Genomic DNA, 71,747 nt, shown 5'->3' on the forward strand with positions numbered 1-71,747 from the left:
TTCCATTGTCAAGTTGTACCAATTACTTTTTCACTGGGAAGAGGAGCTTGATTTGGCATTAGAGATGCACATATAAATTTTCATCATATGACAACGTGTGCAGAACAGGTTGCCAAAGTACAAATAATCTGATTTTCACCTGCAATAACACCTAAAGTTAGAATAAGATTCAGCATTTATAAATGCTATTTATGTCCTGGATAAGAGAGTCTGACTTGAATGCATTTGGAGGCGCTGCATCTCTAGTTTGCTTTAATCGTGTATTTGCACTGGTGGTCACACACAGCAGCAACAAATATTTATCTAGAAGGAATGCAAGTATCACTTTCGGTCCTCAGCAGTCATCACTCCTGGCCAGTCACGTACTGCACTGATTGCTGACAAGATGTCTTCCTTGGCTAGAGAGCATGAGGGTGCCCCCAGCCACTTCCCAGCTGTTTGTCAGGCTGCGCCAAGTGCACTGGCCACCAGAGCTTGGGGATGGAGCCAGTCCCACCTGCTAGCCATTCACAGGGAAGCAATTTGAAGCTCTTTTCACCGAGTACTGTTGTATCTGGTGTGATGTGATGCTATAGGCCCTAGGGGAGCCTGACAAAAGGTTAAGTCAGACCCTTGCCTGGCATCATTTTAATTACTCACCAGAACAGTGCAGGGCGGTGCCTGCCAAGGCTGCTGCTTGTTTGGCCCCACATCGATGTTCTTCAGACAGGAAGCAGTTGTAATAAATTACTTCTGAGCAGAGAACGTGTCTATAATGCTGTGTCACAGAGTGGAGAGGGTTACAGCTCATTTCAGCCTTTCTGGGTCACAGCTCAGCTTCCTTCCTTTGAACTACTGTAGGGGAATTCTACCTACAAGCAATGTTATGGGGTTTTTTTTTTTTTTTTTTTGTTTGTTTTTTTTTTTTTTTTTTCTGCCTTTCACTGAGCCCTGAATGCCTCTATTTTTCAAGTAGAGAGGCTGATCCCATAGCTCAGGTGAGGAAGCTGCCTCACGGACGTGGCACATAACAGCAGGAGAAAACAGCCTTTATGTGCTGGGTCTGAGATCCACAAAGACTGATTTGTATACTTAGTTTCCATCCTCTTGACAAGTAACTGGTTTCTGCAGTAAGATGCGATGCATTTCTCCAATTATAGCCACCACCATTTTAAGCCTAAGTCCTGAAAAGGTCTGGAAGGTGATGGGGAGTTGAATTGTTACAAATGCAATGAGGTTTTATGGAAGGGCTTTCTGAGGATGATGAGCATGTTGACAGAAAAAACTATATCAGGGCTAAGTTGTCAGAGCAATTTCAGCCCACGTTTTTGGTGCCTGCTTTCCAGCAGAAAAAAAAAAATAATAATTATGTAACAATAAGCTTTTTCAGGCCCAGAAAACAATTTACTTAAAATTAATTGAGAGTTATGGGGCCGAGACTTAAAGCAAGTAGGCACAAAATGTTTCCTTAGACTGGCTGTTTGTGCAATAGGCAGGGCTGTGAGTGTTTGTTGAATATCCTTGCTTGAGAGACCATTTGTCTGTGAAGTGTGGTACTGGAGGGGCCACACTTCTCCCTGCTCTGGACTGAGAGCATTAGTGGTGATGTGCAAAGTAGGACCTGTGACAAACTTTGCAGCATGTCCCTGGCACCCCAGTGGGAAGGACTGCAGCCCCCTTCCTTCACTTGCCTCTGGGTTTACAGCTTTACACATTAAATTAATGAGATCTGAGACGTTAAAAAAAAAAAACACAAAACAAAACACATATTGACCATCTTTGTTATTAATTGACTTAACGAGGATCTAACCACCTCTAGCCCATCCCAGAGAAGTTAATTGAAGGGATTGTGTTTATAATCTGCTCTGAGAGCCCTAATCTTCTGTTCCAGTGCTGCCAAACCACAGATTGATTGATTGATTTTGGTCTCTTGGAGCAAAATAACAGCCTCCTGAGGCAGACTTGGCAGTTTCCCAAACACAAAGTACGTGGCATGAGGAACAAGGAAAAAATAAAATTTTTCGTCTTCTTCATGGTGCTTGAATATGTGTTGCTAGACCCTGCTTCCTGGAAAATGCAAAATGAAAAGATGTTGATCTCTTAGGCATGCTCCAGAACGTAGGAAAGAGTTGTCTGTGGTATGGCTGCTGTCAGCAGGGAACTCGTCTGTCCGTACAGATGATGGCTGGTGAAAGTTTTGCTGAGAACTGGCGCGGGGGTGTTAAACCACCAAACAAAACAGGAGGTCATCTCTATCTTCAGAGAGCTGGTGGAAGACATGGTCCTACAGAGGTAACTCTATGCCTGGGGAGCTCCTTGCCAGGAGGACTACGTGGCTACGTGAGCTACTGCTTTTCTAATTGTTATCTTCTACATAACAATTTTACAATTTTATGTATAAGATGGCTAATGTGCTTGCTTTGTTCAGTATTGCCCACAGCTCATTTTGAAATGGCAGATTACTTCCCTAAAATGAAAAAAGAAAATAAAGAAAAAAAGAAAAAAACACTACTTATTTCCTGGGGTCAGTGAGTATATGGTGTAGGTGCTGATCCCAGAAAGCTGGGCATGTACTTTTTGTGATCAGGAACAGTGGACAGCTCTCCCTGGCATGTAATTGAATACATTTATTGCACGGAGTGTTCTCAAACCCAGGCAGCATCCACACTGATGTAACTAAACATTTATTCCAGGCAAACGGACCACATCCATAAACTGTTTCTTTCCCTTTTTGTTTCATATACAGGTTGATAAGTCTCTTTGCTGTTCAAACCACTGAACTATATATGAATTTTCTTTGAACTTAGATTTCTTTTTATCATCCACCTTAACCTCTTCTGCTTCTTGGGAATTAGATCCAGTGCAAAGCAGGAAGGCTGCAAGGGAAGTCCAATATCTGAGGGTGATATGAGATTACAACCCAAATCTAATAAGGGCAGATTAGTTTTATTTCCCATTTAGCCAGGAGCGTCACTAGTAGAACAAGATATTAAATCAGACTTCTAAAATTGTACCTGTGCTCTGAGCAGCTGGCCAGCTGCTCCACTCTTCAGCCCCAGTACTTTCTTTTGCATCCTGAAAGACCGGAGCCAAGACTCTGCAGAAACATTGCAAGCCAAACATGTCTCTGGAGTATTCACTTAAATCACTGAAATGAGCCTGAAATGATTCTGAGCCAGCACTCATACACACAAATCACTTCTGAACTTGGTAGGGTCTGTTTTGTTGTCTTGTTTTTGTTCAGTTTTGTGCAACTCTATGGTGGCCTTTTTTTTTCCTCCTTGACGAGCTCTTTGCTGTACAGCCACATCTGTTAGAGAAACACGCCATGTAAGACGGTGCAATTTGGAAGGGAGAAAGGGTGGCTGGTGATGGCTGTGGCTGCCTTCATTTGCATGATGCTTGCTGCTCCGGCTGCCGTGCCACCGAGCGGGGCGCAGGGTGGGGAAGTGTCCTCTGGAGAGTCTGATTCACAACGAGCCAACTTGCTCTGCTTCTGTAATGAGGGAGTTTTTCCTGATTTGCAATTAAAATGTCAAATACCGTTAGAGGTATTTGATTTGTGCTCAGTCACAGTGCAACTCTCCAGCTTACTGACTTTCCTGAAGTCTTACAAGACGCTGCTTTTTATAATCCAATTACAGTAGCAGGCTGAAATTAATTTACTGAACCATTGATTTTCCGAGAGGCAGAAGGTGTCTTCAGCCTTTTGGGAGACAAGGCTTGCAGAACATAAGCAGCTTGCCCTGCTGCACAGTGGTGCTTTTTTTGGGAGACATGCTCTGAAAGTGTCCAGGTGCCACCCATCATCTCGAGCAGTGCCCTTAAACCCTCTGAGCCGCTGCGTGTTCGGCTCAAAAATGGAGGCAATCATGCAAAATAGAACTTAACTGCTCTGGTAGAGGTCTCGGATGATTTCATTGCCATCAGCAATGCTGTTAAGCCCAGCCGGTCGTGCAGCAGTCAGTGCACAGTCTCGTGTCAGAGGAGGAAGAGCGGCATCCAGCTGTGTGGTGCAGGCACAGCAGGAGGCCAGGAGCACACTCCTGAGAGAGGGAGAGGGGTGCAGGAGGTGACTGCCAACCTGCTTCTGGTTCACCATCACGCTTCCAGGCCTGGTGGCACTCGGGAATGATTTTCGTGGTGTGATTTTTCCCTTCCTCCTTCTGCTTTTGGCAGCAAACATGATCTGTGACTTCTTCAAACCACCACAAATTTGGATGTGGTGTTTTAGTGGAAACAGGGGAAGCACTACAGATTCTTTCTGGTATTGGTTCAGGAGGTGACAGACTCAGCCAGAAACTGAGCATTTATACCACATGGGTAGAGAAATACAAATACCGATAAATACCATACAAAGTAAGCAAACAAGCATACAGAAGCTAGAAATCTCTGATCATTTTAGTGGTGGTAGAAACTTTAGGAGCTTATACTGAGATGAGTGTTATCTGTTGAAAACTATCTTATTTCCTCTGCCTTTGCTTCAGCTACTTGGCCAAGGAGTGCCCTGGGAGGAGATTGGTGTGCAGCTCACGTTGCTGCACTAACAAGTCCTTGCGGGCTCCTTAGGGCAGGCTCACATTATGCCTCTGAGCACAGAGCGAACCAAGAGGCTCCACATCTGAAGTAGCTAAATGTTGCTCTGATGATGGCCTGGAAAATATCATTATGCAAAAATACCCCAGAAGTTTCCCGTTCTCCTTTTCAGCTTCTAGCTATTCCTGTGCTGGATTCATCCCATTTACCTGCAGGCTGCTAACCCCATTGAGATGCTTAAATTGAGGAATACACCTGCCCCATACTGCCCTTGTATAAGGTGCACTCACCTTCACATTGCCTTCTTTCCCTCTTTCCAGGGCCAAGGTGAGGCCTCCTGCCCCACAGCGCTCTGAGCTAAAGCACCCCAGGGATCCAAGCTCTGGCTCCACAGCAGTGCAGCCCCTTCTCTGCAGCCCCGACATGAAAAACAGTCTCTGCTTCTTTCACTTGTGCCATTTCTAAAGAGATATAGAGTTGGGCTCTGGTGGACAATTTAATTGATGACGGATGTGACAGGAGAGATGTCACTTCTCTGTGTTTGCTTCTGACAACATGATAGCCTGAGAGGTATTTACAGGGCTACAAAGATACTTGTGTGCAAACAAATGCATTAATGTCTCAGGCTTTCATAGTATTCTATCAAAAAATCCAGGTTATGGTTCTCAATGTCACTGTAATCTGGCCTTTTATTGCTGTAAATTAGTATTTTTTTTTTTTTTTTTGTGCGTAGTGGAAAGGCAGCTCCTTCCCTCAGATTGTCACCTCTACTGTATCTGAACTTAACTTTCGCACCTTTAATCTTTTCTGTTTGGTGTATGTCTTGAGTGGTGAATTCTAACCAGGCTGTGTTTAGCTCTGGTGAGGCGGCTGTGTGTCTGCGAGATGGTATTTGCATACAATAGCATGGAGGAATTTAAATTAATCTGGGAACAAAATCCAGCAGAAGCAGTCTGCACAGTATAATGAGGTGCATAACCCCTCCAGGTTCACAGCACTTGTTTCTGTGTGAGTGGGTCTGTGCCTTGTCTAAATAACTCCCTCCTTCATGCAGACCCAAAGGTAAAGTTTACAGAAGTCCCTCCTCAAGCAGGGTCATATTGTCTCTTGCTGGCAAGAGACATACTGCTGCTCCATACACCATCTCTGAAGGTCCTGCCAGAGTGACCAGGAGATGACAGCCCTTCTGGGAGGCATCACGGAAAGCTCAGTCTTGTATTCTGACATGAGCAGATATTTTCCAGCACTGGTAGTAGGTTACCCTTGCCTAACAAATGCCTTTCTAAAGCTATGGGTGCTGTTACATTTTGTTACACAGCCATTCACCTGATTAGATTCATTTTCCTACAGAATTGTGAGAATGAGATATACAAGTGAAAAGCCTTAGCAGATGCTGTGCAAAATGGGGGGAAAATATGTTTTGTCCTGTAGCTGGAAGAGAAAGCAGCTGAAGAAAGCAGGGCTGGTCTCACATATGCCTTGCATGTCATTTTGGAAATAAAGACTCCATACAGTCTTTAATTTTTTAGACATATCTGTCTGGCTACCATGCAGTGGTTTTTCATTGGTGTATAGCTGTTGAGTCAATGTGCTTTGTATTTGTTTTGTTTTGGTTGGTTGGCTCTGTTATTTTTTTTTATATAATCTTTTTCCAGTAAGTTGTGCTTTGCACAATGCAATTTTCAGCAGTTTAGAGCGGTTGACCATCATTGATCAGTAAAAGGGCATTAAATGGTAGAGGACCACAGGGATCTGTGGCTGGAATGACAGAGAAGGTGAGGGAGCTTGTTGTCTTCAGTTTATTCCCAAACTTTACCCTCTTTTTTCTCCAAAATATGAACTAGGGCTACTAGTTAGAAACGTTAGTGCCCATTTTTGCAGTCCCGTTCTTATATCCAGGTATTGGTCACAGAAATGGAGAGCCAGAGGAGCACAACCAGAGGAGTTCAGCCCAAGAAAAGAATTCCCTGTGATTTCCCCCAAAAGACACCTTATTGCCTTATCTGAAAAGCTCTGTAAACACCGGTCACAAGGAGATTTTTTCCCGTCGATAATAAGCAGTAAGGATTTAAGGGCTGTATTCTTTGCCTATCCATTTATTTTGACTCACAGCCCTGAGTGAGGCCATTCAAAAGCAAGTTCCCAGCTGATGCAGAGAAGAAAGCAACAGTTACCAGCAGGATGAGCAAAAGGCATAATTAAAGAGTCGTCTCCTGGTTGGGTCTGGCTCTGAAATGTCTACAGGATGCCGTGGCAAATGACATGTTCATAGAGAGACGTGCCTGCAATCCTGATGGAGCCAGCACTGGGAGAGGCAGAGGGAGCACCCCTAGAGCCAGCATGGACCACAGTGGAGCAGGCATGAAGCCAGGGCTGTGGTTGTTTGCTTTCCCCTCCCTGAGCTGTCAGGCAGAAGGGATGAACAGCCTCACCAAGACTTCAAACTTTCAGCTGGAAAAATCCCTGTTGAGGAGGTGTGTTTGTGTTTGCCATGCTGCTTAAACACCCCGGCTGGAACTAGGGCTGCGTTATGTCAGACGCAGCATGCAGACAGTGTGGAGGAGGAGGAAAGGAAGAAGGAAATAGCAAGAAACCCCTTCTCCTCTTCTCCCCTCCATATAGAGGGACCAGTGCTGCATACAGGGAAGAGGCACAAGGTTCTGGGATGGGAAGGGGGCACCAAGGAAGCCCTCGGTGCCATATGGAAACTGCCTGCCAGCCGCAGTCACTGGCACAGTGTTTGAAGAGGCCCCAAACCAAAACGCAATGACAAAGAGGGAGCTTTTGTGCGAAGCGTCAGGTGAAGCTGGGAGGTTAGCTGGCTCTTTAATGAAATTCCAGCTTCAAAGCCTCTGCTTCTTTTTCACTGGGGAGCAGCACTTTCTTTAAGCAATGTTTAGAGGACACTAGTCTGCAAGGGTAATCATCCTCGCCTCTGGCAGGAATAGCTCGCGCACTAGCATTTCTGAGAAGGCTCTCTTTGTGAATAATTGAATTTGTCTCTGGAGTTCAAGATTTCTCTTTCCATGGGACTAACTGCAGCTCTGCTTCTTCCTTAGGTGCAGCTTACCGTAATTGAGGCAGAAGAAAGGTATTGCAGTTGAGGTTTTTGTGAACTTGATGTGTAATAGAGGTGATTGCCGTGGAAAGAGACATTTGTAGCATTTAAATGCCTCTGCCAGCACTGAACAGATATGCAGAAAATAATTAGAGGACCCCCCACTGCCACCCCCCACCACCCAAAGAAAAAAGCTGGATGCTGTATGAGGCAGCAGAGGCATCCTTGAGCAGCGGGCAGATCTGCCAGGCACTGCATCCAGGGGTCCCCTCACTGCTGCACCCATGTAGGTCAGCCAGATCCAGCCCAACAGAAAATGCTGTGGATCACAGATCCCCTACAAACGTGTGCCTCCTACCCAGTGTGAGAAACACTCCGTAGCCAATAACTTAGGCTCAGGCGAGGATCTCAGTGAAGTAGTAATTTATTCGCGATTGCAATGGCGGGCGCCCCACAAGCAGGAGAGAGCGCATCTACTAGTTCCAAAACACAGTTTATATACCTTTTGATGGCAGGACCCTCCCCTGTTTCCCCACTGAGTGGGTAATCCAGATTCACAATCTATCTGATGCTTCACAAACAATGCATGGCCTTCAGTCGCCGGCCTGTTAACTTTCAAATTTCTTTTGACATTTTTACTGCTTGAAGTGGTAATGTTTCTTCACTTATCTGACTTGACTTGACACCATGATTTTCACCTAATTGTCCTAAGAAGTCTGATTGTCTGCATTTTACAAGGTCGCCTGCTAAACTTTCTTATCACTGTAAGCATATCTCAGTACCACATTCCCTCCTTCTAAACAATGTAACTCTGCAAAAACAACATTTCTATTCCCACAATTCCCCCCTTTTCTTTTTTTTATAAACTGTTGATTTTTGCAAAAACTCTTTTTATTTTTATTTATTTATTTATTTATTTTAAGTGTAATTTGGTAAATATCTTCCTCTTCACTTTCTTTGCTCTCCATTTCCTCTAATATCATTTTATCTGAGTAGGGTGGTGGATCTATGGTCATTTGTTTCAATAATGTGGTTTCAATTAACCGCTGGACAAGTCCCCTTACACAGGGGATAATGCAACAGCCAATAGCTGTCAAAACTCCTGCTACTATAATTGAGGATGTAAATATGGACGTTACCATCCCTTTCCATTTACCAAACCAAGATTTCAACCATCCTGTGATGGAAGTGTCTGCTCCCGAATTTTCTGCCAATTCATTGGCAAGGGTGGTAAGCCCTTGCAATGCTCTTGTTACTGTGCCATCCGGGGCAGTATTGTTACGGATAAAAGTACAACAGTTGCCCAGCATCACGCATACACCACCCTTCTCCACAAGCATCATATCTAATGCTATCCTGTTTTCCCAAGCCATTTTGCTGATGACATCTAGTTGTTCAGAGATTCCTCTCATCGCATCCTTGGTATAATTGATGAATCTCTGCTGATTATAATAGAAATAATTAATCCAATCCACATTTTTATTGATTGTTACCCACCAGAACAGTAACTCAAACCCTGCAGCAATTTAATTTCTGGCTTTATATTCATCCCGAACTCCTCTAGGTACCCCAATAGAATCTATGTATACTCTATCATCAAATGATATTCCTAAGCCTCCTTTACTTCTTCTGGGTATTTGTGATGTTTCTCTTTCAAATGCCAGGGTGAAGGGTATAGCTGATTGAACAAGTGCACAAGTGCCTTCCCAATTAGATGGTAGGGTGGACCATAAGATCTTCCCTCCACTGTACCACCAGAGATCTGCCCTGGGGATCTCTAGTCTTGAGCAGTTTCCCATCAAGTCCTTGGTAGCACAAGGCAAATTCTCCCAGATGCCAGGTAGCACTCACACCCTGCCGTGAGAGGCAAGCTGTATGGTTACCTATAGCTGTAGAGAATGCAGGGGGAACTGTGATATTGTTATCATGCAAGAAACAGCAAAGAGAGGCTTACAGGCCTCATTTCCCCAGGCAGTCTTTTCTTGGTACAATGCAATCATACATTGCATCCCTTGGGAGTCTTTGGTCCACCCCCATGGGAAGGGCACTATCTGGGCAATCGGTCATCCCAAGGCACAAGCATAGCAGTAGCTACGGTTGAGACTCTGGACAGTATATTTGACCCATTCTATCCAGGCATTCACGTCCCCATACCCTGTTTGAATCTCAAATGTTTGAACTGCCACATTTCAGAGGGCCTCCTGTTTACTCTCCTGTTTTCTCCTTGAGTTTCTCCCTTTCTCTGATGGCAATAGAGGATTGTTTCCATACAGCTATTCTCAATCTGGCCGTTGTGTCTCTCCCAGTTATTTGTTCTTTCTGCTCAATTGTCATTGGGCATTTAAATCTCCACAAGCTAACACCTCACAAGCATCAAACGTGACGGCTTGTGGTACATAACCCTCTGTCACAGTCACCCATATTTTGATGGGGTATCCCATTTTTGCTATTATCTGGTCATGCCTTTTCCAAGTTACCAATTGACCAAGGCCTTCTCTGAGGCCTAGAATCACTAAAAACAAAATTAGTAATCAATTTTTCCCTGTCATTATTTTTAAACCTTAGGTTTCCAAATAATTATCGATACAAAAATAAGATGTACACTACTACTATAACAACCCCCCCCTTGGGAGCACTGCAGTTCGCTATAGGTCTGTTCTTTCTCTCAATCACAAGTCACACTCGTTAGTTACCTGTGAAAATAAAAGGTTAGTTTACATTGTAAGCTCTTATCCTGCTCAGAGTCCACTACGAGATTTTTCTCTTCAATTTCAACTTCCAACAAGTCTTTTGTAGGAACAGCTTCCCAGGTACTAGCGTCGACAGATGACTTCACTCGAGTATAGTGAGTCCAACCTTTTTCCGCAGTTCTTACGGCTGTTTCAGTGGTCAGTAATTGTCCTTCCCATTCAGGCCGGAGTTGACTCTTTCCAGGTCCGAATCAGGACCCGGTTTCCTGGGTGATGGTGGTGAATGGGGAATTCCAAAGGTGGGGTTTGAGCCAACAACCCACAGGTCCTGAGAGATGACAAAGAAGAAGACAACCCCAGAATACAGTTCTTAAGGAAACTCTCTTATTTTGAATTGTGGTATCTCATCCCTTCTGCCCAGATAGGGCAATCTGAACAGCATCTCATATGGTGAAATTCCTATATCCTTTCTTGGTGCTGTTTAAACCTGTAGGAGTAAGCATTTTACCCAAGGAAATTGGGTTTCTAACACTAGTTTAGTTAATTGCTTCTTTAATGTCTGATTCATTCGCTCCACCTTTCCAGAAGAGGAGGGGTGCCAGGGGCTGTGAAAATCCCACTCAATCTCTAAGGCCTGCTTTAACCCTTGCAGGAAAGCTTACACCCATCTAGTCACGTGGTCAATTAGGACAAACAAGTAACTCAGTAAAGTTTACCTGTATACTTTGGAAAGGTCAAACCCCTGGCTCCCGTCCCCCTCTAGATGGGTTACAGAACACCTTTTTATTTACCTTTTGACATATGGTACATCCTCTACATATGTGCTTCCCTAAAGTGTATATTCCTACACAGACATACTTTCTTAGCACAATATCACACATTGCTTGCACCTCCCAATGACTCTTTTGATGTAAAACAGTTAATATTTGCCTCATTATCACTTTATTCAGCATTTCTCTCCCATCAGGGAGTATCCGTTTTCCTTCAGACTTCATGGCTCCTGATTCCTTAAAAAAATCATTCTTTTAAAACTTTTTAGTTCTTTCTTAATTTTCAACAATTCCCTGAATCCTCTCTGGATTTATTCTTCATTTTCCCTCAGACATTAGATGCCTTAAATACCTGACTTCTCTTTCGCCATATTGTAACTTTTTTTTTTTTTTTTTTTTTTTTTTTTTTTTTTAATAATAACAAGCCCTGCTTTCCCAGAAAGTTGAATAGCTTGTTAGTAGCTTTCTTCACAACTCTTTTCTCCTGTCCTGACAACAGAAAACGATCCACATATTTGTTAACATTAATACCTCCTTGGGAGGTTGTAATTGCTCCAAAATCTTTTGTTATTTAAACTGACCCAAATAGATAGGTGGCCCTGTAAACCCCTGAGGTAAAATTGTCCACCTATATTGTTGCTTCCGCCCCCATTTAAGGGTCTTTCCAGTCAGAGGTGAATATACATGTATGTTTGCTCTCAGGCCAGAGAGCACTCCATTAATAACACTGTTATTCCAGTCTAACAATTTACTATTTGAATGCCCAATTTAATCATCAAATCCCTTCCCAACAGATTAGTCCTTGCCTTGGGTACATACAATAATTACCCAGTGATCATTTTATCCCCTAGTCTCAGCTTGGTATCCCCCCCAAAGTGGCACTGTTATCCCAGCCCCACTTTTTAGGGTTTCATTAGTTAATTTAATCCCTGATACTTTACAGGTCAGTAATGACCTAGCTGTTCCCCAGTGTATTGGGTTTGATGGCAAGGTTCGGGGGCTGTGAGTAGGGGGGTGGGAAACTGCAGTGGCAGCCCCCATGAGAAAAAAAAACCGGAAGCCTCCCCGTGGCAGATAAGGGACAATTTCATCTGGCCTTAAGGGGCCCACTGCTGCCCAAAGCCAAGCCATGAGCAATACAGTCCGTGCCTCTGTGAGAGCACATCCACGAAAACAAACAAACAAAGAAACAAACAAAAACCTGCTTCTCAACAGCAGTTGAGAGAGCGAGAAACCCCCCCGCAGACACCAAAGTCAGTGCAGAAGGAGAGGGAGGAGGCGCTCCAGGCACTGGAGCCGAAGCCCCTCTGCCGCCGCTGGAGAGACCCTGGTGGAGCAGGCTGTTCCCCGTTCCCCGATGCTTGGGAAACTGAACAAACACCACAGCAAATATGCAAATATACCATAACTTCTAGACTGTTACTTAGATAACGCCTACATCACCTTTCCCTGCTCATCAATTTCAAACAGCTCTGTTAAATATTACATGCCACACCTTTAACACCTTCGGCAAGACTTTTAACACTTCCTTTATCTTTCTCCAGCCCGCACTTTTCTAATACCAGCACCAAAGGCTCAGTCAGAGTCCAACTTAATTCCATACCTTTTCCCTCCAAGATACTGAAACAACATATCAATATAGCATATTTCATCCCATTTTCCTTCTTTCCTCCTTCTTCCACTCCAGATATTCCTATTCGAAGTGGCCAGCCTGGCCACACTTAAAACATCTTATCAAAGCCTGTCTCTGCTAGGACTCGGGCCACAATACAGGCAGCCCTCTTTGCCTGCCATTCCTTCATCTCTCTTCCTCTCCTTTCCATCCTGGCCCTGACTCCCCCTGAAGATTTTCTTCATCTTTCTCCAACCCTCTGCCTCACTACCCGCTGCACTGTCAATACCATTAGTTTCGATCTTTTTTTTTTTTTTTTTTTTTTTTCCCTTCTTATCTCCCCTCCAGACACACCCCTCCAGGGCCTCCCGCAGGAGGGTCCCCCAGTGACTGTTCACTACATTCCCCCCACCTTCTGAAGCATTTTCTGCGTATTTTGCCAGGCTTTAATCACACAATGAACTTTCAAGAGCCCTTGGGATACTGGGTCCTCAGGTCTCATCCCAAAGTACTTTCTCATTCTGACACTAAGTCTCTCATATAATTTCTGTGTTGCACACTATTATTATTCCAGCCAGGATTGGCAAGTGGGTATTTCTGCCCTGCCGGTATTACCCCTGGTCCTGGAGGATGAGCTCTTTCCCATTCTTGTATAGCAGCTCTCCTCCTGATCATTCCCATTTCTTTCCCTGTAAACAACATACTTATAGACATAATTCCCTCCCCCAAGAGTATAAATCAGGTCGTAGGAACTGGTCTAATTGTTCAGCTAGGCTGTTGGGGTCCTTGAATAAAGACTTCCTCTCCTTCTTAAAAAGTCCTAACCTCTCTGCTGGTAAGGAGGAGGGGGTAGTTCACCTAAGAGGATACACAGTTAGTGTTAGTACTGTTAGTATCAGGGAAGGCAAAATTCTCAACATATCTTCTACCTTGTTCTAATTCTTGCCAGAGCCTAGAGTACAATCCTTCTTTAGGGACAGTGTTAATTACAGTCCCTGTCTCCCTTCCCGGAGTGACTGCTGCTGCCACCAGTTCAATATTAAGATTATAGGGAGCATAACTTGGCTCCTTCTCTGAAAAAGGAATCTTATTGTTTACACATAAATTTAAAGCCTGAATTTTCATCAGACCCGTATTTTGGCCAAAATACTGCTGTTTCCTTAATTGGTTCTTTTGTCCAGACTGATACACAATATTTAACCCTTTTTTTTTTTTTTAAATTATTTTTCTTTTACAATCCCTCTAATTTTGGGATTATGTTTCCAATTTCTTATCATTCTTCAGGAAGAACTATTAGTAGGCACTCCCCCAGGGATATCTCCCTGTCCCCTGGAACTCATATTTTCCCATTTTTCCTAACCCTCGCCAGTATGTGCTACAGAATTTTCCCTTCTGCAGTGTACCACACACCAACGTACTGAAAAATGGGGGTGTACCGCAAAGCACTTCCCCGTGCAAGCGTTACCGCACACCTATGAGTTTACCAGATTCCCTGGAACTCGTACTTCCCATCTTTCCTAACCCTCGCCGGTATGTGCTACAGAATTTTCCCTTCTGCAGTGTACCACACACCAACGTACTGAAAGATGGGGGTGTACCGCCAAGCACTTCCCCGTGCCAGCGTTACCGCACACCTGAGTTTACCAGATTCCCTGGTGTACTTCCAAGCACTTCCCCGTGCAAGGATTACTGTACACCAGATTCCCCTGGTGTAGTGCCAGCACTTCCCCGTGCAAGGGCTTACCATACACCAGATCACCCGACCCCCAAGGCAATACTTAATATTTCTTACCTTGGTCTGTGCACAGAGTTACCGGATCGATTCTTAAAAACCCGGAGTGCCTACCTTCTTCCTTTCCCCACTACTTCACGGATCCTGCCTCTTTAACCAGTCTCGGGCCTTCTGTCAGCTTTCCGCAGAACCGCCACCGTCGATGCACAGGACCGCTAAAATCAGCGGGGCATGCCTTCCTGCTGCTGCGGCGGTGGGGCTCCCCAGTAGGTGACTGGATCCCGGACGAGCCCCCAAATTGTGAGAAACACTCCGTAGCCAATAACTTAGGCTCAGGCGAGGATCTCAGTGAAGTAGTAATTTATTCGCGATTGCAATGGCGGGCGCCCCACAAGCAGGAGAGAGCGCATCTACTAGTTCCAAAACACAGTTTATATACCTTTTGATGGCAGGACCCTCCCCTGTTTCCCCACTGAGTGGGTAATCCAGATTCACAATCTATCTGATGCTTCACAAACAATGCATGGCCTTCAGTCGCCGGCCTGTTAACTTTCAAATTTCTTTTGACATTTTTACTGCTTGAAGTGGTAATGTTTCTTCACTTATCTGACTTGACTTGACACCATGATTTTCACCTAATTGTCCTAAGAAGTCTGATTGTCTGCATTTTACAAGGTCGCCTGCTAAACTTTCTTATCACTGTAAGCATATCTCAGTACCACATTCCCTCCTTCTAAACAATGTAACTCTGCAAAAACAACATTTCTATTCCCACACCAGGCAGAGCTTCACTCACAATAATTTGCTTTGCTGTGAGTGGGACCTCGTGGTCTGCTGAAAAAAAAAAAAATCCATGGGGCTGCGAGGTTTCCTTCATTTCTCTTTCCTTACTAAGCTCAGCAACAATGCTGGGTGGCTGCATTCAGCCAGCACAGTGTGACATGGCAGCAGTGTATTTTTAGGATATAATTTAAGGGAAGAGGGGGCAAATTTGAAGGGCAAGACCTAGTGAGCTAGTAACACAAAGAAGCTGCTCAAGGATTTCTGGGGCTATTGAATATACCACGTGGCACTTGAGCTGCCTTGTAGAACTGTGATGCATGTTTCAGATCAATAAAAGGGCTCATCTGAAATTTGTTTTCCCCGAATGTTACGCAAAATGGCACAAATCTTGCATGAACTGATGAGCAGGAGAAGGTAAGGTAACTCCACTTGTGGCTGCAAGTCCAAATTCTAGATTCAAGTCCAATTTGCTTGGAGTTCAGCCTCTGAAAATAATATGTGGGTTCTTTGTGGTCTCTCATCTGAACTGGAAACCAGAACATATACCTTTAACATTTTTATTCCTTTTTGTGGCTGCAAATACAATGGCTTTGAATATTCTGCTCATCCTCAACTTTGGGACTTCAAGGGCATGCATTTCTCTGTCATGCTTCTGCATAACAAGCTGAGATTTCATCCCCAGATAGTATTCCCTTAGCAGTAACCCAGGCATCCAGCACATTTTCCACAACTGCTTCTAATGCATGTTCTCAGGTAGGGGAATAACACGAATGTAAACAGAAGAGGGCAGCAGCATCTGTCCCCCAAAACATGTGCCTGGAAGCCTCTCTGTGTCCTGGCCAGCTCTAGCAGCTCTTCCAGTTGAAGGACCTCAGCTTGCTTAAATGTGCTACCAAAGGATCGCATGTGCAAAAATTAGGGAAGTGGTATAAATGTTGTTAGCATCCAGTAGTGTGTGAAATGAGGAAATGATCAGTGAGCTTTCTGTCTTTTTTTTTCCCCTGAGCTTTTTGCCCTGAATGCTGGAAACACAGACAGATCCATGGCCGGCAAAAGTTGATAGTTGGGAAGGAAACAGAAAAGTATTTGGAATAAAATTGGAGGTGGTGGCTGGCAGTTTTGGAGGCATTGCCCGAGCACCAGGGAGAGCTGCCATAAAACAAGGGACTGACAAATGCCCCAACACCCACAGGAACGCTGTCAGGAAAGAAACATCAGGAACTGTACCACACAAGGATGAAGCAGCCTCCTGGGGTGGGCAGAGGCACTCATCTACAGGGTAGTACCATCCAGGCCCGTCTCCTTCTCTGCTGAACAGCCCCTGCCCTGGCAGGAGGGCTGCCAGGGTGGTAGAAAAAGTGTGATTGCACTTCAATCTGTTTTCTTCCTGAAAAGCTACCAGCCGAACTGGGTGAGGGGTGGAGGAAGGATCAACCACAGCAGGTGATGCTGTCACCTGCAGGCCTGGGATCATCTGTCCCACGGAAACCCATCAGCACTCTCCTCTGCCCAAAAAAGTGAACCCATAAAGTTCTTGGCTTGTTCTGGTTTATTTTAGGGGGACTGGTTTTGTTATTTTGCTGGGGTTGGTAGTGTTTTTTGTTTTGTTTGGGGTTTTGTGTGTATTTTTTTAAGGCAGTGAGAATAGAGACTATGAAAATTGCATATTTGAGCTGTTTGGGAAGAACATGAAGGAAATGAAGTGAGGGAAAGAAAAAGCAACATTTTCATATGTTATGAACCATATATTCAGTTTTAGACACCTGCCAGGTTTTCAAGGGAGAGCTTAAACCTGTAAAATGTTTACTCTGACTTCGTCTGAAAAGACAGAGGGGGAAAAAAATACAGTCTTCACCATGGGCTTACGGCGTAAGCAGTGTTTTCAGCATAAAGGTTTCATAACACGTACTAATTTTATTGCTCAGACAGGAAACTGAGGCTTTCACGTTTAATGAAGCATTTCTTTGAAGTCGTGCTAGCACGATGAGCGTGACCGTGCTGCACATCTGCCTGTCTGCGCGGGGCAGGCCATTTTGACTTCCTTTTCTGAGAAAGTGCCAGGAGGAGAGCTCTGAAGTATTTAACTAACCGAGCTTCATCAAGACAAGATGGGAAGATGGTTTTTCCTCGTCCTTGGCTTACTGTCTGCACACAGCGCTGCAGGTAAGTGTGGCAGCGGGATGCCTGTGCTTGGCTTGCAGAGCAGGGTGCTGGGGAGGGTGACATTTTCAGACCGAGGGTGAAAAACCTTGTTATTAGGTCTCTCTAGAGCAAGCTGTAACTACCGACAATTATGTTCTGTTTTGTGACAACTTTCTAATAACCTTGGTAATATCGTGCAGCTGATGAGGAGCAAGTGGTTTGTGCTGATGAGCAGAGCCATCTATTCAAACGTCTAACCTGTTTTCACCAAAATAATCACTGAGAACATCTCATTTGTGTTTAGCACAATGTGTGCTCATCCCCAGTCGGCAAAAAGTCAAACTGTGGTTTCAAAGAGCAAATAAAAATCTCCCTCTCACACACATACCTGTGTGTGCAGGGAGAGAGAAAGAACCGAAACATTATTAAAGGCAAGGATAAGTTTTATGGCTGCAACCCTTAAGCAGACTTTCTTTTCCCCATCCAGCCCTCTGTGCCACTTAAAAGGCTTGAAAAGCCTGATGATGCTCACAAGCCCCTCTGCCCTCAACAGGTTGATGAATCTGAATGCAGGAGCACTTATTGCCAGCTAGGAAGCAGAATTTCATGTGTTGAGCCTTTCTTCTGATTAAGAAGAGAAAAATGATGGTTCATGCATTTGGCTGGCATGAAAATATGCAATATCTAGCATAGGCTGTTCATATTTTCCATGTCAGTGAGACAGATTGGTTTTAAAAGGCAGGAAAATAGTTCATAGAAGTTTTCATAGAAAACAAAAGCCCCCAGCTGCAAACAACAAAATAGAAGCCTCAAGACATGCAAGAAAGTTCAATGCAAAACTATTTAGAGAAAAGTAGGACTCCTGCTTTGTTCTGCCATGATTGAAATAGCATTTGAGTTAACAACATGAAGTTAGAATAAAACTAGATTAATTATATTGAGATGGCAACATAAAGTTAGGAACTTTTGTGTGAAATGGTTTTACTTAAAATAACCTAATGTGATAGACTATTAATAAACAATAATAATAATAACAGATTCCTTATAATTCTTGGTGGGCCTTCTTTGCATGGTCCTTTGACCTAATACAGCATCAGTCCGTGACAGATAACTTGCTGGGTCACTCTTGCCTGCTAGTCTGATTGCATTTTAGTTACCTTACAGATGCAAAACTTTCAGTGTAATCAATGAGCATTTGCTATAATTAGATCCTCGGTCCTACGAAGACAGTTTTCTGTAATTGTTCTCACAGCACATATCCATATCAGGCTTATTGTTTTCTACCTTCCTATCTGTTCCCATCTCGTGGAATTGAATTAAAAGTTGAATGGTGCATGCACAGGGACAAAAAAGGAATTGAAAATTTGCCCTGCAAAGCTTTCCATGCACATATTCCCTGCATGCTCATGTCACTCTTCAGCAGTTGTGTCCCAAACCTCAGCTGGCTCTGCAGGGATGTGAGAACCTGTTCCTATTTTTTTCCCTGCCAAAGACCAAGCTGGTGGCGAAGGTGACAAGTAGGCACCTGCTTTCCACAGGCACACACGGGGAGCAGCAAGTGCTGGCAGTTCTGGGGACACATGGTGGGATGCAGGACAAGTCCTCAGAGCAAATGTACAGTGATGTTTTGAAACACAGGAAGGGTAAAATTCAGTGACAATTCTGTACTTGAGGACATCTGTGCAAATTTATTTTTGCATTTTTTTTTTTTCTTGGAGAAAAGGGCCTGTTGTGTCTGGATCTGTGGGTGAGACAGCACCTGGCTCACCACAACTGCCCCCATACCTCAATTCCTGATATCCTCAAGCTTGTCAGTGCCCTGCACACAGGGTTTGGGAACTGCAAACCTCTTGTGTGCATGAGGGAGGAAGGGAGAGAAATCAATCTTACAACAGCACAGCAGCAAACAAGCAGCTGAGGCTCATGTTGAAAGCCCCTTCATTTCACCGATCCATTACTCCTTTCTATGGCACACTGAGGACTGCCAATGTGCTTTATGAAATTAGTTCAGGAAGAAGCCATTCACAGCAGGGCTGCTTCCTCTGACACTGGAGTGGTCAGCGGTTCAGGCCATGCAGGAGCCATTTAGCAGCACAGAGGTGAAAGAATGGCTTCCTGCTGAAGTGCCACAGGAGTGGGAATGGGCAGGGGCAGTTGCACAAGGCAGGACCAGCCATTTGTTCTTGCAAAACAGAGCTGGGGAATGAATGGTCCCAGCTTCTGCTTCATTTATGTCACTTGAAAGGTTTCCATTTTCATGGGGCCTCTCAGAGCTCTGTTGCACTTCACAGTGAGAGCGATGGGAGCTCCCCACCCTCCTTCGGGCAAGTGCTGCTTTGCCCTCTAGGTTCCCCTCTGCAACCAGCAGAGATCTGCAGTATCTCTCAGCTGTAAATCAGGAGATTTACTTGAAAGAGGATTGTTGCAGCTGTGGGCGTGAGCCTTCAGAGTTATCTGGAGCTAAGGCACCAAATCATTTATAAGGCAGCTTAGAAGAAAGCTTTGGTTAAATATTTCTTGTGCTGACAACTGTCCCATTTGCTTTTAAGGCCAAGCTGGAGATGTCATTGCACACACAGAGGTGGTCCATGCTTTGCCAGGTACCGATGTGACCCTGCTGTGCACCTTTCCCAAACCACAGTCCACCTACATAGTACAGGCACAGTGGTCCAAGACCGATGCCAACCGTCTGTCCAGAATAGCTGTTCATCACCCCATTTTGGGCACCCATTACTTCGAATTTCTTGAGACCTGTTCCAACTTTTCCGTGTCGTTCAGCACCAGGAAGTGCTGCAATTGGGACGTTAATGAGACCTCGTGTTTTCCTGACTCAAACTCCTGGTCTGAATGCCAGCAGTGGGCTCTGCACTTGAGAAATGCTACCATCTCCCTCAGCGGGCAGTATGAGTGCAGTTTTGCTACTTACCCATATGGGACAAAGGCTGCAAAAATACAACTTATCATCAAGGCAGAAGGTAAGTAACTACAAATGATGTTGTTTTTTCATAGCAGGGAAAAGGGGAGAGGATATCAGGTTAGACAATCATTCCTTGGTCAATGTGAGTGGCTTGTTTGATGTTTGCAATGGTGTCGCTAAATGCTGCTGCTTACAGTTATGTCCCAGGAACTTTTCGGTCATTATCCAGCTCATGATTAGGAAACCTTCATTGTTTGGAGGAACATGAAGTTAGAGGGGAACGCACAAAAGATGATCAGATGGACAGTGTCCATGCTTTCATTTTGGAAAATGAAAGGAGGGCTGGGATTTGCAGGGATGGGTGTTAGCACAGCAAATGGATGTGTGTCCCCACCTTCAAACCAAAATGGAGCAAAAGAGAGGGTTGTTTAGGATGATCATGGGGCTGGACACTTGGCTTGTTTTGTCAGCCAAAAGGAAGCTGAGAAGCAGCATGACTGCTTTTGGTAAGTAAGCCTTGGGGGAGAATGTGAACTCCTGGGAGGATATTTAAATATCCTGGCGAAGGAATAAATGGTTTTCAATAGGACGTGAATGTATTTGGCTACAAATTAAACAACAGTGCTGACCACTGGTGCAGCAACTTTGGGAACAGCTGCTTAATGCCAGCAGTGAGACCAAAGAGTCCAAATTGCCATGAAGATGGAGCTGGGCAGGGATGTTGGGTGAGCTGGGCAAGTTTGTAGTCGTGCTGGAGAGGGATTGGATTTGATGACCTCAGAAACCTCTTTTGTGCCTATTCGTTTTTTGCTAGCGAGCTGAGGAGGATTAAAGTAAATGCAACAAACACAGCTAAGTTTCATTTCAGAGCTTCAAGGCCAGCATGCTCAGCCTGGTGGTGTCCGGGGCTGTATCTGCAGCACATTTTCAAGGGCTGAGAGCAAGGTAGGAGCAAGGGTTAGCAGAGAGCAGCAGTGTCCATGGGTACAGTTCTGTTCTTTGTACAATTTTTCTTTCTTTTCCCTAATATAGTAATAGTTACAATCAGGCATTGCTCCTCTTCCTGTGCTAGTGCCCTTGGCTGATACTGGCATGTTCAAAGCTCTAGCTGCTGTCTACATGCATTATAATGTTAAATGTGGGCAGCTGCCATTCATATCAGCACTGTTGTGGATTTTTCAGCCACCACATGATGTAGAAATTGGTGCTACTGATACCACTTCCTAGAGAGAACTCAAAAGTTTAATTTGCAACATACCTCTTGCCAATTTGCATTTTACAGTAATTAGATCTTTTGCAATGATCCTCATCCCTTCAAAAGAAGGGAGAAGACTTTAATGCAGCCTGTGAATGGGATGGAGAAGGGCAGCAGTCATCAATAAACTACAGCTCCCAGCTGCATTGAAGTGAAGTGAATCCAGGTGGATTCAGCTAGTAGATACAGATACAGGAAGAAAAAATAAAATAATAATAATAATAATAATAATAATAATAATAATAATAATAATAATAATAATAATAATAATAATAATAATAAACAGAGCAGCAGATGTATGTAGGATTTGCAAACACAAAGTACCATCACCACCAGGCTGTTAATGGAAACGAAAATCAAAGAGAGAAGGGAAACTAGGTAGCTGCAACACGTGATGGTGAGAGCAGGCAGAGGCTGTCCACAGGCTGAGCTCCTGGGGCAAATGCTCATCTTGGTACTTCTGTGGGCTGTACTCTGCACAGCACTTTATCTGTTTTGTCTCAGCACATAAGCCAAATCTACCAGGGGAGGAAAGCTCAAGAGTGTCCAGGCAGGCTGTGGCAGAGAGGCTAGCTGGAGAGCTCAGCACTTGCCAAGGCACTGGCAGCATCACCCAGCTACACCACTGCTCTTCCTGCTTAAACATGGGCATGCAGGCAGATCTGACATTTGGACCAGAGCTGTGCTCTGCTTGATGCACCACTTCTGTCTTTCCAAAGGTGAAATTGAGCCCTGTATCAGGAACGGATAGGGTAGAAGTTGCTGAGATACGTTTTTAAATAGAGGACAAATGAAAGAGTAAGAGGCAGAAGGCAGGTTTGAGAATAATAAAAGGACCACTTACACTGAAAAGCAGGGTTAATCTTAACCTGCCTGACTGCTGAACACCTTGCTTAGTGCAAAGAAATTCTGCAGAGAAAAGGAAATACAGGTGCACAAAATTGGTTTGAAGGTTTATTGCAGTGGAAAAAATCATAAGAGAAAAATGGAAGCTCAGCTCCGAAAGGAAATGTCTCAATCCAGCAGTTAAGCAAAGGTTTTTATGAATTGCACAAAAATTTGGATAAAGTCATGAATTAAAGTCTCGAAACTACATCTGGAATTGGATGCAGGGCTTTCACTTAACAAATGTGTCTATGGGTAATGGTTGAAAATTACAGTTCCCTTCTAATCAAAAAAGTGCCTGTTCCTCGAACAGCAGTCAGCATCAGTTCTTAAAGCATGATGAACACCATGTTTCTGATTTTCCTCCTTGGGCTTTCTGTTGTTGCTGTTGCGGTTTTTGCGATGCTAAAAGAGGAGCAGCATTACGTGAAGGAAGCACAGTTAAGCCAGACTTTAGAAATCCCATGCCTCGAGAACACGACCTCAGCAAACTTGTCCAATTACCCTCTGAAGTGGGTAGTGGTAAGTCTAAATATTATTTCTTCTCAAGTACAAATTATGGAAGAAACTACAGGGTATTTTTGCAGATAGAATGAGAAATGTTGGATTTTACTGCATCCTGCAGAATGTGTTAAACAATAGCTATCCATCGCGATGGACAGTAATAATAAAGGGAAAAGTATAATTGTGGATTTGCAACATAGACACCACAAACAATCACAGTTAAACAAACAAAGAGGGAAAATCCCCCCTTACTTGCTTTTAATTTGTCATGAGGACATGTAGAGAAGTCTTACCAAAAAAAAAATTAGCAAATGTAACAACTAAAATATTCTTTGTATCAGATTTCTCAGGGATTTTTGCAGTAGTGAAGCTTTAATGTCTGAAAAATACAGTTACTGCGTAGGTTAGTGAGATATCAGGCTGCTTTGAAATGGGAAAAAAAGGTTGACTGTAATGGTTTTTTTGCTCTGTTGACCTCCATGTCACAGACGCACACTGAAGACATGCAAACCCACTTATCTAGCTAACCACATATATAAAACAGCAATTTGCTGCGAGATCTAAAGCTAGTTATGTTTTTGTTCTGCATCTCACTTTATGGATAAATATTTGTATGCATGTTTTACAGTAACCTTTTCATTAACTCATATAAATATCAGCAAGTAGTGTGCTTGAGCTTTGCCCATTAGTTTTTACCTGGTGTCACTGTGTTGTTATTGTTGAGGATTATCTTAAAGGCGACTTTCAAATATTTAAACTTTTTAGTATTCTGTCTCATGTCATTACCTATTCAGATCTCTTTGCAGTGAACTCTTAATTTTAAAATCATGATTTTTTTTTTTGTATGGAGTATGTTTACCCTTAACACTTTTCAGTGCAACTAGCTCACTCTACAAAATGAAACAGCAGAGGAAAGGAAAAAAACACACACAAAAAAAAAAAAAAAAAAAAAAAAAAAAAAAAAAAAAACACAAAAGGTCAGCACAATGACACACGGGTCACCGTGCATCATTTAGAGGACATCTTGCAAATATATGCCAAGGCACAGATGTCCAGGATGTGCTGGTTGCATCCATATGTCAAGGTGACTGGCACACAGGCAGTCTGAGGAGATGACTTTGAGCTATTATTAGTAGGTTTTCACTATTTAAAAACTTCCAGACCAGCAGCTCTGTTGCCCTCTGTGCGGGCTGCAGGGGCCAGGACTCACAAGATAGCTATTTACCCTGTAGTTTATTGGTAAGATGATGACCGCTATCAGTTTTGAAGTTCTGGGGGATCTCCTCATAAAAAGATAATGTATTTGGGAAAAATAAGTATTGGAAATGTCCACTTACACCTACTAAGTGCTAGGGGTGTGAGGGAAGATTTTCATAGTGGGAATAGTGTTGACCTACAAAAACAGCAGGGGATATCCAGTCTTTACAAGTTATACAGGATGATATATTTGCAGGAGGAAAACGGAAAGAAAGAGGAACTTATAACCAAGGAGCCCTCCCATCCTGAGGTGTATGGGAATGGCAGCATGCTGTACAAATGGAGAGTCCACCTGGGTCTGAATAATGCTTTAAAGATTTTTCCCACCAAAATTACTGATGATGGCAAGGTGTTTTCTTGCCATGTGGTCTACCACCCAGAGAGGATCCGGAAGAGCAGCACCACCGTGAGAGTGTTCGGTAAGGAACTTCCCTCAGCTGTCCTCGTACTTTTCTAAAAGTAAAGCTTCTGCCTGCTTCTGAAGGCGGTAGCTTTTGAAATACACTTTTATATATTCATATGTACCTGTGTGTATATACATACACATTTATGTTGTTTTTTTTCTGCTGTAGGAAGTTAAAATATTTGTAAATAACCTTGTAGTTCTTAAAAAGAATTTGAGGCCATTCTTCATGTGTCTGGCATCAAAAACATTTGCTCTACTCCACTGAGCACATAACAATACTGGCATGAAAATTACCATGATCTCACCCATGTGTGTAAGGTTACATTGGCACATTTCAGCTTACAGATAGGTGTGTTGGTCATCAAGATCTCTGTGCCCCAGTTACAAAATGACCATGCTGCCTATGGTTAAGAACTCATGGCCAACATTTGCTAGGCAGGGAATGTGATTTGGAGCTGTCATTGCTGCAAAGTCACGTCCTTTGGAGATGTGATTTATAACTGCTGCCAAAGGCTCTGGCTCTGAAAATGAGGTCCTGTCTAGGAGGGTCTCAAATTGGTCAGGAGGGGGCAGGGCCCATGTACTGCAAACATTGGCTGGTATTTCATGCTGAAAGCCTTCCCCATCTTCAGTTTCTTGCTCTGTTCCCTTTTCAGAGGTTTAGGAACCACTCCACAACTGGGTAAGAACAATGCTGCCCAGGGAAAATGAGGCTGTATCTTCTTCTGGTAGAGCCGTGGGTCTGAAAAACACATTTACAAGTCTCCTAAAATGAATGGTTTTTAGCCAGTGGGTGTATCAACAGTCCCTTGACTGTGGCTGCTTGTCTGAGGAAGCCCACAGCTCACAGGTGGCACAGTAATGCAAGGCTGATGCTTGGGATGCAAAGAAAGATTCAGCAGGGTACAGTGGGGGGAAAAAAAAACAAAAAAAAACTTTCTGTCGGAGGGCTGTCAGTCACTGATGCAAGAGAAATGAAAATAGAAGTTAATGATCTTAGATTTCCTCTTGCATTTGCATGATTCAGACATGGGTTTTACTCTTAAAAAATCAACATTTGTCAAGCAGCTACAGAGTTACTTGGGTAATCATTCAAGGACATTAAGATACTTGAACTCCCTCTTGCCCAGATTGATGCTCTTGCCTTGTTTTGTGTCAGTTAATGAAAGAGGTTGATTTTTTTTATTATTATTTTTTTTTGTGTGTGTGTGTTTGCTTGTTTTCTCTGAATTTTTGTGTCATATATAACCCACACCAACTTAATAAGCTGGTACAAGAGGGGAGAAATACAAACAAGAGAAAGAAACCACAGATTTTGTTTGTGGGTTTTTCTGAACATCTCATGATGTTCCCAGAAACTACTGGCTTGCTTTACTGCTGGTAGTGCCACGCCATCAGGAACTGGGAGAGAACAAGTGCAACCCCATTGGCTGGGCGGTGTGAACACAACAGACAACCCACGTCTGAGGGACAGCAGTGGTGCTTCCCCAGAGATGCTTGACATGGCCTGGGTATGACTGAAAGCTGGGTAGAAGCATGGGAAGTGCAGGAGTGAGTCTCTCAGTGAAGCTGAGGGTCTTGATAAGTTGAATAAAATATGTTCAATCAAGAGCTTTTTTTGAGGGGTTACTTTTAGACTGCAGTGCTTAAAAATATGTCTTTTTCAGAATGGAGTTCTTTTAGGTACAAGTTTCTGAGAAAATGTATGGCCTTTTCACATGTAACTTTGCCAAATATTGATTTCTCCTTTTTGTAAGAGTAAAAGCTCAGCAGCGGAAACCACTATACTAAATATTGAATATCTGCTAGGCCCAAACCATTGGTAAATATCCTAGCAAGACAAATGAATGTCAAAGTGTTAACAGGGGCTGAGATGTTAAATGGAAAAGATCTATTAGGTCATTCTGAGCTGTGCTTGAGAGTTGCTTTACGGAATAGTTACCGAGCAAACACATCCTCTCGAAAAGCAGAGGCCACATCCAATACAGAAGAGGAGATGCATTCCCATTATCATCAAAACCCTAAAGGAAACACAGGCATTAGGCTTAATGTTATTTAGTCTATCAGCCGACTTTTAGCTCCTATTAGAAGATCTAGTTTACCAGACATTTTCTTACACCTGAAAGGTTTCTCTATCTGCCAGCCCCACTACCACCAGTACTATTTTGGTGAGGCAGAAATCTTAAGATATTTGTATTCTGATAGGAAGGATGAACCAAACAAAAGGAAGAAAGAAGAAAAGAAAGAAAAAAAAAAAATCCTTCCAAAAGGCTAGATAATCACAAAGCTGTAATCACTAAATATAGGTCAGTTCAGGTATAACCAGTCTGTAACAATTGACAGAAAAATGGAAATTGGAAAAAGAGAGAGAGAGTCCTGGGTAGATTGGCTTCAAAAAATGACAGGAAAACTTGAACACATCATCTCGGCAGGGAAAGTAATGAACTGAGGTGGCCTACACTGGTTTAACAGAATTAGGCAAAGAAGAAAAAAAAAAAAAAAGATACTAATGGTGGGGTTAAAGTTGATATTTAGCTTGGAAAGAGAAAGAATGTGGATCCAGGTTCTGTGCTTGTTTCCAGTCCAGTTTTAAGGCCCAGAAAGGGCCAAAGCATGATTTATTCAAGGCTTTTGAGACTTGCTGTTAACCTCAGTTTCAGCAGTTTTTATCTAACTGTCAGCATTACTGGAATCCAATGGGTGATTCAGAAACGCCAGCTAAAAGAGGCTTGTGGTACCTGAAAGTTGCATCTATAGTCAGCTGTGCCCAGAACTGAAATGCTGTGCAAAGGGAAAAAAAAAAAAAAAAAAAAAATAAAAAAGAAAAAAAAAAAAAAAAGGAAAAAAAAAGTTTTTCCATTTCTTGTGGATGTGGTCATCAGAAAGCCACTGCTTTGATGTAAAACAGAGCTCTGGGTTTCCTGGCCAGGGCAGGAAGAGCCTGTGGCATGAGACTGTCACATATCTACCAGAACAACAGTGTGGGGAAAGGTGGTACCCAAGATCAATGGACAGTTTGGGGGATGGCAAGGGATGGCTAAAACTTTTGCAGATAGCTTTGACAGCAAACACCTGGAGGAATCAACAGCTGGAACAGTGATGCCCTGCTATCAGAGCTGTGGCTGCAGGATGGCTTTAGGTAGCTTCAACAAAGCCACACAGAAGTGTCTTTGAAAGGCAGACAAATACACTGCAGATCTTGTGGTAGTAGCTGCTGATGTGTGCTTCTAAACCACTTCCTTGACCTCAAATTGGAGCGGTGCAAGCTTTTATCTTCCCAGGTATGTGGGTGGATGTAGGATTTAATTTGAACTCTCTTTACAAAACAAGGCCATTAAGTCTCATTAGAAGCTGTTACTGTGACCTTTGGTAGCCATTTTGTTAATATGTTTTTTTGTTTTCTTTCCAGCCTACCCTGAAATCTCTGCTAGCCTGCAGGAGGGCCCAGCTGGCACCTCACAGAAGGTGAGCAGTGCTGGAGCACAGAGAGATGGCTGTGACCGTGACCATGGCTGCTTGTTCAGGGTGCTCTAGGCAAGCAGGGCCAGGCAGGCTGTGCTGAGCCAGGCAGCAGGGGGGACCTCGAAGTCAATGAGCTAATGTCAGTGACTCATATGCCTTCTTCTGAGTGACTGCCATCCTCGCAGCAGTGTGCTGATTCAGTGAGAGCATGTTGGAGCTAGCTGAGGGTTTCTCTGTGGGTTGGGTAACCTCTGACCTTGCATTAGCCCTAGGGAGGGCTCTGGTACAGGGAGGAGAGGCTGTGAGGGGTTGCTGGTGATGCAGGGGACTGCGGGTCCCACAAGGGATGTGTTAGAAATTTTAGAATGTCTGTTATATCCAAGTTCAATCATTTTTAGATGAGCAATTGGCTATTTACTGAAGGTAAATGTGACTTTTTGAAATAAAAATGCAGATGTGGAAAGCATGATATTTACCCAAGGGAATAATATTGCATCGGATAGGAAATTAAAATAACCTGGGACGCCATAACTAGTCAGCTTCTGAGAAATAGGCAAGAAAACAAATACAAATTATTTGTGGGTGGTCCACTCCCTGTGCTTGAGTTATACATGGTTTACAACCAGCTAGTCAGAAAATGCTACTGGTTTTATCTACAAAGCTAGCATTAGTCTTTCACAGTAATATTCTTCACACCAGGACATGGAAACTACTATAAAATGGTCTTGAAACTTAGGTTTTCCTTTAAGTTTTAAGTAAAAAACTTATGACATTTTAATGGCTATGTTCCAATATAGAAAGTACCCAAGGAAATGTTCTCATTCCCCAGTCTCATCCATTTTGGATTGCATATAGTGTGAAGAAATGAGCAAGTTCAGATAGGTTCTTAGGAAACCTGTTGGACCACATTATCCATTCTTGCTGATGATGAGAAATTAGGGGTCGAAGCAAAATCATCTGGGGAAAGAATTTAAGGCTGTTCTCTTCTGGACTGCTCATACTTTCCTTCTTTAAGCTATAATTCTTCACATACGTGAAAGGCTGCAGGAAAAGTGAAAGAAATAGCCTCTTTAATGCACTTGTACAGAACCAGAAGCAGCAGGATTAGATCCTGCAAGGAAGATTCAGATTAGATATTGGGAAAGCCTTCTTCATGGTAAGGGCTGGTAAGGACCCCAGGAGAGGCTGAGCCCCCCCACCGGGGCTGCAAGGAATAACATGAATATCACTGATTCTAGCACTGAGATTAGTTTTGGTGGTCACTGTCAACTGCATTTTCTAGTACAGCTTGTCAACATTTCCTCTGTAACTCAGAGATGAGCTTCAGCATCACTGAAATGAGAGCTGATCCCTCTGTGACATCTATCTTGGGCAGAAATCCTTCTGAGTCATTGCCTTGTAGTCCAAGTAGATGTGGTGCTGCTCCGACTTAGGGTTGGGGCTGGTCACAGCTCTAGGCTGCTACCAAATTACCTACCCTGTCAAGGGGAAAGCGATGGTTTTGCCAGGCAAAATGTATCATAATGTGCTCCAAGCACAACTCAGCTGGAGTAATCAAATATCAATGGAGTGGCTGGATCTAAGTTGGAGGGTCCTTGTTTAAAACCGAGCACCTACATGTGTGGGGGTATCTCTTTTATCACCTGCTTCCTTAGGGTAAAACCTAAAAAGAAAGCCTGCTGTACAGCTCTGGCTGTACTTAGCATAAAATATATTTGTAGCCCCTCTAACTGAACAATCTTGCTACTTGTTATGATGTCCTGCTTCCTGTTGCATCCAACCAGGTTGAAACTTTTGATCTGTAAGAATTCCATATTAAGGAAGTTTTCCTCAGAAAGAGAGCTTTTGGGCAGGCAGAGGCTTGTGTTCACCATATCCACCTGTGTTCAGACTAAGCCTGAGCTAAACCATTCTGTAAAACCACTATATTCTCCGTGGTGACTTATTTTCCCTAGTAGTGTTGGACCCTGCAGGTGTTTGTCTATCCTGTCCTGCTGAGCAGAGGAAGGGGTGCTGCTGTCACAGGGCTGACCAGTAGAAACTCTTCAAAGAAGAGTTGGTCCATTTTTCATCTCCAAACAAACACCGACTGCTTCCCCTCTCTGTTCTATGCTTTCTCATTGGGCTTAAATCTACTCTGGATGTCAGATTAGTATTTCTTCACAGGAAATATCTATAAAAATATTATGAACTAAAAGTGGCTGAATAATAAGGGAACAATGAAGAGAAAAGAGGGGAAAGCAATTACACTGAGATCGTGACTATTTACAATGGCAAGGAAAGAGTTTCAGCTGGATAGTCTCAGTCTTCATAATGAATGTTTGACTTCTGCTGCCTGCAATATATCAAACTTGCTTTCAACTAAATGTGTTGTGTGCAACCCACTTCAAAAGTGGGTGCAAGAGGGCGTTGTGCAGCATTAAGTCACATATGAATGTCTTGTGTTTAAATGGACAAGGCAATTTCTCTTAGTGCCATAAGCTACTAAGTAAATGTAATTGGGAACATCCAGGCAGCATGCAGATGAGACCTCGCATCTTGCTAGTGCCCACCCCTTCATCCAACCTTGATTTTGAGGTCCAGTTCTTCCCTTTCATTGCTTGAGGAGAAAGTGAAATGAGCACACAGATTTTTATTTTTTTTTTAACAACTGGCGTACAGCCAGGACTACTGCATCTAACACATGCGATTTCTTGTGACTTTTGGAAACCTCTTAAGTACAATGCCCTCTACAAAGGTATCTAATTTTGTATATTCAACATATTAATGTGCCAGGTAGACTTTTAATGGGATTTGTCTCCTTATCTGCCCAATAAATAAAAGATTTGCATGATAATCAGGAGGTGTCTCATTCTTGCCCCCTTACCCTACACATTACCAGTGCCAGTATTCCTCCATATGAGTGTTTGTCCCCAGAGGGCTGGGCTGAGTCTTGGGGGGTCACCCCATGCCTCTCCAGCCACTGAACTGAACTGAAGCCCCATTGAAGCCACATTGAAGCCCCATCACCCCCAGGGTGGCAATAGGGGTGTCCCTTAACTTTCCTTCAACGGTGTCTCCAACTAGGAAAATGGTAGGGGAAGAAGTGCAATGTGGAGAGAGTACTTCATGACCAAGGAGGGTGGTGTGTAAATAAGATTGTAGGAGCAACTCTGTCCAGCATGGATTTTGAATGTCAGCAGTGGCAGGCAGGAGAGAATGCTGGAGGCTAACTGTTTTTCATTGTCCCACAGCCTAATGTGAGCTGCATTGTGAGGAAGGCATTTCCCAAGCCAAGCATCGTGTGGTATGTGGACCGAGCAAGACTGACGGAGCAGTCTGAAGGTAATAAGTCCCATTAACAGGTCAATTACATAACTGTAGAAATGATTCAGAGGAAAAGCAATGGTTGCTAAACCACTCCTGCTGATAGGAGCATGTAGGTGTCCATCTGGGTGGACTGCTTTGGATAGCATCTCAGCCAAGAAACCTTCAGCTATATAAGCTTGCTTTTCAGTACTGGCATTTTGCACGACTGATTTATAATTTGAAGTGTTATGAAAAGGGGTTGCAGATTTTTTTTTCTTTTTGTGTGTGTGTTTATTTTTTCTTCTCCAGAAATGTCTGTTGAACAAGAAGACTCACAAGACAGTGATGGTTTCTACCAGCTGAGATCTATGCTAATGTTACAAGAGACCCACCAGGCACATACAACATTCTTGTGTGTATGTCTGTTTCCCTTCCTCAGGAATGAAACATGGAATATTTCATCAGAAGAAATATTTCTTTCTTTTGGTAGGTTTTTCATAGATAGGACATATCTGAAATGTTAAGAATACCAAAACACGTATTCTCTGCTATTTAAATTACAGAAGAAATGGGAAGTGTATGGAAGTTTTGTTAAACACATTCATCACACAGCTTGAGCTTTCTGGCAGGTTCCTTAGCTCAAGTCTTTAAATGAGCCAAGAAACCTGACAAAAATGCCTGAGTAAACTCATCAAGTTGAGAAGAAAAGCAACTCCTACACAAATATAAGATGTTTGGTATTTGTTAGGCAGTATCTTGCTGCAATTCCCATAACCAAAAATACACTAACTTAGCTACATGCACCAGTGAGCTGTTACAACCATGTATTTCTCACTGAGGGGTCCTGCAGAGTGGCTGGCAAAAAGGGCAGACAGACTTCCTTTAGCACCCTCTTGTGCACACCTTGTCTTCAGGTGCAAATGCACAGTTAAACCTTTTTTTTTTTTTTTTTTTTTCCTTTTTCTTTTTCTTTTTCTTTTCCTATTATGTATGTTCCTTGCTGCACAGATAATATAACAGAACTGCTGGCCCTGGAGCAGCCTTCGTGTGTACACCATGTACCCTGGTAACTACTTACACCTGTATTAGCTTTTGGCTCTGGATATATTATTGGTATGTTTTTCAACAAAGACTACGTCAAAACCCAAAGCTTAGTCCCTTGAAATATAGCTTTGGAAGGAAGGGAGATGAATGATCATTTTTCTTCAAAATTGCTCATTTCACCCAATTTGCAGTTTTGTAGAAATGTATTCAAATCAGAGAGACATCAATTAAAGAAGTCTACATTTTTGCCTGTGGGCTATACTAACACTAAGATAGATCCACTCTGTATAAAAATGTTAATGTATTTATATGTGACAAAAAGGAGGAAAATTAGTTTAATTCTTGGCAATGTTCTGTGAAGGTGCCATACTAATGGCACAAACTCCAGACTACATTTTCAACCTTTCTAACAAAAGCCTAACTTTTTTTAGGAACTGCTTTCATCTTTCTGTTTTGTTTTTTTTTGTTTTTTGTTTTGTTTTTTTTTTTTGGTTTGGTTTGTTTGTTTGTTTGTTTTGGTTTGGGTTTTGTTTTGTTTTTTCCTTTCTCCCTCACAGACAATACATCTAATGAAGCCTCATCCCAAGCATTTACCAACATGGCTTCAGAAGGTAGGATAAATTAGAAGACAAAATAACCTAGGTTATGTTAGGAGTGCATCTATAAATTCTTAAAGCTATTAAGCTATTGGAGAAACAGTTTTGCAGACTTGCTTCTGAGTGAATAGTAAGGTATCCTTTTCTGCAGCTATGACTTCAGAGCAAATACAATGCACAGATACTTTTGTGATGTAATCCATCATAGTTAAACCCAAACATAATTAAACTCCGGCCTTGAGGGGTGCTTAATGTTCTTTCTGATGCTTCAGCTAGCATTTGAATATAGTTCTTTCATCACTGAGCTGGTAATTAAAAATAACTTCCCTACTAATGGTTCGACATTCTGCTTAAGTACACAGCCAAGATGCTCAACACTTTTGCCTAATTAAGAAACTGATGGAATGTGTCTTAATTTGTGTAAATTTGGAAAATCTGTGCTCTGCCCCTGCAAGTTTGTCTTATTGTCAGCTTATCGCAGATAGACAAATCGTTCTCCCTGAACATCATCTGAAGTGCTTTGGAGATGTCTATCCTTGGATAGCTTGTTTTGCTGTGTACAGGAGACAGCTGTGTTTCAGCAGCGGGTTATGTGCTTGTGTCAGATAAATGCTGTAGATAAATGGCAAGGAAAGTGGTGTGTTTTTTCTACATAAGCTTCCTCTTACTTGGAATGTAAATGATGCTTGGGCAGGACCATGTCTCTGTTGTGCTTGGCCAGATGGTTAAAAGCCCTTCAATTGCAAGGAGTAAATCCCTATCTCTGTCCACTTCTTTGAAAACCTGGTGAGCACTTTTCAGGGAGGTGTTCATGATATTTCCTGCCAGGGTTACAGCCTCTGAAATGCCTCATGAAAGGAGCTATGCAGGTGCCACCAGCAGATCACATATGTTATTTCAACCTGCATGCTAATAAGGCACATATGTCTGCACGGGTTAAAACCGTGTAACTCACTGCTGCTTTTTGAGTGAGGTGCAGATCAGAGGTGGTAGTGGTTCCAGACCCTTTGGCCCCCAAACCTTTGCTTTCCCTAGGGGTTACACAGCAAAATTCCCTCTGGTGCTTCTTGTTTCTTGCTGGACCACTTGGCTAGGTATGCATTGAAGGATTATTTGGAAATTGTGTGATGCACTTTCTCTCACTCTTGAGCCCTTGAATGACCCTCTTTTCTAAAGCAGAATAAATACCCTTTTCATCTTTAGTAAAGGTGTTTGCTTTGATTTGTTATAGACCTTGGAAATTCAGCACTTACATCTGCTGTCATGACTACCTCAGGTAAGGAAAAATTAAAAAAGCTTTCCTTATTACTCAGTCAATAGATGTATGATCTTTGCTTGACCTTTTCTTAAATGCCATGTACACAGAGCCAGAAGAATGTCAGTGAGAGGTCAGCGTGCCCTGACACTGGCAGTACCTGTAATGCTCTTGGATGGGAATTTGTGAGCTGCAAAGTCAACCGGGAAGAGAGCTAACACAAATCCTACTAAAGCTCTGTCACATTAGAACAGCATGTAAAATGGCATGATGAATACCAAATGTTATTCTTATACCTTTTATAAAATGGAATAGAAATTCTATAAAACCATAAATAATTTTTTCCTGTTATGATGGAGAGGTGCTTGTGACAGAAAAGAAGTTTAAATCCCCATTTTTATCTTGACCCGACAGCAGCATATCATCCTTATTCATTAATGATATGGGATAAGTGTCACTGCTTGTCAAGAGGAAGCATATGGATAACCACATTAAACTATCTTCTGTAATTGATAGGAAAACCCACAAGAGAGTGTGATCACCCAGGCCTATACAGTTGTGACATGTTGTGAGACCCGCTTCTGGACAGGCCCCAGCTAGGCCGAGGACTACCACTGGCATGTGCATAATCCACCCCATAGAATCACAGAATCACAGAATTTTCTAGGTTGGAAGAGACCTCAAGGTCATCGAGTCCAACCTCTGACCTAACGCTAACAGTCCCCACTAAACCATTTCCCTAAGCTTTACATCTAAACGTCTTTTGGCCATTAAACTGAGCCCTATGTGTAAAATCACAACTAAGTAATAGCTGGCCCATGTGAAAGGGTCTGCTTTAATCACCTTGACTTTTACTGATTACCTGCTGAATAGATGGGATGTGTCCTGAGCGTTTAACCTGCAATCCCAACAGTAGGCCCCCGTCACAGTCTGTATTTTCTCAATGCTTGCTGCAAGTTCTTCGTTCTATACTCACCTGAGTTGTTCTATGATTTCTTAATTTTAGTTTTTAAGCATTCTACCAACTAAATGGGATACTGTTTAACCTGTGTTTCTTTAGAGCATCAGTTTACATTTTCGGCCTTCCCAGATTTCACAACTCGAGCAAGTTTGGCTCACGCTTCCACAACACAAGGTAACAAATTTGGCCAAAATGATTTCCATATTGCTTCAGCATGAATCACAGCATAAGAAACTCCCATTTTAGAGTCAAATAGCATGTACAAAATGGCAGCACAGGCATCATGAGGAAGAGGCAATACAGCTCCACGGTGCTGAACCACTGCCTTCCCCTCCATAGCACCACAGTATCCATAGCAAGAATAAATACAGTCCATGGTGTCTGCAGCTGTCTTACTCTCCAGACAAAACAAAATGCCTTACAACAGGCTGACTTTCATGAGCCTGTCAGGTGTTGATTGTCCTCCTTCACCTGTGTGATTCAACCCTGCAAACTTCACTTAAAGCAACCGCCATTATGTTACAGCAATATTTGCCCAGGTGTGAGTGCAATGCAATTGGTGACATGTGAAGCAGTACTGGAGGAAAAGGCTGAGCAAAAGGATTGATTCTGACCCAGAAGAGCACTGTTTGGGAGGTGAATACCTTCATATGAAGCCTGGGGTAAAGATGAGGTTATATATATGTATGCCAGGGCAGGAACAGAGATTGCAGCAGCAGAGAAATTAAATCTGGCCTCTTCTTGGGCTGCACTCCCCACCCACTGAAGCAGAGACCTGGCTGGCAGCAGGGCACTAAGGGGGAATAATTTTGTCTGTAGGACTATAAATATACAATGTGAATAGAGAGGCTTCCCCTTACTGGGTTGTACATCATAACTGCTTGGGAAGGTAAAATGTCAACGTCATAGTGCAAGCCAAAGTTGAGCCATTTCTCTGCTGTAAATAGCCCAGGAAACAACTGCCTTTTAAGCAGTGTCCCTGACATGTGGCAGGAGCACTGTACTGAGTGTGGGTTAGTGCTGCACATCTCTGTCTTGCTTCTGGTTCCCACACCAGTCCCACCATTGCACTTGCGGTCAGACCTTTAGGGATGCAGCTGAGTCAAGATGCTAAATCCAAGCCTGAGACTTAAAAAAAATAATAATAAAATAAAATAAGGTGGTGGGGGTGGTGTTTCAGTTTCCCTTATTTCGCATGTTGTTAAAATGAAAACCCAAGAGGCAGATGGGAATTAATACAAGAATATAGTAGTATAGTACACAGAAATAGATGGGAGGAGGAGGGGATGCAAAGCGAAGGCTCTTAAATCCATAGCCTGGTCTTTCCTTAACCTCCATCTCTGTTGCCAGAGATCCCCAGGCTTTGACTGCTAAGTTATAGCTGCATTTCTCTTTCTCAGGTTTGTTCAGATGGCACAATGGCACTTTTCCAAAAATGAGACAGGTGTAAGGAAGATGGTCTCTTTTTAGTAAATGTGAAATATTCCTCATGGACAGATAGAGGTCTACTTGCTAACCACCATCTGTCTGCATCTGAATATCAGATAAATAGCTAGTTCATCTCCAGAACACTCACTGCTTCAAAAGAAGATTCAAGAAAAATGTTGGTATTTGAAGAAGTTGGTATTTGGCGCCAGCCCTTGTAGGTGTGAATCCCCCTGTACTAATTTACTCAAAACTTCTCTTTGCTAGTTGGGAAAACAGTTTCATCCCATTGGACCTGGTAAAACCCTGTCCAAATTTAAGTTTACTTACATCTTTTTCAACACTCTCCATTGATTTCAGGTTGAAACAAGCCAGTACAATCACAGTTTCTGATTTTCAGCTGAAAGCCAAAAATTCAGGCCTCAATACCCCATGTTTTCTCAGTTTATTCGTACAGATCACTAAACTCTTCTTAAGTTTCTAGTTTGTGACAGACTTTTAAAACCAGACACAGGATTTTCTGGCGATGTCTGGGAGAAGCTAAAATTTCAGATAGTAGTTTACAACTATGTGACATTTAGGGAAGAAAGAGGAAAAAAATGAAGAACAAATAATGGGGTCCTCAACAGCAGTTTTTGCAAGCATATGTGTTTTTCAACAGGAGAGCTGATTTCTGCCACAGAGACAAAAAGCTATACCAGCATCACAGCATTCACAGAGAATGTGACAACAGCATGTGAGTAGATGATAAATCTCCTTTGCTTGATAGGACTGTAGCAGGAATGCTATGAAGCTAATTAGAGGTGCTGCAAAGTACAAATGTCGTATGGACTTAGGATGCACAGCTGTGGTGGTCTGGAGTCTCTGACGAAAAGTGCAGCAGCAGGTACTCTATGTGGCTCTCAGTTCACAATGCCTTTGCCAAGCCCATGACATCTGCGGTGTTTATGTTCAGTTGTCACCTGATAGTCATCGTGCTGCCATCCAAAAATCATTACTAAACATGGAAAAGTAGTGTCCAAACAGAGAACAAACATCAAGTGGTGTCATCTGTACTAGCTTTTTAATGCTCCACAAAAGCATTCCTCTGCTGAACTGCACTGAGTTAGAAGACAAAGGCTCAAGTCTTCCAAGCCTTAAGGATTTGCAGCAGTGAAAGAGGAATGAAAAATGTTTCCGTATACTGCTTTTATTAGATGTATTTAATTTAATAATATTAAAATTAGGAGGGTTACTATGCAAATGCATTGAGTATTGAGGGCAGTTTATAGACAAAATAAATTACTGGAGAAGCTAAATAAAATCACAGAGCAGCAATGAAATTGTGAGCTAATGTGGGGCTATAAAGGCTGGCTAATAGCACATCGGAAGGCAGCTTCATTAAAGACCAATGAATGAAAAAAAGGTGGAGGTGGACATTTTTTCTCAACTCTTTCCCTTCAGAAAACCTTTGTTTGGCAGCAGAATGCCAGAAATTACTTTCTTTTTTAACATCTTGCTTTGTGCTTTCAGGACAGGCAGGACCTGTCAGTGCGCTATTGTATTTGTATGGCAGTCATCTTCTGCCTGAAGTGCAAATACAGCAGCCACTTTCATTATTCTGAATGTATTTTTGCAGCACACTGGTGGTTATATACTGGCATATAACCCACAACCACACATTTAGACTGAAACCTTGTGACAACTCCGCTCGCTTCGCGATCCTGCTCGTGCATGGCTTGCCCGTTGCAATTTTGTTAAAAAGCACGCTGAACCACATTTTATTTAAGGGAGGTACAGCACCACTCACTGTCTTTCCTACATCCACGTCTGCCTGACAGCTAGCTGAGGCATGAGTTTGAAGGGTCTTCTGTGAGGCAGCTATAACTGAGAACAATTCCAGAGCACACAAGCACCGGTGTGCTTGCTGAGGCATACCAATGCGTTCCAGTATGTCCTCCCAGAGCCACGGGGCTCCTGCAATGGGGATTATCACTATTAGCTAAATTCTCTGAGGCTGTAACACAAACCATTATGTAAATAATAATATGTAGCTTTCATTGGCATGCTGTATAGAGCACAATGCTTTGAGATTTCTAAGTGTATGTCCCTTTTTTTTTTTCTTTTGTCCTCTTCTAAATGGCACGTCTACCATGCTTGCCCCTGTAGAATTTAATATCTGATAAACAAGGAAAAAAAAAAAAAAATGAATTAACATCAAAAACTCTTAGTGAATTTTTAGAGTGCCCTAAAAGTGGATTGATTTTTTTTTTTCTGATTGTAATTGAGCATTCATATATGCTTGAGTGCATATATATATAAACATATATTTGGTAGTTGTTTTTTTTTTTAATTAAATGTATTTATATATTAGCTATGTATTAAAATATGTATCAATATATGTATATATGCACATATATATGTATTTTTAAAAAAAATCTGTCTCTATATATATGTATGTTTGATTGCTTAATCTCAGTCAGAACCAGCATCTCATGAGAAAGCTAGATTTTCCTGGCTCAGTCTGGTTACTCATCTACATCATTTAAACAATGGATTTTTTTTTTCTTTGATCTATAAACCAGCAATTATATGAAAGACTCTCAGGTATCTCTGTTATTCCATTTGTTGTTTGCATCAGGGAAAAATGATGATATAAAATAGCCACAGTTAAGCCTAATGAAGCAGTCACGTACAGGCTGTTACGATCATTTAAGGTTATTACTTCTTTTATACAGATCTGAATGATTCCACCACTGAATCCCCAAAGAACCTCAAGAATGCAACACTCTCATCTGGGGATACAACCCCTGTGCATAGTAAGTGCTGTGATGGTTCTGCAAATGCCGTATAGCTGTCTAGCTGCATATTTTAGCTATTGTTTTGGAGGACATGAACACAAAGACAGCTTGAGAAAACAGGCATGTGTCCTTAGGCAGCACTGATCTTAAAGGCTGGTTGCTTAACTGTATTAGGAAAGGTAAAATGTCTGTCTACAAACAAATGAAATATTATTTTTGTGATTCAGACACAGCTCTTGATACAGGAGACTGAGGTTTCACGCAGTCATGGCAGAAGCAGACTCTGTGTTGCTGCTAAGCCACTTAGTATCTTTAGCTTTTTCATTACCATCAAAGAGGCAAAAATCTTATCGTTCTCCCAGACTGCTGTGCAGCTCAGCGCTGGCTTGCTGGAATATCTTAATAGGTATTTACCAGTATTCCCTGTTTCTTCTAATGTCCTTTAATTTGATAAAAGCACATTTCTTTGCCTAGCAGTAGCTTGTAGGCCAAAAACGCAATTGTCGCACAAAGTGAACTTTGACACACAGACTCTGGAATTTGATTTCCAGTCCTCAGCAGGGTAAATGATGGTGGCTTCTAAACACAGAATCATAGAACGGTTTGGACATATTGTTTGTTGAAATAAATAATAATAAAACAAAACAAATAACAAGTAAGCTACTAAAAATGTTTTGTACCATATCTTTGCAGGTAATGTGTCCTTCAGCATAACAGACCAGCCCGTTTCAGCTACCAGATGGAAAGGTTTCTTTACCATCATCCCACTGGTCAATAGTACTGGTAAGACATGATCCTACAAATCCTAAGCAGTGGAAATGGGTACTGGGGGTGTGCTGTGACATGCTGCCTCTCTGTGGAGGAGCTCATGGGGGAACAGAGAACACCAGTGGTTTCCTGATGAAGTGCTTGTCCGGCTGTGCCTAAATAACCTCATTTAACCACTGGGGAGTGGCTGAAATCAGCCTGCAAACCCAGCCAGAACACAAGTCCATGAATTGGAGCAGTGATGTTCAGGTTTTACAGTGCTCAGCCTGGAAACCCGGCTACCCTGTATTGGGCTGGGGCCACTTTGTCTGCAGGGCTGGGGAGGATCAGCAAGCCAAAGGCAGCAGGCACAAACATCTCTCCTTCTGACCAGGTTTGGCTCATTACTGTGTCCCTTGCAGGCAATGTGAAGAATACAGTAGCCAGTCGCTTCCCCTGGCCAATGGTGGTAGCTGTCATGCTCCTCTTCTGCAGCTTTCTGATAGTGTTAGGCATCAGGAAATGGTGTCAGTACCAAAAAGAGATGTAAGTATCAGCAAGGGGAACAGAATGGGTGGGAGGTATAGTACAGCACAAACTCCAGTCTCTGGTGTTTGGACTTCCACCTGAAACTATCCACAGTGTACAAGGCCTTTAAGTATGCGGATCACTAATGCCAATTTTTATACAGGAGCATGCAGTGTAGAGTGGTCTCAGTCTTCTCATCCATTCTGTAGGTTATCTCTAAAATAAACCTTAAAAAAAGAGCTGTAGTGCAGGTTTGGTGCATACTGTAGAGTATAAGGGAAGAGTGCAAGTAATTTTTTTCCCCCAGAGCCTCCCACTTCTATTAGCCTCCCTGCCACCTGCCTTTGCTCTCTCATTTTGCATGGTTACTTGAGGACATACTTTAATGAAATTGTACTTCTAGGGTACTACAGGAGTTGTGAATAATGTATGTGAAAGTAGGCTACCTGATACACAATCCCAGTCAGAGAAGCACTGACTTTGTAATTATGGCCAAAGTTTAATTCCTTAGTAAAGCATTCAGAAACCCACTGAGGAGAGTGGTATCTAAAAGGCAATTATTTATAATCTTACTACCATTACCAAAATGTTTGAAAAATCATGGAGATCATGGATCATTTTCTGTCCTAGAAAGTCCTTTCAAAACATAACAACAAACCCTATACATCAAAGGTAAAAATTGAATTGATTTTTATCACTGATTTGGGACAGGACTTTACTTTATCTTGGCCTATAAATTGGCAAAAGAAAAAAGTTACGATTCTTTAAATATATCTTCAAAGAGCAGCAGGAGCAGAAGATCCCTGTGATGGCTTTGAATGGTTCACCAGGGCCATGATCTTTTTTTAAAACATGAATAAAGTAAAACTGTGAGGTGGGAGTTCAGAAAGCCATATGGACACCAGGAGTTGCATTGGGGCTGTAAAACAGAAACAGGGAAGTCACAATGTGTAAGAGCAAATGTCAGGTGCTGTTACACCCTCTGCATAGTGTCCATTTACTTCCTCCTGTGAACATTTTACAAACGGTCTTTCATGTGGCTTTTGTGTTATACCATATTTGTCTCTTCCATTGCAGTATGAACAGACCTCCATCTTTCAAGCCACCGCCACCTCCCATAAAGTACACATCCATGGTAGAGTCTGACGGGACTCCCCCATCCTACCACGAACTGGAAAACCTGTAACATCGCCTGCACTGCTTCCGTAGTGCACAGCGGAAGACTGACACAGTTAAGAAGCTCTGTCTTTAAAGCAGTGATTACAGGAGTTTGGTGTTAATGACCCATATTAAAATTCAGAGTGCCTAAATGACATTAATGTTGGCAGCTGAGCACTCCTGAGCACACTGACTTCATCCCTTCTCTCTCTGTATGCATTACACTAACACCATTGTGAGTGTCACAGAGAGATTACATGTGCTTAATTTGAATTGGGTAATCAACTGGGAATTTGCTGTCTTGTTAATGGGAGTAGATTAACACATCATTCCATAAGCCTGCCTAAAGAGTGCTGAAGCTTTCTGTTTTACTAAGTGTATAGAGATGACAGCTCTGCTGTATGGACACCATGATTACATGGGAAAACCTTGGCTTAATACCAGCTTTTTGAGACCTACACGAGCAGTTATTACAATTACTTTTTTTTTTTTCTTTTTTACTCTGCAAGTATCAGCTAATATGACCCAACACATTCTATCACTGTAAAGCCAAACCAAGAAGACAGAGAGAGAAAACATGAAAGCAAAAGTCAGTAGCTGAAAAGAACACTGAAAGAAAATAGTCTGCATTTGTCACCAGGGGGTTTCAGCACAAGAGCTCTGGGAGAGGTTGGTATGACAAAAAGGGTACCATGCAGGCCCAGTGGACCTGCTGGCAAAGAAGATGCAGATGCCTTTGGTGCAGTCACAAGAAAGAGTCAGTTTGTGGGTCATTTACAAGTAATCAATCAATCAGAGACTTAAGAACTGAAGTGAATATGGACCCTGAGGATAATGGAATGCAACACTCCTTTTGGAAGTCATGCCTTTAAAACAGGAATTGCCCTAGAGTCTGCTTTTCTGAGTATTGTATTTATGGTATACATGAGAAGAGAAAGGAATATAATCCTTTTATTTTAACTTGTTCTTCATTGATCTTTGTCATTTGCTATCTTCAGATTTTTCAGGACCTTGGAGAAAGTGTCCCGGGTGGCTTAAGTCTGTGGAAGGGGCAGTCAGGATTTACCCCATCTTGACCAGGCTGCGTATCTTCTTGCATTGACACTAATGATTAAATGATCGTGCTGGGTGGGGTCACATCAGTGCACTGAATGCATGTCATCTGGGTCAGCAGTTGCGTGATTACCAATGCAAAGTGCAAGAGATGCAGCAGGAGAACTGCTTTTGGCAGCAGTGTACTCTTACATCGACTTAAGCAAGCCAAGATACTGTCCCTGCAAGCTTGTTTGAAAATATATTGTTACCACAATGGTCTTTTTGTAATTAAGGCAAATCAACTAAAATTAAATCATGTCAAACAAAATTGGTATTCTGATTTAGGAATGGGATTTGCATTATTTACTGCTAAACACTGGCCAATGCGTATCAGGGCTCAGAGCACTCTATTTCTTGTGACTTTACATGAATTATTGTGACTTCACATGAATTACTTTCCATGACTTACTGGAAAGAACAGTCTGACAGACATTTTAAAGTGTTTTATAGTGTTATTTACCTTCTAGCACAAGGAGTTCTGAGTTCATCGTTAAGGTAATATCAGTGCTCAATAGAAAAAACTTTCCTTCCTCCAAATTATACAGCCTTTGAATGTGCAGACGACTTTACTAATCTGAGCATTTATTGTGTGTATGGGTTTGTGGAAACAAAGCTGTTTAACTGTTGTCATACCATCAGTCACTGCAAAAGCAGGCTGCTTTTTATGCCTGTATATATGTATCTATTTCCTATATATATATGGGAAAACACTAGATAGCCATATTCCAAGGGCTGTGGAGAGCTTCGACTTCCTTGTCATCAGCTGAGGATGACTGTCTACAGTATACCAGTCAACAAGGAGTTATTTTATCATTATAGATATTTTAATCATCCTAATTGCTTGATGGCAGAGATGCTCCCTCTGGCAATAAGGTTTTGCAGGGTGCCTTGGGATGCGTTCATGTTTGGGGTTAGCATTGATTTCCACCGGTCTCTTAGCAGGGCCAGACCCCAAAGAGCAGAGCTGATGGATCCACCGCGAAGGGGCGCTGCCGCCCGCTGCCAGGCGCTGCTGGCGGCATCTCCAGAGGGTCTCTCCCCAGAGGCAGCCCCATCCCACGCCCCGGACACCCCTCGGACCCGGAGGGATGCGAATGGCCCCGAGACAACCCCAGCAGGTGGCGACCTCGGCCGCCGCCTTCAGCGCCGGGACCGAGAGCGGGGCTCGGAGGCGCGCCCGGGGAGGAGCGGGGGTGGAAGAGAGGGAACCGCACCTGGGGTAGGTAGTCGTCAGGGGTCCCTGCCTACAGAACTAGTCTGTTCTTCAGGGAAAAGGGAAGGAAAAGAGAAAAAATGGCAAGGCAAGGCAAGGTGTGAGATATGTTCATCTGATTCGTGTCAGTATGGAACAGTGCTAGGGCCGCATGGTATGATGAATGTCACCTTCTGTCTTACGTACCCTTGTAGTTATACAAGTCTAAGAAAAACAGAGTGCTTAATGTATATAGTTCTTGTATCTTGCAAAGGAATTGTGCAGCAATTTGTGTCAATAGGGGATAAGAGAATGAAGGGGTTTCAGAAGAACTGCAAACTATTATGACTATTGCATGGGACACTATGCAAGTCTCTGATCTGTGGCCAAGAGCTTAAGGAGAAGGGAAAAAGCTGAAGGACGACTAAAAGACAAAGCTTGCATGGGACGCTGCACAAGTCTCTGACATCTGGCCAAGATGGACAAAGGAGAAGGAGAAGGAAAAAGCCTGGGAGGAAGACTACGAGCCTTCAGCACGAGAGACCCCCAGAGGGACCACCAGAGACTGATACGCATGTGCCAGTGGGAGGGTTCAGATTCCGGGAATTAATTATAATAACCCTGCCTTTTCTAGAAGTGGTAATGAATATGTATTAGCCTAGGAGCATAAAAACCAGCCGCCCGATGTAACTTGTGTGCGTCTTGCTGGAGCAGAGACTCCCGGCGCACCCAGCTCTGTTTGCTTACGTCTATTCCTTTAATAAACTGTAAACTGTAATTGCAATCCTTTCTGGGACTCGGTCATTGATTACGCTCCCCCGGCATAGCTTTAGCCCATTTCCCCTCGTCCTGTCACCAGGCACGTGGGAGAATAGACTAAACCCCACCTCTCTGCAGCCTCCTTTAAGGTACCTGTAGAGAGCGATAAGGTCGCCCCTGAGCCTTCTCCTTTCCAGGCTGAACAATCCCAGCTCCCTCAGCCGCTCCTCGTAAGACTTGTTCTCCAGACCCCTCACCAGCTTCATTGCCCTTCTCCGGACTTGCTCGAGCACCTCGATGTCCTTCTCGTGGCGAGGGGCCCAAAACTGAACACAGTACTCGAGGTGCGGCCTCACCAGAGCCGAGTACAGGGGGACAATCACTTCCCTAGACCCACTGGACACACTGTTTCTTATGCAAGCCACGATGCCGTTGGCCTTCTTGGCCACCTGAGCACACTGCTGGCTCATATTCAGCCCTCTATCAACCAATACTCCCAGGTCCTTCTCTGCCAGGCAGCTTTCCAACCACTCAACCACCTTCAGACTTCCAGATCTAGAGGAACGCTTTGGCTGCAGCCTAAAAGCCATGTGTACAGAAGCTCCCCCAAGCCAGCCCATCTTCTTCCCACAGCCTGCCAGAGAACAGCTGTCCTGGTTTCAGCTAGGATAGAGTTAATTTTCCTCCTAGGAGCTGGTAGGGTGCTATGTTGTGGATTAGAACGAAAAGAGTGTTGATACCACGCTGATGTTTGAATTGTTACAGAGCAGTGCCTACACCAAGCCAAGGACTTTCAGTCTGTCCTGCCAGTGGGCACGCTGGGGGTGCAGCAGGAGCTGGGAGGGGACAGACCCAGGACAGCTGACCCAAACTGGCCAAAGGGTTATTCCATACCCTCTGATGTCATGCTAAACAATAGGTAGGGGTGGCTAGCCGGGATGGGGAGGGCCGTCTGCTTGGGGACAGGCTGGGCAAGGGTCAGCGGGTGGTGAGCAATTGCATTTTGCATCACTTATTCCGTACGCATTAGTAGTAGCAGTACCATTCTCGCTGTTATTACTATTTTTTCCTGTCTTAATAAACTGTCTCTGTCTTGACCCACAGGCTTCGCTTTCCTATTTCTCTCATCCATCCCAGAGAGGAAGGGGGGAGGGGGAGCGAACGGCTGTATGGTGCTTAGCTGCCGGCCGGGGAAAACCACAACCACAGCAATGTAGTCATGTAACCAAATTAAAGCCAAAACTTTCAGCCCGGTCCTTGACCTGAATAGGGAGTGAGGATCCGGATCCTGGCACTTATACGTGATAGTTTATATGCAGCCAAAGGAAATACTGTACTCAGAGGTCATGGCGCTAGATGTTGAGAAGTCCTGCATAAAGAAGAGATCTCAGAGAAGCAAATTTATACATTAAACATATATATATATGTATATTTGTTTATATGTGTATATATGTTTATTATTATATTATATTATTTATTATTATTATTATATTAAACAATAATGTCAAGAAAAGTCATTCTGATGGCTATATTCTTGATCTGTCGTGACTAGACAGATGAAAATCTATGACGGCAATTTTGCCTTTTAGGTCATTTTCTTTTATGTCTTTCTTTTATTTAGGTTTGTTAATCTTATTTTAACAGGCTCTGTACTAATTTTCCTCACAGAATGACTAGCAGAAATACAGCCCTTACGTGCCTTTTGTACTTAGGGCAACACTAACCACTGAGCCCCTTGTCAGGTGGTTTCTACCAGCGATAAGGAGCAATTGAACCTAAAACATTGAAGCCAGGTTGATGAGCCTATTCCACAAGGTCTCTTGGCTCCACACATGTGAAGTGAAATCTGCCAGGTGGGGATCATTTGACCTTTGCTATAAAGGAAGCATGAGGAGGTATGGGAAGAACTGCCACTGCAGAGGAGGTTGAGGTTCAGGTTGCTTAGGGTGCTGTTCTACTGTCCTGGTGAAAGGGACTCAGTGTTCTGGAGTAGGCTGCTTTTTCTTCGTGTTTTCTCTCATCTCTGTGAAAGAGCTTTGGAGGCTCTATGAGCAAGTGACGTTGGTGGTGAGATCTCAGAACAGGAAAGCCCTGGTGGTGCTACTTCCCCGTGAAGTAGTTTGGCAGTAACTCAAGTTCAGGATCTGGCAGGTAAGTGTCCCTGGGTTCTACAGGGGTTTTCTGTCGGGGAGCATGAGGACTTGCTTCACCTTGTTTTTTTCAGGGAAGTTCCATACATGGATGCTCAGCTGGTCCCATTTTCAACGGGAATCCTTTCTCAGCATGGTCCTGGCATCCGATTCCTGAAGGTGGCTACGTGAGTGTCAGATAAAAGCTTTTCCAGGGAAGCAGATGGTAAAAGCTCACTTTTGGGCCCTTGAGAAGCGTGGAAGGGGGGAGGCTCTTCTTGGGGCATGGAGCCTGTCCTAAGCCTTGGCTCACCTGCCACCCCGTAACAGAGCGGACAGCCTAGCATTAGCATGACCAAGGGCCTCCCCACCAGGCACCCATCCTCCTGCAGACCTTCTGGCTCCCTCAGCACCATGCATCCTTTTTAAACTTCATACAAGACACCTTTTTGTCCTGTAAATAAATTAAGCTTGGCTTGGTTATTTAATAAGCACCCCATGTTACATGTGCAGCATTTTTGAGTCAGTCCAGGGAAGGCTTGGGACAATCCTGTTGCTGGGCTCATTATGTTCTATTTGCTGATCGTAGGTTTTGTTACTTGGGATATCCTGGGGATATAGCCCATCTTGATACAGACCCATGGGGTTTTCTCTTCTAGGTAGATCTTTCCCTGCTCCATCAGTGTAGAAAGCCTTGTCAAGTGCTCCAGCTTCATTTTAATTTGTGTTTGTTTTAAAAAGCTGTGTACAGAAATTACACTCGCTAACTAGAACAGGATATTAATTACCTTATGTCGTCTTTTTTGGTTTTTAAGTCATCACTTACAGAGCAGGCAGACATTAGAAAAATGTGTGTACACTAAAATGCCAGAAGAAGCAGTGTATGAAGGAGAAATTTAGTTTTATTTATTATGTTGCTATTTGACTTTGCTATTAACTTTCAGTGATAAGCCAAGGAAATCTTCTAAAAAGCTGTGCAGGGGAATAATGATTAGTAAATCCCATCTAAGGAGATTTTAATGGAAATAATACAAAATCATATTATATTTAAAATGATCCCTCAAGGACAAGACAAAGCACAGGGAACACACACACCTCCCCCCCCCCCCCCCCCCCCCCCCCCCAATATTACTTGATTTCAAGGAACATCGGATTATATCTTTAAAATGCCTCTTCCATCTGTTTTCTAGTGTATGATGTTTCATCTGTTGCTTTGAAAAGTACCAGGTTGCCTCAGTAAGATTTTAATCAGTGGAAAAAATGTAGCTGTTTGCCTGTTGGTTCCTTTCCAAACAGGAGGACTTCCAAATTAACTCTGGCATCCTTCACAGTTTGAAACACCCTCATGTGGTGTACATGAAGTAGTGAATAGCTTGCTATTGTCAAACAGATGACTAACAGATACCAGGGCTTGGCAAAGAGAAACATGCAAACAAAGGCGAGAGAGAAGCAGATATTATATTGATATGAGCTGACACCAAGAGTACAAATGGCAGAAAAAGTGAGGGAAGTCAATATTAAAAAATACGTATTATTTGATAGCTATCTAAGTGTTTGAAGAGATCTGAGGAAATATAGAAAGTGCAGTTATAGTCATAGCATTTTTCTGACTTGGTATAAAATGGGAAATGAACACCATTATTTGGTCTACCGCACTTGAAGAAGTGATATTTTCAGTGCAGTAATGTCTGCAGAGCTTTGAGATTGAGTGTGTCTGGTTTTAAATGTTAAATAATTCCATTAGAGTCAGGGTAAAAATGGTAATGAACAGCTTGGAAGAGTCTGAGTATACTGACATGTAATGTTGAGCAATTAGCTTCTCTCTGTGCAAGTGAATCCTGCAGTTCTCTTCTCATCAGTAGTAAAGTGACCTTTAAAATATGCAGATGACACAGAAGCTGTTTCAATAACTATTTTGATATATTGTCTGCTGATAAATTGCATGTAAGGATTTGGAATTTACATGGCACAGTAGATTTGGGACTAAAATGGAAGATTTTGAAAAACCTTAACTGGGAGCTTTTTAATAGCAGCAGTGCATCCTGTTGAATTATGAGACGTGTTATTCCACGTAGGAAAGAGAATGAGGCTAAGGTTACTGCAGCACTTGATATCATCAACTTGTTATCTGTTGCTTTAAGGCAATTTGAAAAGGTCATTGTTATGCTTTTGTATTCTGTGTACAGCAACCCAAGAGCCACATGTTAAAATTGCAATAAAAGACATTTGTGTGTTTGGAATTAGCTAACAGCAAAAAACATATGCTTTTTAGTGCTTAAGGAGCATCAGCCTGATCTGCACAGCTAATCCTTTTTTCTAGGTATTTGAAAATGGGAGGGTTAGGGGTGTGGGAATGGGATTTGAGCTGCTAGATTGCCTGGGCTGTCTGTGACATTGGGTTGTGCTCTGCACTGAAGCACAAGGGAAATGATGAGCCTGTTCATCTATATAATGCATAAATCTATATAATGCATAAGTATAGTTGTACAATCAGTGGGAAAATGGAGAGTAAAGCTTTAGCTACACCATCCTCACTGATCACTGAATGCGATTGATATGTGAATATGCCAGGAATGTGGAGAAATACAACTTCATACTGACATTGATATAGAAATAAAAAAATGTAGATAATAAAATGTTTTTCTTGTCTGCTTAGGCATTCATTTCTATAGCCACTTAAACATATGCTTGAAGTGGAGTTTTTGAAGAGTCTCAGGTGATGAGACCCTAGATAATTTAGGGGCTTAGTTTGTGGGGAAAAAACATATATATAAATTTCGATTTCTTCCATCTCTTTATTAAGGTACATCATTGTAGGGTTTGGAACTGATTACAGGAAAAAACAAGGAATTTTTTGGAGATAGAAAGAAACTGAGGTTTTGGGGAAGGGACCATGCAATTTAATGCTCTTCATCTCTAGACGAGCATGAGAATGATTTTTGAACCATAAGAAAATTCTTCTAGCACTTACTGCCAGGAAGTATCTGTGCATCACATCTGATTCTCACAGCTGAAGTTTCACCCTGCAGAGCTGCATGGATGCATCCCCTTCCTGCACCACTCTGGTTGCAAGCTGCTGCTGTCCAGCACAGTCTAAATGTCTTTTGCCGTTTGGAGGTCTAGAAACCAATCCTAACCATGAGAGCTAGGGAGCACTCATGCTGCATGTCACAGTGTGGAGATGCCAAAATGGGCTGAGAACAAATGAGGTCACTGGGTGGTGGCAGCACCAAAGTACTGATCTTATCACATTCTCCTGCACTATTAAAGCTTTGTGGCAAAGGGCCAGAGCATTTTGGGAGGCAGTCAAGAGGGCAGATTGGAGACTCTCTCTCCCCTTCCCCCTTTTCTAGCTGATCTTATGGCTAAGGACTCCCAAGAGCTGCTCTTGCAGTAGAGATTAAAGCGCAAGGCAGTGCCAGTGAGAATCCTTTTTCCTACCTGTTCCTCTCCAGGCTCTGCTGTCTGTCATACACACCCCATCCTCATCACATCATCTGCAGGGTGGGAAATGCAGGGTGGAGCCTGGAAGAACATGAAGGGTGCCATATCAGCAGTTGGCCCTAATCATTTCAGGTCTAGATGATAACTTCTGTTTTTATGGTTTTACTAACCACAGTGAAGTACTGCCCCAAGGTGGGGAAAAGTGTCCTGTAGAGCATACCAGCCATGGTGAAGTGGCTGCCCCTGTGCCACAGAACTTCCCCATCCTGAAAGATGAAGCTGCAAAACAGCCATGGTTGCCAAATGTGTTTAAGGAATTCACACATGCTGGTTTGCCGGGAGGTCCCAAGCTGTGATGGTGGGAACGTGAGAAACAGAGTGCATTACAGCAAAGCAGGGATTCAGGGAGAACAGACTTGCATGGATACAGACCATAAGTGTAACTAATGGAAAATGCTGAAGCTCTCAAACAGCAATCCCTTCAGTTCAAAATATGAACTTCATTATGAGACAAAATGTCTCTGACCCAAAATCTATATATTTGAATAGTGTGGCTTGTTCTTTCCCACATCAGAGGCAAGTACACTAGATGGTCTTAACTGGAAGTGATAGCTGACCTGCAAGACAACTGAATGCATGGCAAGCCCACTGTTGATGTTCCTTCAGATAACTATACTATAACTAGTATATAACTAGTGATAGGACTAGGGGAAGTGGCCTCAAGTTTACCGGAGAAGGTTCAGGTTGGAAATTAGGAGACATTTTTTCTCAGAAAGAGCAGTCAGGCATTGGGACGGGTTGCACAGGGAGGTGGTGGAGTCACCATCCCTGGGGGTGTTTAAGGAGAGATTGGACATGGTGCTTAGGGACATGGGTTAGTGGGTGACATTGGTGGTAGGGAGATGGTTGGACCAGAGAATCTTGGAGGTCTTTTCCAACCTTAATGATTTTGTGATTCTATGATTCTTGTGTTTGAGGAGTCCCAGGACAGGAATGCTTTGAGAAAACCCATTACTGAAATTGTCCTATTTTAAAGATTGTTAAATGTCAAAGCTCTAAAAGCAAAATGCTTTTGTTTCCTCAAAAAAGAAAAATGCAGATTTATGAAAATATGTAGATTCCAGTTGTGTTATCTGAAAATACATACTTAAAAGTATTTACAGATACATTTATTTCATATATACATAACATAAATGGTTTAATTAGCAGTTGTACCACCTGTTAATGAAAGCATTCTATGAATAACTGGTGAACTTTTTCAGCCAAATAAGAAATTGCTAATCTTTATAAAAAGTACAGACAAAAGACTTGTGAAATGCATACCCTTGGTGTTCAGCCTTTAGTCATTCGACAGTGAACAAGTATCTTTTAGAGCAAGGATTGTTTTTCACTGGCATATGATGGAGTAGACTTCAGTGCTGTATATACCTAGTCATCTCTACGCCCTGAGCGAATAGTATGGAAATAATAAGTTTGCAGATATTTTTAAGAAGTAGTTACAAAGAGAATTTGCTCACAAAATGTTATCCTTCAAAGATGCGTAATAATGCTATGGAGAAAAAAATTATCTCTGAGGATCCATCTCATGTAGCAAAGCAAACACAGAAATTATTGTGGACAAAATGCTTCACCTGACAGCTGAAAGAAATGTCTGGAAGACTGTGCACACACAAGGCTGCCAGGGGAGTAGAACAGCTGAGGGAGCAGCTGAAGGGAAGGAGGCTGCTGCATCCTACTGCCTAGATTTGCTCCTGCAGCCTTGACTCCTGCCAGGCACAGTAAGTGCATTGCTCCAGCTAATACTTTTATTAACCAGCGGACATGGTAAAAACATCACTGGCCCTCTGTGTTGGGTGTAGCTTTTCTGGTGCTACAGCAGAGTGGCTATCCAAATTCAGGCTCATGGCCTTTTCCTCATATAGGTAGGGTAGCCACGTGTGAGTGCACACTAAGCAGGTGAGCAAGCACACGGCAGTGTATCACCACAGTGTGGTTACAGAAAGCTTTGGGTATCTGCAAAAATGCACAGCTGGTGTGATCAACACAGAAAGGCGAGCCAGCTGGCTCAGAGGAGTTGAAATTTCATGTGGCTGCCAACATGGAACCCCCATGTGGTGTCACCTGCGGCAAGATGACATTCAGACCTCAGCTGACACGACACGGTCTCCAGTCACAGATTGCACTGTTAATCCCCCCTGTCCTCTGACATGGGCAAGCACTGTGCTGGTTTCACTGGCTTGGTGGTGCAGAAAGAGAAGAAAAGCAATGGTGACAGTAATTTCACTGGGTTTGCTGAGCCCAGAGCAGGCTGAGGGGAGGCCTCATGGCGGCCTGCAGCTCCCTCAGGAGGGGAGCGGAGGGGCAGGCGCTGAGCTCTGCTCTCTGGGGACAGCGACAGGACCCGAGGGGACGGCATGGAGCTGGGACAGGGGAGGGTCAGGCTGGGGGTTAGGGAAAGGTTCTGCACCCAGAGGGTGGTCGGGCACTGGGACAGGCTGCCCAGGGCGGTGGTCGCAGCACTGAGCCTGAGGGAGTTCAAGCAGTGTTTGGACAAAGCTCTCAGACACATGGGCTGATTTTTGGGTGGTCCTGCGTGGAGCCAGGAGTTGGGCTCGGCGGTCCTTGTGGGTCCCTGCCAGCTCAGGACAGTCCGTGCAGCAGGCGCGCTGCGGGAATCACCCCCGGGGCCGTGTCCCTGGCCGGCACGGGTTAACTTTCACTCCCCACATCCTAGGACAGCCCCGCTCCGCGCCGTGCCGTGCCGCTCCGCTCCGAGCTGCGCCGTGCCGGGGCGGGGCGGGCTGCGGGCGGCCAATGGCCGGCTCGGGGCGGCTGTGACGGCGTGTGCCGGGCCGTGCCGGGCCGTGCCGGGCCGTGCCGGGCCGCACCTGTTACATAAGGGGCCGGGCGGCCGCTCCGCGCCCCGTCCCTGGCCGCCCCTCGCCGCTGGGGCCCGGCCGGGCCGGGGGCTGCCGGGCGGCGCCTCGGGGCGGCAGCGGCTGGGGATGAGCCCGGCGGCCGGCAAGGAGGGCGCCCGGCGGCGGCGGAGGCGCCGGGCGGCTGCACCGGGAGCCATGGCGGAGAGCAACGCGGACTGGATGGGCTCGCTGCCGGCGGCGCTGCGCACCTGCCCGCTCTCCAACCTGGCCATCCCAGGTCGGGCTGGGATGGGAGGATGGGACGGGGCCGGGGGGGGCCGGTTGTGGTTTCGCGGTTCCCCGGCGATGGGGCTGCCGGACGGGCTGGGGGGCGCCGGCTGCTCCGTGCCGCCGGGTTGACCTGGCCTCCCGCGGCGGGGTTGACCTGTCCGCCTGGGTGGCCGTGGGTACTGGGTCTTGCGGCCCTCTGCTGGGTTTTCTTTCTTCCCTGAGGCTCGGCTTTGAGCCTCCCGGCCTCGTGTAAGGGAACGGTGTGGGAAAATGCTGGTTTAATTTTTGTTCACTTAATACTTGCTCCGTTGGGGAGGGAGATTGCCTAATCTGCTATCTGGAATTGTTTTGTCTGCCTGAAGTGAGATGTTGCTCCCAAGTAGCTCACAGCTGGTGCTTGCAGGTGTAGTAGGTAAAAACAGAGTAGAAATCTACTAGAACTCCCCGCTAGGAACTACCTAGAAACTCACTGGTTCCTTCACATGTTCACCCAAGTTGTGGAGATTGAGCAGAAGAGGTGGCAGAGTCACCTGCAGCATTCCCATTGCGCCTTAGTGAAGGTTTTGCAGGTATTTGGGCCAAGTCTTTTTGGTGTTGTGCTCTCGCTTCAGGCCTGGCTGAGGTGTTTGCTTGTGCTGGGGATTCTTGTGCTTGTTAGCTTGAGCTGTAATAAACACACAGAAGGCCTGTCTTGAGAAGTTAGTGCCTTGTTTTCTCGGTAGTGCATTTCCCAAGTGGAATGGGGCAGCTGGTTTTGGGATTAAGTGTGTTAATGCTGCGCATATCCCTGAATAGCCCTTCCATCAGTTAATCCCTAAACTATGACTTGATGCTTTTGCTTCTCTGACATAATTTGGAATTGTGCGTTGCCTGGGAAGCTTTTCATGGAAGAGTGGATTACCCATTTATTCAAGAATTATGGAAGACATTTGCCAAGATGCTGTCCAGGTTTGGTTTGATTTCCAAGCACTTATTTTTGAGTTAGGCCTAGTATGAACTTAATCCCTTGCAAGAAAGGAGGAAGAACTTTATCTTCTGTAAGAACAGCTGTGCATCTCCAACCTGTAGACCTGCTTCTTTTCACTGGCCTTAAAGATAAACAAATAAAAATGAAGTTGGCTGTGACCTTGAGAGGTTCTTTTTAAGGTTTCTCTTAAGGTTTCTTAGGTTGTCAAGCAGAGCTTAAATGCAAGTGATGGGCAATGTTGTTTATATTGAACCTAATAGCTGGAGGTTCTGATGACTAGCATGAAAATGATTCAGGTTATAGTTCATCATATGAAAATGTCTCCTACAGCAGAGCCTGTGTATGGCTTGTCCAAGGAAAAAGAATACAGCATGACCATAAAGGATGCCTATGTATGATGTTACACTGAAGACATTAAAGTACTGTAATTACTTACATCTGATTTATTTACATCTGCATTACTGATCTGTCTGCTTTGCCAGCTGAACTTAAAATAACACCTAGTTGCTCCACAGGGCTTATAGTTCAAGAAATTGGCAAGTGTCATCAGTTTCAGTTTAGGCAGGTCAACTGACAATTGAGAACAACAGATGCTACTGAAGTTACTTAGGGGTATGGCTGAACTCTGGTTGAAGTGGCAAAAAAGAACTGAGTATTGCTTGTAGATGTCAACAGAGAAAATCTTAGGTGTGACTACTGTAGGCAGTTTGTTCTGGTGTTGGATGTTGGATTCTGGTCACTAGTGGAAGAAGCTTGATTTTCATATTAGTGCTTTAACTTGTCAAATGCCTTTAGGTACATTTGTAGAGGGCACGGGAAGATGTTTTCTCAGAAACAGTGACTTTCTCTGCTCCAGTGGAGATAGGCAAATGGTATGGAAGCATTTAGAGAAAGGGATATGTTTCTCTTATTGCATGCTGCAGCATCTACTGTATTTTCTGGACTACAACAGTTCAAAAGGCCTTGTTTTAATAAAATGCAACACCTTTTTCCCACCTGACAGTAGCAAACACACTTTATGTAGCCCTGTACATCTGAACAGTGAGCGGGACAGAAAGGGAGTTCAGTGTTCATATCAAGTTCAGGCTGACTGCAGATTTTGAAGCTTCTGGCAGTGGAGTCATCCTCAGTTTGAGTGAATAGTTGAACTTTTTTGTTGCTAGAGCAGCTTAAAGGCTGTGTAACTTTGGTTGCAGAAGGTTAAGTGATGGACAGTAGCAGTGGTTGTACAGTACTGCTTGCATGAAGTGTGTAGCAGAGGAAGCAAGAAAATGAGTTACTCCTTCAGTAATACCATGCTGATTTTAAAATCAGTAGTGTTCTTTGGAAAACCTTGCAGTGTGGTTTCATTTTTAGTCAAAGTTGGTGCATTTCTATCACTTTTCTGTATAACCTCCTGTAAGCTGTGAGCAGGATGGAGAAGAAGGTATAATGAGTAGACACTTCAGAATTTTTTGATTAATTATAGCTCAGTGATTCTTTTGCTGAAATGTGTTTTTGATGTTGTGTTTGACAAAGCAACTTTTACGGGATCCAAGGTGATGTTACTAGCAGCATGAAAGGGAAGGATTGTACAGAACAGGTTACAGTTCAGCCATCTGTTTATAGATGCTGAATAGCAATGAAGGCCAATGGCATCTTCAAGAGATGTGAAAGGTAGGCTTCAGCACAAATGAGAAGCATGTTCGTATATGCTTAATATCATCATGTGCGTCTGACAGACATGGCCTGCTTTTGTCCATATCTGGATGCAGTTGTTTTTACCGCAGCAGTGATGGACTCAGCTGTTTCTGGATTTTCATTTCCTTCCCTCCTTGCAATCCCTTTTTGTATATAGGAGTATAAATGCAATTCTTCTGAAGGCACTGGAGCTGTTGAAGCCCTAAACATTGCTTTAACTTTAAATAAAGTCAGTTGTGAAAACCCTAAAACAATTGTTTGGTGTTTTTACTTTATTACATTCTGCATAAATGCAGTATTTGGAGATAAAGAGTTTTTTTAAGGGACAATGTACAGGATGAGACTCTTCAAAATCAAAGAATTGATCATATACACATAAAAAGAAATTGCATAGATCTGAATCAGCCTATGGCGTCAAAACAATACAGTCTAAGTAACTCTCTTGTAGGAAGTTAAGGGTGTCTTGTATAGAGTTCTACTTCTTTATTTGTTGCCAACTGTTCTGTCTTTGGAGCTGTTGGTTTTAAGAGTAGCTGCCACCTCTGGGAGTCCTTTTCAACCTAAATTGATATGTTTCCCACAGTTGTTGAGTATGTTGTAAAACATGCTATCTGAGGACAGAGAAAGCCATTATATGTTATTTGCCCAATCCTTAGATCCATCTGCTAACAAGGTGTGTTTAAGATGTGTATTTTATTATGTCCACCAGTTTGGTGCTTACATGCTGATTTAATTCTGTGCTCAAAACAGAGAAATACTGAAAAATTCAGAGTCTTCCTCCACTGCTTGTGTGTTTGGACTTCTTTGTTTCCTCTGGAAAAAAATTACAGACTAAATTCTAAACCAGCACAGTATGATCCAAGAAAAAAAAGATGAGGTTTCATGTGCAGTGTGAGAAGGGAAGAAATCTGCAATGAAAAATTGGCAAGTATCAAATAACTGAAATGTCACCAAATTTTATGTACACAGTATATTCAACAAAATTACCTGCCTTTAACAAGTTGTGACCGTATGTGAAATTTGAGAGTATTTTTCTTAATTATATCCAGACTAATTTTCTTTGAATGTATGTTTAAAAGCAAACACTTTAACATCTTGATGGTGAATGTGACCATTGGCAGGATGTGTATTATTGTATGTGTATAGTGTTTGTTTAATTTCAAGCTAGTTTGCTTTAAACAAACTTATAAAATAGTGCAAAACCCTGACATTCATTGTTTTGCTTGGTCATCCCTTAATCTGTTCATTTTCCTATTCTTTCTCTAAGACATGGGATAAGAGAAAACTACAATACTGTTACTGGTCTGCTTTCTAAGTAAACCAGCTCTTTAAAGAATTTGCTGGGGAAGCCCTACTTATTTCTTGCTTCTTGCATGGTAGTAATTCGCTGCCCTGTGGCGTAATTGATTTTGTACAGTTTTGTTTTGACTACATGACTTTCTAAGCAATTTTTGCACCATCATAACCAACTACTGTTAAGAGTTGGAGAAGTCTGCTACCGATAGATGCAGCACAGCTTTCCAGTTTCATCATGCTTTTACATGAACGCCTGTATTAGAACAGGTAAAACACATTTTGTGTGTCCAGATCCACCTTCTGAGACCATGATACGCTGTTTTCATTAGCGAAGCAATCTAGCTGACGGTAGCAGTGTTTGAGTTTTCTCCTCAGTCCAGCCTTTAAGGTTCTGGATAAAGGTGATGAGCAGAGCAGTAGCAATTGTATTTTCCTTTACGCATTGGTGGTAATGTATTTAATCCTGTCTGGTTTATTCAGTCTTCAAATAATCAAGAGCCGTGTCATACCAAGTAGACATACTTGGAATTTTTGTTCAAAGTATATTAATGTGGATTAATTGCCCATTCTGGACAAGGTGATTAGCTGTGAGTTTTTTTCCACACAGTTCTGATATTCTTTCCCTTATCTTCTAGAGGAAATTTATGGTAGGGATCTACTAGTGTATGTAAGGGTAGGCAAGCCCTTTCTTGCAGGAGCACCAAGAATAATTACGGGGACTGTTTCATAATCTAGCCAAGGCAGCCAAAAGCTTCTCTTCTCCCCTGCCTTCATTCTTATGCTCCTTCCATCTCCTGTCCATCTCCTTTTTCTTAAAAAAAAAAAAAAAAAAAAAAGACCAGGACTGATTTTTGGCGTACTTCCTTCCATTGGTATGTGTTTAGTTAGTGTGAATGAGTGCCTTTAGAAAGCCAGCCTGATGGAAAACTTGTCTGTATTGATGGTGATGGTGGTTTGGGGGGATATTTTGAAGACCTGGTTCCTGCCAGAAAAGCTTTCCAGGACAGCTGCTCCTGTGGTTAGACAAACCCTGGGGCGAGTGCTGGAGCATGCAGCTGTCATGAGGTAATGAGGAGAACCTGATATGTTGTAGTGCTGCAGACACAGGAAGAGAAGAACAGGTTCAGTGGCTGTATCTAGAAAGCATAGTTAACAGTTTGCTTTCATGTAACTTTGGTGAGACACCTGATATTGAGGAAAAATTAAGCCTAGGAACCTACTTGACTCTGAAGTAATTTCGATTTGAACCTCTGGAGAATAGAGATGGGGGGGTAGAATAGAAAAAAAGTAAAACACTTCTATGCTTCAAAATGTGGGATAGAAAAAGTCAGTTCACACCAATGTTCTTGTCCTACACTAAGATTTTGTTGTTCTTGAAATAGAAGTGCTTCAGTGTTGTAGGTAAAACTTCAGTGTTTCAAATTGACCTTAAATATGTAAAAGCTTTTGCCACCAAAAATCAGTTTTTGAGATAAAAATTTGTAGAGCTGTACGTAATGGTAGACAGAGTGTGCTGCAGGACTGGGGTGTGCAGGCAGTCTGCCCCTCAGGGGAGAAATAGAGCAGCTCTTCAGTAATTGCTGTCGGCAGTGCACAGAGCCTTTTTTATCATCTCCCTGGGATCCCAGCTGGTATATTAGCCCTTCCTGTGAATGCCTCTGAGAGGATGGCCAGGATGTCATTTTGGAATGATGCGGAGTAATTACAGCATGGCTCAGTCCCTGCCTGCACCAGGCTGGCTGTTGGGTGGAGAACTGCCCCAAGGATGCTGGGCTGTGGGTAGGTGACTGAAGAGCTGAGTTTCAAATTTCCAGAAGTGTTTTTTTAATGCAAAATAACCTTGGCTCAAATATGTCTAAAACAGATTTAACTGGGGGGTCGAAACAATTTTTGGAGTGTCTTTCTTTTTCACTGATACCTGAGGACAGATGTGTCCTTGGCCTCCTGGAACAGTAAAGCTCAATCTGCTGCTCCAAGTTGCAGCAGCAGTGAAGCTGCTTGATCCTCCCTACAACATATGCTTTTTAAATTACATAACTTTCTATCACCTTCGAATGCAATAAACTTCCACAGTTATTTCCTGAGTGTGTCAGTACACGTGTGGCCAAAGCTTTTGCTACCACAGCATGCCTGTTTCTACCTTGTGCTGAAAGGTCACCCCAGAATCCTGAGGCAGAAACCTGGTGTTTTTTGATGGGCATGATCAAAGCCCTGTGAAGTGATCAGCCTTGGAGAATGGAGCTTCTTGGGCATAGCAAGCAGGCAGCCTTGATAGTGAGTGGCCTGACAGGCTGAGCTTGTGTCTCAGCCCCAACGAGTCACAGGCTGCATGGTGGGTGTGCTAATGAGGTCCAGCTGGGCCTGCTCCCTGTGGTGACAAGGTGCTGGGGTGACCCTATTGTGCCACAGCACAGCTACAGGGGTGCCAGGGCCTTGCTGTGCTCGCGTGCTGGGCATGTGAGGAGTGCCTGAGCTGGTGGGGATGTGTGTGGCTGCTGCCATCGCCTCATCCGTGGGCTCAGGCCACGTCTGCTGTCCAAAGTGGTTACCAAAAGTCCTGTGGGCAGCCTGCCTTTAGCTGGCCAAGCTGAATTAGTGATTCATAAAAGAAAATGAAGCAGCAGCAGCCCTTTCTAATTTAAAACTGGCCATCTGAAGAGATGCAATCTCTTTTTCTCCTTGCCTGCATGACCCTGAGGCAAGCTGCTGAACTTGCTAATGCTTCAGTCATGTTGTGTCTTTGTTCCTCTACTGGTGTGTGATGTGGATGTGCCTCCCAAGGGGAGAAGCAGTGGTGAGCTTGAGACTGCATCCCCTTTGCAAACAGTACTCCTTTGGAGCCCTAATTAAAGGGATCATTGAATCAGCTGAACTGGCCATCTGTTGGGTTAAAGCTCAAAGAGGAAATGGGAGGTTAATGTTCTGATTCACCAAGCTTTATTTTCATTTTCAGTTTAATTGGCACTTACCCATCAATGAGGACATAACCATTCCAAGAAAACATCTGCATAAATATGGTGATGTTGGATATGATTTGTAAATACAGGATTTTCAGAATGAACCTGTCCTGAAATGACAAGTGACTTCCCTACATTGGTCTTTTACTTCACTGTAGAAGCTAGTTCCAACTGTTAGTAGAGAGGCTATTATGTCTCTGGGCCACTGTTCTAATGAGAACGTGTTAGAAGTTATTCTGTTATTCTCAAGTAACCAGGTCTTCCCTTGCACATCCCTAGTTCAAGAGCTGGTGTGGCAGGTGGTGAAATAACTGTCCTGCACCTATACAGAAGTTCTGCTAAAAAGCAAGTCTGGGGTCTTCAGGTTTCTCCTCTTGGTGGACCGTGGTTGACTGCTTAGCCCAAACCAAATTGTTCTGCACGCTTACCCCTCACCCCAGACACTACATAAAGCTTGTGGTTGTTTATTTCATAAGCCAACTCTTTTTTTTATTGACATTTATTCCCTACAGAGAGACTTTGCTGCTTGACAAATGAATGTGGAGCATTCTCAAGTTTTATTTGAAACAGAAGATCAATTTCAAAGTCAATATAAATGTTTGTTGTTCTCCTTCAATATTGTGTGGAAGTTTCAGGTTGCCTGCTGTTCCAGAAAAGATTTAAAAAGAGGAAAAAACTACTGTGTGATGAAAAAAGAAAAAAATTTCCGAAGAGCCTTCTCTGGGGAGAATGGCAGCCCTTGATCTACACATTACTGCATAGTCACAAAAGAGGAATACAGGAATAGAATTCAGCTCTTTTCAGAGCAGGAGTGTCTATTGAGGATTTGAGGTGGTAGAGAGGTACTGTCCCTTTCTGCTTTCCTAATACAGACAGCTGAGGTTACCAGTGATACATGCGAAGTCATTGCTAAATTGCACAAAACTTAAGGAAGGTAGGTCAAATGAATGCCAAATGGATTCTCTTCTGCTTGCAGGAAAAGCAAACAAACGTGCAACAGTGCTTTTGGGATGGCCTGAAGCGGTTTCTCTTACACCTTCTGCTCCCCGCCCAGCTCAGCCTCCCAGTCTGAAAGGGCTGGGGCTGGAGGAAGTCACAGTAATCCTTTGACAGGGAGAGGAAGTTTTCCTAAGAGGATTTGGTCTGTACTGTGCTTTGTCCTCTCTAAGAGACCACATTATTAATATCTAAAGGATTCTAGGGTTCTATTCAAATATAAATATACTTATCTAAGTAGCGTTAGATCACTAATTATCAATAGGACGCTTATTATTCCTGCCTCTTGTCCTTTTGCTGGGCAAGTTAAAACAAGCTGTTCAATTTCTTTTTCATTAGTGAAGAGCTGTTAAGATGTTAATCTTTTGATTAGAAAATCTGGATTGTTAATGACCTGAATCCCGAGGACTTCTGGGCTCTGTGAGGCACTTCTCTTCATCCTATATTCCCTCAATTCTGGCACACGTAGGACATCTGGTTTATAAGAACATCTGCAGGCCTTAGCTTGCTAGCATTTGCATCCTGTGTTTTTTTGAAACTTGATTGCTGCGCTTCCAAGTGTCTTGCCCATGTAATGTTTGCTCTTCTGTGTCATCTGTGGTGTTTTGTAATATATGGGGAATGTACTTTTGTACAGGGAGTGAGCAAAGCTTGCTTTAAGAAGTCTGGCGTCAGCTACAGCTAGGGTGATTCTTTGCCCATAAATGACCCTGTAATGCTTCTAATAGGTTGGTACAGTACGTTGACCTTGCTTCTTAGGAATGTTTAACATTACACGAGAGGTTTTCTGGCATTTTTCATCATGTTAATATTTCACTGATGTGGAGATCAAAACAAATTACCCCGATGCAGTTAAACTGTGACAATGCATTCTCCTGTTGTTTTGCTTTCATTACTGTTTCCTTGCTAGCCAGATTTTTGCAGAAAGTGTCTTTAACTGCAGCACCATTACTAGTCCACAGCCTTGCAACCAGGGAAACTAGTGTTAAAACTGTCAATATGGTTTAAAATAAACAAGTCTTTCTGTCTTGTTTTCAAGTAACTGGCAGCGTGCAAGTAGTATATCCTTTTCTGGAAGGTCTCTGCATTTTGCGTGTCATGTATTCATCCTTCTAACATGCCTTGAAGGTAAATTTACAAGCTTGTAAAAGGATGCCATGGGGTGGTGATGTGCTGCTGAATCCTATCCCTGCACTGCAAGTGTATGTGGAGAAAGTACTGATGTGGAAACGGAAGATAATGCAAGAATACAGCTAGTAACTGTTGAAATTCAAGGCTTAATGACATCTTGTTGATTAATGTCATTTGTTTGAGCTACACCATGGGTTAATTAGACTATCTGTGGCCAAGTAGCATGACAAATAGACACTGGGAAGTTAGACTTGGCTACAGATGTGATGATAAAAGGCTGCTTTCTAACAATTAGCACAAACACTTTAGCAGAAAAGTCATCCTGAACACTGAAATACAATCTATTTAACATACAAATTGAATTGAGTAGCTATCTATTTAGCATACAATTAAATTCAGAAATTAGCGTAAGGAGAATAAAAAGGGATTTAAAGATACGCATAGAAGTTAATCCACAGTTGCATTTGCTAGGATAAAACTAAGAGGGCTATCCATCATTTTAACAATCTGGTGTCTGGAAGATACCTCTTCAGTACTGTTCTAACCATATCATAGCCTTTGATAGTTAAATAGACAGGCATCTGATGTGACTGCTGTTCTTGAAGCTTCCAGTCATTGTCAGATGGAAGAAATTAAACCTAAACAGAGCAGAGCCATTCTCTTACCCTGAAGTAGGAGCTGCCAGCAGATTTGCAGTTCATCTTTTGTTCCTGTTTTGAATGTACAGACGCTTTCGTGCTTAAATTTAAGGTATTGGTTGGTGAGCTCGCTTCTGTGTGCTGCACATCTTTGGCCTGTTAGAAGCAAAATGGAAAATCGTCCCCTATTTACTTCCTGTTCCTAGCTTGGTTTCTGGAAGGTGAGCACAGGACTGGTGCTGTATCACTGCAAACCTTCCCAAGCCGATTCACTCTGAACGCTAACCCATCGTCACGTACAGTGACTCCCCTTGAGTGACTTCAGTGTGCTGCATGTGAAATAAATTGGCATTTGAGGCAATTCGGAGTGGGGGACTTGGCCTCCATTCACTTAAAGCACAGCTGTAGACAAGGTTCTCAACTCTTCTTTGTTCTCTGATTTATCAGCCTAAAATGGAAGTAGGGAGCACCTGGGTTTGTTGGTTGCTTTGTTCATAATCAGCAGGTTGAAGGAATGGATTTATTGAATCAATAACAGTGTGTAATGTATATTTAATATTTTGCATATCATCTGAAATGCTTTGCTGATGGGACTTCTCAAGCTTTCTTGAGAAAGTGGTCAGTATAATTTGGGGAGATGCACAGTGTGGGTGGAACATTGAATGCAGAAGACTTATGCATAGAAAAGAGTTGTCTGTGCATGCTACAGTGGGAGTTGGATTCTTGCTCTACTCAGCAACTGCCATCCCCTTTGATGTTGTACAAATTGCAGCATCAGGGCATCTTACTATATCCTTGGAGTAGACCTTAGCTGAGAATGTGGTTAGCAGCTCTAATGAAACTGAGCTCCTCACAAAATGGAGGTGGTGTGCTCTGTGTTTCTGGTGTAGGCTTTGCCTTTGAAACTCTTCAGGATTGGTGTTCTTACATGATGATTTTTCAAGGAGAAATAATGCTGGAACAGCAACCAGCCTGGCTCATGGCATGGCTACAGAATGGCTCGGTCTTCTGTGGAGTTCAGGTGTAGAGAGAAGGAGAGCAAGGATTAGTTTGACATCATGATATGATCAGCTTAGCATGTAGTTCAACATCACAGCTAAGCTATATTAAAAGCCAGTGGCTCAGCTGGTAACATAACTCAATGGTCTTAAATTAAAGAAGGGCCTGGTGGATGACGTGAATCCCCACTTACCTCTCATCGCAACCAGCATCCAGTACTGTTGCTTCAGGTTTCCAGTTCATGTTTTTCTGTTACTGAACTAAAAATGCTACGTGCTTGGCCTAGAAACTTCTTTCAGTTGGTGGCTGGCCTTCTCTAAATGGTGACTGAAGAACCTGAAGTCCTGCCATGTCTTCCCAGCCTCTAGATAGATGATGCTGCCCTGTGCTGCTCAGGAGGTGGTCCTCTATCCAGAAGGACAGCTTGTTTGTTAGGTGCTCCACCTCATGTTCTACTTGTTTTTTTTTATGTATGTCTTGACTTCACTGTAAGTAAGTCCTATTTCCTAGGTGTTTGATTTTTTTTTTTTCAAGAGCCCCAGTACAGGAGATTTAAGGATCTTCTCAAATAAGAAGCGTGTCACATAGTTCAATTTCTCAAATAGCTGAAGTACTGAAAAAGCTGCACTGTGCAATTGGTTCCTTTTTTCTTGCTTTTTACAGTTCTAAGTAGAACAGAACTATGCGGTAGTGCAAGGAGAAATTTTCTTTTTGTATGTTTAACTGTGCCGTAAGTGTAGCAATCTGCAATGGAAAGAAGCTTTTGTAGCTATAAGAATATGTGATCAGACTTCAGAAAACAAACTGTTTCTTGGCTGAGATTTGCTTAGACAACTCCGTAAGAGTTGACGACAACAACATATTTGATGTCAGATAAAATTGTCATTCCTTTCCTTCATATGGCATATATATCTATCAGACAGTGATGGTGCCTGAGGGGCAGAGCAGTGAGTGACTTCTCCAGCCAGAATCCTCTGGAGGCTGTTGTACAGTGTCACTTCAAAAAAAGCCGTAAGAAACACTTTCTTTTCATTGTAACGTAATAACCAAATTTCTACAGGGACTTAAACAAAGGAAGAAATTAAAATGAATTAAGAACTCGAAATAAGAAAAGTGCCAAGCGATTTAGTTGGAGGCCTAATGCAATTATGCCCTGTGCAAATTAAGTCTATTTTTCAAATGCCGCAGAAGATGGAAAGGCTCACTCTGCTGAGCAGGGGGGTATATGAAACACAAATGTCTGTGAATTGCAGCTTCCACTATAAGCAAGCCTTTATATGGCATCGTCTGAAATGTCTTCATTAGATGCCTAATCCTGTATTAGTAGTGTAGTTTTTGTTCTGTTACGCATTTGGGGGTGGAAAAAACTGGCACTTGCAAACTGACAGCTACTTTTTGATGTGGTTTTATTGTGACAGGTAGCTAAATAGTTTAAGCTGACACCTTTTTAAAACAGCTTTTTTGTTACTTGTCACTTGTTTCTCTATGACTGAATGGAAAGCCACGTAAGAGGTATGCTTTTACAAAGACTGGGAATAATACATGAGGAGTCAGTTAGGAATTATTTCTTAAGTATTCATTTGTAAAGCCTGAAAACTAAACTTCGCAGTTCCTTTTGAGAACTTTCAAACTAGCTGGAATTTACGCAGAAAGAATGCGTTTCAGCTTGTTGTGAACTGATGTTTGGTTTGCTCCTAGTCTCTTCCACCATCTGGATTAAAAAATCCTGTAAAGGTAATCCAACTGAGATCATAATCTCATTTACAGCTCTGACCTTGCATGGCAGAAAATGCATCAGTCTTCAGGTGAACACTTGTACTGCAAGCAAGTTTGGGTAAAGGAGGCTATGAAGGCACCAACTGTTGTCCTGAACTACCATTAAGATTTTATTTTTTCAAGAGTTGTAGACTGAGGTAGAGGAGGAAATTCTGGAAGAAAATAGCTTTACAGGAGCAGGGAGAAGAGCCCTGATCCGTGCAGGACAGGAGGTTGCAGGCAGCATGGTGTAGTGCTACTGTAGCCCTGAGGCAGCTGGAAGAGGATATGATTGTGGCAGCAGGGGGCGAAGATGCTTTCCCTGCCCTGCAGCCAAGTGGGCATGCAGGAAGCAGGTGGGGTTTGGCTTCATGGGAAAGCCGTTCGCTGCTGTCTTGAAAGTAAAAGGGGAAGCAGGGGTGTTAGAGCTCCTGTAACTTTTTCTGGCGGAGGCTTCACAGAAAACTCATACCTGGACCAGTTGCAGCTTCTTGGCTGGAATGGTGACTGGTGTCAATGGTTAGAAATCCCTGGTCAACACCTGTCTGGGGTAGCTCAGCTTCTGCCCATCATTTGCTTTTGGCTACCTTGATGCAGAGCAAAGAGTAACTGGGCAGTCTTTGCTCTGTCACTGACTTGACTCAGCTAGGGATAGTTCTTTGTCTCTGAAGCTCTTATTTTGGAGTGGTTTGATACTTGTCAGCTTTGTTTTTTAATCACTATTGATTTTTGAGTTGGAGGGTTTTTCCTAGTAAGCACAAATTTTATACTGCAGGTGCAGTTTCTTTGCCAGGCTGCAGGTTATGTTCCAGGCACTGACAAATTGAATCATTGGTTTCCTTTTCGACAAATTTTCTATTCATCATATCTGTGGTCACTGCAAGGCACTGCCAGGTTGAACAGAAGTTCATCAGCTTGATCAACCTGTCTGGTGTCTAACAACGCAGTAACTAGTTTTACCTTGCATTCTGTTGCTTGACCTTTAAGTTAAACCAGTCTTTGGGCACTCAAACTACTGTTCATTTACTGTCTTGGGGCTAAACTGAGGCATGGTGAAGCACATTTGTATGTATCTCTCTGTACTTTGTATTAGGTCATGATTGGATTTACCAGGCAGAACGAAAATTAAGTCTGAGAGTCTACTGCTGCTTTCTTTCAGTGGAGTCCCATCTTAGACCAAAGCTTCCCAGAGCCTGGTAGATCCCTGGAGGCAGCTTGAGAGCTTATAAATGGAGAAGGGAGTTTGGAAGCAAGTGTGCCTTTATCACTAATATTTATGGTTACGATGTTCAGAGTACTTCTGTGTTTGCTGTTCACACAAGAACACAGTTCAGACTCTGAGAACCTTAAGCATTCTTTTTGTTCAGTTAGGGAAAACTGAAATGTGAAAGGATACTCTGAAAGACCCAGAGTTGAGCAGGGTTCTTCTGTGGCCTTGTCATGCAGTCATGACCTTTTTTATGTTACAAGGGCTATGTGTTGGAGAGTCAAAGTTTTTTTTTTTTGAAGTCATTATTCTGTGGATTTTTTTTCCAGGGTCACATGATTCGTTCAGCTACTGGGTTGATGAGAAATCTCCTGTGGGACCAGACCAAGCCACAGCCATCAAACGCTTGGCCAAAATTTCTTTGGTTAAAAAGATTATGAAGAAATGGTCGGTGACGCAAAACCTGACTTTCAAAGAGCAATTAGAAGGTGGGATCCGCTACTTCGATCTTCGTGTATCTTCCAAACCTGGGGAAATAGGCCATGAGATCTACTTCATACATGGTTTGTTTGGCATCAAAGTGTGGGATGGACTGATGGAGATTAACACCTTTCTTGACCAGCACCCCAAGGAAGTCGTCTTCTTGGATTTCAACCACTTCTATGCCATGGATGATGGCCATCACTTCTTCTTGATCAACAGGATCCGCTCAGCATTTGGATCCAAACTATGTTCCGTTGAGTGTGTAGAATATGTGACGTTACAGTACATGTGGGAGAAGAAGCATCAGGTGGGCAAAGGATCTGTCATGTTTTTGAAACCCAAAAGGTTAAGATAGAAATAGGCTGAGTGGGGTTCCCTCTCAGTGGTGTTGGCCCGAGGACACTGCTGGTTGCTGATTTAAAGCCTTCTAGAGACTGCTTGATGTAGAATCTACATCCGTGGTATAGTTAGATTGTGTCCTGATTCTAAGCATCTTCCTTAAATAATTCAGTGATATTACCTCTTGAGGTCTTGTACTCTGTACCAATGGTTTCCTTCTCAGAAGGAACTTGTGCTGACTTTAGTTAAGGATATGATAAACTGTTGTCTTCGTGAATTTAAAGCATGTAAGCTCTATCATGACTAGAAGCGGCTGTAGAACTTCCTAGCTCCTTTATGGCCATCCAAATCTATAGTGTCAGGACTCTTATCACAGATTGTTCTCTCTGGTAACTGCCCACATATGTACATGAAGACTAAGAAAACAGGATTTCAGTGACTGCGCAATTCTTAAACTATAAAATAGGTGGCAATTTGAGGAATTCCTTGGAATTGATGCTGTTCAGTGATTTGTCTGAAGTCTGCTAGGGTCCAAAAAAGAATCATTTGTAAGGTTGGTTGGTAAGTGTTGCACCTTTGTGCAGACCTCCTGTAGAGAACCACCTTTGAAGGTATAAAATACTGACCTCTGATTTAGAGGAGGCTTTGCTTAAAGAAAGACTGACTTCAACAACGTTCCGTAAGTGAGAGTGAAATGCTGGATGGCCTGGTGTGCTTCAGCTGTTTAGGAGTGATGTAGGAGATAGCAAGATAGCTAAAATCCTTAACTTTGATGGTTATGGTCTCTGACAGTGCTTTGAAAAGCTCTCAAGTGAAATGCATTGAATGACACGGCATTATGCTCCTGGCCACTCTTTCGTTTTAAACCGATGACCTGTAAAGCCCAAAGCAATCTTGTCCTCAAAGATAATCCAAATGATCTCCATCCCTTGTTGGTAAATTTCTTGGCAGTCATGACTCAGGAGGAATTATTTCTTTTGCTTAATTCTTGTTTCACTGCTATGCTAGCTCTAGCAGTAATGCGTAAGCATTAACCAGTGCTCCATGCTGTTTATAAATAAAATAGTTAAGAACTGTCTTTAGTTTGTAACTGTCTCTTCTACTTTTTCTTGTTTCTGTTAGGTTCTTATTTTCTACCACTACCCTTTGTGTCGGGAATTTCCCTTTCTATGGCCAGGGAATAAAATGCCAGCACCGTGGGCTAATACAACCAACGTGCACAAACTCATACAGTTCCTGGAGACCACTCTCGAAGAACGAAGTCGTTATGGGACTTTTCATGTTTCTCAAGCAATTCTTACTCCTCGAGTGAAAACTATTGCACGACATCTAATCCGTGGTCTGAAGAACACACTCGTTCATAGGTAAGGACTTGTCTTGATTTCTGGGTTCTTGACTTAAAACACTTCATGTTAAAGTGGCAGTGATGAAACAAGGAACTGTAATGTTTACATAAAAGCAAAATTTGCTGACCTAGAGAGCACGCAGTCGTGCTTCATCACCATTGCTGGAGTGAGGTATTTGCAGTCATCAAAAATCATGACATAGTAAAAAGATGTGCATATACTGTAAGCATAAATTTGCTTTTTGAGTGTTATTCCATGAAATTCCATGAAATGCACCTGGTGTTTCCAACTTAAAACTTGAATTTGGGGGTGAGGGGAAGGGAATAAAGGTTTTTCCTCCAGGAGAAAATGCAGGTCTTGACATGGAGCAGTATGAGATGGGGCAGTCTCAGGGGTTTTACCAAAAACTAAATGTGAAGTTTGACTTTGCTTTTACCATTGACCATTGTACAACTTCCTTATTAGTAAGATAACTAGAAAGGGGTTAGGCTGTATGTAGTGCAGAGTGGCAGTGACTTTTGATAGTGTTAACAGCATAAATGGGACAGGGTCTATGTGGTTTTGCTTTACTCTATTACTTTGTAGCCTGTTGGCCAAAAGTTGCTGCAACTCAGCAAAACTCAAACAGTCCTGGTGGGATCCAGTCTCCTGTCTCGGTGTTTGCTGGTGCCTGTTTTGATGTCACTAGCAAATTATTTTGCAACAATGATATTAAGTTCTAAATTACACTTGTGTAGGTGGGCGCAACCGCCTTAATGGGCTCTGTTGTGACTGTCATTGTAATTATCTTGGCAACTGAGCTTCATAGTAAGCACTGAGATAAACACCCACCCACGTCTGTAGCAGCCAGTTCATGTTCCCTTTTTGGGTGAATTATTGTTCATTTTAGCAGTAATTACAGTATGATTATTTTGAGACAAAAGTCAGTGTCACTGCTTTTCTTAAAAAATCTTTCTAAAAAGAGCAAGTGTTGTGGTTTTTTGTAATCACACAAGCTGCAGACAAAACTAAGGAAATTCCAGGCAAAGCGTAAGTCATAGAGGTTTGTCTCCTTCCTGTCTAGAGACATGAGTCTAGAAAGAGATGATTAAATATGCAAGGTATTTGCCACAACATATTGAGGTATCCTCTTCAGCTTGTCCTTGGCTCGTACCAGTGTGTTCAGCATTAAACACTAGGTGGTGCTCAGGTGCTTTCAGACTGCTGCTTGCTGCCACAAGTTGCACAAATGTAAATACATGTGGTTCGTGGGAATACTTAGCAGAGACCATAGATATCTTATTACTTTGGAGCTGTGTGCTTAATATACTGCTGTCTCATGACTACAAGTCAGCAAGATCACACTGAATTTCTATTTTTAAATTTTTGAATTTAATTTAATGGAATGAGTGAGCAGTATTGTTTCAAGTGATTTTATTTTGGCACCAACGTAGACTTTTAGTCACTGAGAAGCGGGAAGCCTTGATTAGCTCGATCCCTTCCTTCCCACCCAATCCCCTTGTTACCACTTGTAAACTGAAAACTTAAAATGGAGGCCACGGTCTGCTAAAGCATGATTTCTCCTGTGCATTTATCCATGGAGGCTAATCTGTGTGCACAAATCTGCCTTGGCAATTATGTAGATGTCAGCTTTCTCATACAGAAACTTTGCCCAAGTATGAATATTGAAGTGTTCCTGAGCTCTTTCTAAAGGGGAAATGAGCAACATTTGCATTTGGCTGACAAAAGTCTGTATTGACACTTAGTATAAGCAGCAGGTCTTCCTTTACTTTTCCTTCTTCTTTTAGTTCTTGAAGTTTGTTTTTTCTGGAGCAAGAGCAGTGAGGTGTTTGTTTTATCCGTATGCTGTTAATTAATCCTTGTGCCTGCTGTTTTCCTGTTTAATGTATGCATATTACAACACTAATTTAAATAATTCTGATATACTTAATCATTTGTCTTTGTGTTGGAAACCCCGGGGTTTGAATATTAGAGCACAAAAGAACTTGTGCAGACTCCTGACTTGCACTCTGTCCAAGAAATAACTGAAATTTCTCTCCACTGCAGAGCTGAAACAATTCCTGGCACACTTTGCCCTTCCACAGTTGCAATAATGTGTGGTGGGATGCTCAGCTGGAGCTGAGCTCCAGAGGGCTGGACTGAGCTTTGCTTTCCCTCATCCTGTTGTTCTGGGTGGGTCTGCAGGCTGAAAGGTGTTTAGTGGACATGTCCTGTGTGCTGCCCCCAACAACTTCTCTCCTGCCTGCCCTAAGGCAAAGGTGGGCATGGGGACAGACACCTTGGGCCAGGGAGAGCACTGTCCTGTGCCATGCTGAAGTCTGAGATCAGCTTCTGGTGCAAATTGCAAGAACAGACTAGGACTTAAACTGCTTCAGGAGTTGATGCTGCACTACAACAGAGTTTGCTAGGTGAAAA

General features: G+C 43.0%; 2 protein-coding genes across 2 annotated transcripts in view; both read left to right on the forward strand.

Annotated features, from left to right (window-relative positions):
• Positions 1 to 17,268: 17,268 nt before the first annotated feature.
• CD96 (CD96 molecule) lies at positions 17,269 to 41,798 on the forward strand. The gene is made up of 13 exons (XM_032194072.1): positions 17,269 to 17,323; positions 19,852 to 20,277; positions 22,772 to 22,881; positions 24,317 to 24,539; positions 27,936 to 27,991; positions 31,222 to 31,312; positions 31,586 to 31,762; positions 35,232 to 35,306; positions 37,219 to 37,293; positions 39,275 to 39,355; positions 40,031 to 40,120; positions 40,507 to 40,630; positions 41,690 to 41,798. The coding sequence occupies exons 1-13, from the start codon at positions 17,269 to 17,271 to the stop codon at positions 41,796 to 41,798; spliced, it is 1,692 nt and encodes a 563-aa protein (XP_032049963.1).
• Positions 41,799 to 53,394: 11,596 nt separating this feature from the next.
• The window catches only part of PLCXD2 (phosphatidylinositol specific phospholipase C X domain containing 2), a 24,425-nt gene continuing 6,072 nt past the window's right edge, over positions 53,395 to 71,747 (forward strand). Inside the window, exons 1-3 of the mRNA XM_032194338.1 lie at positions 53,395 to 53,545; positions 67,494 to 67,954; positions 69,109 to 69,350. Coding sequence (XP_032050229.1) covers positions 53,395 to 53,545; positions 67,494 to 67,954; positions 69,109 to 69,350 — 854 coding nt within the window. The remainder of the gene's footprint in view (positions 53,546 to 67,493; positions 67,955 to 69,108; positions 69,351 to 71,747) is intronic.

This window comes from Aythya fuligula, chromosome 1 (assembly GCF_009819795.1).
Source record: "Aythya fuligula isolate bAytFul2 chromosome 1, bAytFul2.pri, whole genome shotgun sequence".
Classification (NCBI taxonomy): Eukaryota; Metazoa; Chordata; class Aves; order Anseriformes; family Anatidae; genus Aythya; species Aythya fuligula.

Excerpts from the sequence above, each read along its gene's own strand:
- CD96 (XM_032194072.1), top strand. The coding sequence starts at position 17,269 with ATGGGAAGATGGTTTTTCCTCGTCCTTGGCTTACTGTCTGCACACAGC. Across the intron at positions 20,278-22,771 it reads ACTTATCATCAAGGCAGAAG|AGGAGCAGCATTACGTGAAG; the intron begins GTAAGTAACTAC and ends CGATGCTAAAAG. Across the intron at positions 22,882-24,316 it reads ACCCTCTGAAGTGGGTAGTG|GAGGAAAACGGAAAGAAAGA; the intron begins GTAAGTCTAAAT and ends ATATATTTGCAG.